This window comes from Macaca mulatta, chromosome 15 (genome assembly GCF_049350105.2).
Source record: "Macaca mulatta isolate MMU2019108-1 chromosome 15, T2T-MMU8v2.0, whole genome shotgun sequence".
NCBI lineage: Eukaryota > Metazoa > Chordata > Mammalia > Primates > Cercopithecidae > Macaca > Macaca mulatta.
In genome coordinates this window covers 109,174,233-109,246,321 of record NC_133420.1, presented here as the reverse complement: position 1 = coordinate 109,246,321, position 72,089 = coordinate 109,174,233, and the positions used below count along the sequence as shown (strand labels likewise).

Genomic DNA, 72,089 nt, shown 5'->3' with positions numbered 1-72,089 from the left:
CTAACAACTTCCCGTTACATTTAGAACAACCGTCAGACTCCTAATGGGCCCACAAGACCCTACTTAGCCTGGTTCTTGGTCTTCTCTTGGCTCAGCCCTTGCTTATTTCTCTGGAAACTCACCAGCCTCTGCAACAGTACTTGTTTGTTGTCCATTTCCACACTAGAACGTAACTTCCCAGAGAAGCTGAGACTGCACCTGCCCTTTTCACTGCTGTATCCCCAGCATCAAGCATATTAGGTGCTTGATAAATATTTCTCGAGTGAATGTACAGGGCAGGAAGAAGGAAATTAATGAAAATGATAACAGTCTGTTGCTGGGTTAATTCTAAAAGAGTGAGGTGAGGATAGGCATAAGACCACCAAAAACCCCTGAAGATCCTGGGATGCCACTCTGCACCCTTTGAGAGCCTATGGTTCCCCAGGCCCATCCTCCCACAAGTCAGTTCTGCTGAGGCTGAAGGCCTCATCGAGTCCTAACATGTCGCCGTGCAATTAGGATTCTAGGTCAGTGTCTTCAATGCTGAGTGAAGCTGCACGTGGGAGCTTTATGGTTTGGCTCTGTGTCCCCACTTAAATCTCATGCTGATTTGTAATTCCCAATATTGGGCGAGGGGCCTGGTGGGAGGTGATTGGATCATGGGGGCAGATTTCCCCCATGCTGTTCTCATGCTAGTGAGTAAGTTCTCATGAGATCGATGGTTTAAAAGTGTGTGGCACTTCCCCCCAACACCCACCACTTTGCCATATTAAGACGTGCTTGTTTTCCCCTTGCCTTCTGCCATGATTATAAGTTTCCTGAGGCCTCCCAGCCGTGCTTCCTGTACAGCCGATGGAACTGTGCATCCACTAAAACTCTTTTCTTTATAAATTACCCAGTCTCAGGTAGTTCTCAGCAGTGCGAGAATGGATGAATACACCATATAATTCACCTCCATTCAGCTTGCACTGGATCCAGTCACACTTGCCTGAATTTGCACAGCAACTCAAAGTTCATGGCAAACCGTGGCAAGTTGCAGGTTGTTGAAGGGATGTATTTTGTGGAGGGAGAAGAGTTAATTAGAGAGCCAGGCCCACAGGGTAGCATATGTTTGTTTCTCAAACTCACAGAACTGGAAGGAATCTTGGAGTGTCATCTAGAATCATCTACCCATGCATTCTGAGAGCCAGTGTCTCCCAGCATTGTCCAGAGGCAGTGGGGAGGAAAAATTACATTGCCCTGTAAATCAGTACAAAGCCATTCCCAGACGACTGCCCAAGGATTTGGGTGGAGGCTTGCAGAACTGAGGAGTGAGATGAAAGAATTTTTAAAGTAATAACATTTATGTTGATTCTGTATATCCCAGCATACTTTAACTTTCATCACCAAAATGGAACTCTTAGGTAACATAGAATGACTTGGTGTCCCCAGGCTGGCTCCAATGTCTCCAGTCACTAAACATGCATAAACCTCCTTGGACAGCTGAAGATGATTAATGAATCCTAATCAGGTATACTGACCATGTAGAATTTAGGAACCAAAAGGAACTCTGCAAGCACTCTCAACTGTAAGGTTAGAGATGGAAGAAATTCACCAAGTGTGCTTACGACAAATAATGTCAAGAGCACCTACTCTCTTTCAGACAACACAGGGTCATTTTCATGTATCAAAATATAAAGTATTTCCAGTGTGTCTTACATATATTTTGGGGTGTTTGTTATTGAATTATCCAATTTGACTCACAAATCTCAGGAATTTAGGCCAACTCCTTCAATTTCTGGTAAGAAAAATGATGCAAGGAGGTAAAGTGATGCTGCGAGGCTGGGCCAATTCTTCCACCTGTGGCTTCACACATGGACGTCCTGGAACCTACTGACAACATATTTTTCCATTTCATAGAAGGAAAAGCTGAAACTCAAATCAAGGATTTGTCCAGGATCACCAGGAGTCTGTCTGGGCTTTGAACCATGGAGAGAACATCAAATCACTGCATTTCTATTCCAAAGAATACAACCCTTTTTGTTAGGCACACTGCCCTGTTTTAAAAATCACTTAAAGTTGTCAGTAAAGTCATTGAAATTGTCCCAGAAGAGAGCAAGCTCTGAGTAATACAAACTGAACCTGAGCAATCAGATGGGATCTAAGAAGTCAAGGGTGTGAGCCAAGGAAGCTGTTGTATAAGTGTATGACATGTCCTGCCTTGCCCTGCTGCCTGGGGATGCTGCCGCTCCCTCAATAAAATGCTGCATCCTTTCCAAATGGGAGACAAGGGCCTCAAAGAGTGCTCCTGTGGCTTTTTATTCGTGATGCCCCCCTATCCTGCCACCCCTAGATTTTATCCAGAGTCTCTTAAGCAGCCTGGGTTACGGTTTTCCATTTTTCTCTGTACATTTCCTCTTTTCATACTCAGCTAATTCTTACCTCTCATTGTCTGTTTAACATCAAGTTAGTTGTGGCCATTGTCCTGGACTTCGATGTTTCTGCGACTGCTGAGTGCCATAGGGAAATGTCTAACCATCCTAGGGATATGGCTCAGAGGAGAAGCTATTGGTTTGCAATAAAAATCTTGAGATGTGTTTATGTAGAAGACCCAGTGAACAGAAGAGTCTCTCTCCTTCTCTACTGGTTGAACTTGACATGTTTATATACTGTTTAGTACCTGAAGAAACATCTGATACTTTGCCTTTGTTTTTCTAGATCTCCTTCTGTAGGAAAAATGTTAATAGCATTTGTTGTTCCATAACGGTTTTATCCCTTTTAAGGTTTCCTGAGGCAACTGTGACACATGATCACTTTCTTTTTTTTTTTTTTTTTTGAGATGGAGTCTTGCTCTGTCACCCAGGCTGCAGTGCAGTGGCGCCATCTCGGCTCACTGCAAGCTCCGCCTCCCAGGCTCAAACGATTCTCCTGCCTCAGCCTCCCGAGTAGCTGTGATTACAGGCGCGTGCCACCACGCCTGGCTAATTTTTGTATTTTTAGTAGAGACAGGGTTTCACCATCTTGGCCAGGCTGGTCTCAAACTACTGATCTCGTAATCCACCCACCTCTGCCTCTCAAAATGCTGGGATTACAGGCGAGAGCCACCACGTCTGGCCACATGATCACTTTTAAATGTTCAAATACTACAGAAAGTTGGAGTGTAGAAAGGGAAGAACCAGAAAGTAATTCACCCAAGATTAACCACACATTAATGGTGGGAGTAGAAAGCAGATCTTTTTCCTTTGCTCTTAGTCTAGGGTTCAAGATACTTTTCCTGCTACTCCTTGTTTTCTCATGAAAGGCAGGCAATAGCCTAGTCCATCTTCAGAGGAAAGTCTCCTCCACCCTATAGGAATGCTGGGTGGCCTATGTCTAATGCCCTGAGCTGTATCCCTGGACTCTTTTAATTGAAAGTGACAGATATCCAACTCCAACCAGCCGAGGCAGAAGAGAAATGTATCCATGCATGGAACCTGAAACCAAACCTCAGGGTGAGCAGACAAGGGTAAGGCTGCACTTCTGGGTCAATCCAAACAGAAAACCAAAATGCTGTGAGGTGTGCATCTCTGTATGCTTTATTTCTGTTTTGTTTGTTTGTTTAGAGACAGGCTATTGCTCTGTTGCTCAGGCTGGAGTCCAGTAGCATCACCACAGCTCAATGAAACCTTGAACTACTGGACTCAAGCGATCCTCCCACCTCAGCCTTCCAAGTGGCAAAGATTACAGGCACATGCCACCGCACCTGACCATCTGTGTATGTCTTTCTTTGGTTTGGTTTGATTTTCTCTCTCTCTCTTTTTTTTTTCTTTTGAAATAGGGTCTTACTCTGTTGCTCAGGCTGGAGTGGAGTACAGAGTGGCATGATCTCAGCTCAATGCAACCTCTGTCTCCTGGGTTCGAGCAATTCTTCTGCCACATCCTCCCTAGTAGCTGGGATTACAGGCGCCCATCACTGTGCCTGGCTAATTTTTGTATTTTTAGTAGAGACAGGGTTTCACTATGTTGGCCAGGCTAGTCTTGAACTCCTGACCTCAGGTGATCTGCCTGCCTCGGCCTCCCAGAGTGCTGGGATTATAGGCTTAAGCCACCGCACCCAGCCTATGTCTTTCCTTTCTAACTGTGCTTCTCTCTTCACATCATTTTATCCACTCAAACTGGCATTCTCCTCAAGCCTATAACCATGGCCAGTGATTGTATCATCTTTGCTGTGAGAGAAGAAGGAACTCTCTTCCCTTGTTTCCAGGTTAAACATCATCTCTCAAGGACTTCAATGCCTTTGAGTCACACACCCATCCTGTACCCAAGAAAGCAGAGCAATCAGATTGGCACCCACTGAACCACAATACTGAAGTGAGGTGGAAACAGTTCAACCCTAAAAGGGGATGCTCTTGGCAGAAGAACCACAGATGGCTGGGAAGGCAAACGCTATATGCACCTCCCCTTCCCTCCTCCTTTACACAGCTCTGCCCAGTGACTCCATCTCAATTTTCATCAATGATCTGAATCCTAAGGTGTTTTGCTGATGTATGCTATCTCCCAGAGAGTCCAGTTCATCATCCACACAAGTAGACTACTTAGAATGAGTTACGAGCCCAGCAGAAATCTGAGTTTCAACAGAAAAATCAATAGTTAACATTTTATCCCAAACCAAAGTGCCAGGTAATATTACAAAAGCAAGAAGTTTTTATTTTAAAATCACTGAATCCTTATTGCTCTGAATTGCACACGACCTCAAATGACTGAACTCAGAAGACCATACCTCATTGAGAAATATTTGCCATGCAAGAATTCTTTATCTATCCAAGAGCTTTAGCAAAAAGCCCATCTTTGCTGCACTCCCTGTCCTGTCATCTCAGATTGAACTACTGAGATTTATTAGTTTTATATCTCTGACTAGGACAACTCAAAAATAATAAATATTTCACCTCTTTCTTTTGTTAGGAAACTACAGAATTGTTACTTCTGCAGAAATCTCAATGAATCTTCACTTCCATTTATGAATTGCATTGTTACAGATATTTTTCAGCCACAGGATTCGAGCTTCCTCACATCTGACTAGTTTCAAATTATATGAAGGCCAGCAGTAGTGAACATTCAATGCTCTTCCCTCCACACTAATGGGGGCTCCTGTGTTCTGAGCTTACTGCTTGTTGGCCACAATTGGTTGCTTCAGGATGGATCTCCTGATCCTGGGGGTGTTCATCAAAAATGTTTCCCAAGATTTTTAAAAAATTGTGGTAATAAACACTTAACATTAAATTTACAACCTTAAACATTTTTCAAGTGTATAGTCGTGTTAGGCACATTTACACTGTTGTGCAATCAATCTCTAGAACTTTTTCATCTTGCAGAGCTGAAACTCATTAAACATTAAAGCTGAAACCCATTAAACACCTCTCCATTTCTCCTTTCTCCAGCCCCTGACAACCACTATTTTACTTTCTGTCTCTATGAAACTGACTACTGTAAGTACCTCCCGTAAGTGGTATCATATAGTATGTGTCTTTTTGTGACTGGCTTCTTTCACTTAGCGTAAGGTCTTCAAGGTTCACCCATGTTGTAGCATGTGTCAGAACATCCTTCCTATTAAAGGCTGAAAAATATTTCATTGTATGTATTGTATATACCACATTTAAAAAATCCATTCATCCATCTGTGGACACCTTTGGGCTCTTGTGAATAATGCTGCTATTGACATGGGTGTACAAACATCTCTTCGAGCCCTTGTTTCTGGTTCTTTTGTATATATACGCAAAAGTGGTGTTACTGAATCACATGGTAGCTCTATTTTAATTTTTGTTTTTTGTTTGTTTTTGCATTTTAAAAGTTTAAATAGACATAAGTTCTCACTTTGTTACTCAGGCTGGTCTCAAACTCCTGGCCTCAAGTAATCCTCTCAAAGTGCTACAATTATAGGAATGAGCCACCGCATCCTGTTCTATTTTATTTTATTTTATTTTTTTAGGAAACTTCATGCTTCTTCCCATAGCGGCTACATCATTTTACACTCTCACCAACAGTGCACAAGGATTCCAATTTCTTCATATCCTTGTCAACACTTATTTTCTGTTTTGTTTTGTTAATAGTAGCTATCCAAATAGAAGTAAGATACTTTCCCAGGATTTTTAACTGGAACTGAGAAAATCAGTTTTTCCTATGACAGAAGGTATGCTGTGGAGGTGGTACTCTAGAGTTAACTGTTATGTTTCTTTTTCTTTTTTTTTTTTTTCTTTTTTTTGAGTCAGCATCTCACTCTGTCGCCCAAGGTGGTGCGATCACACACAGCTCACTGAAGCCTTGACCTCCCCAGGCTCAGGTGATCCTCCCACCTCAACCTCCCAAGTAGCTGGTGAGAGGTGAAGCCAGCTGGGCTTCTGGGTCGAGTGGGGACTTGGAGAACTTTTCTGTCTAGCTAAAGGTTTGTAAACACACCAATCAGCACTCTGTAAAATGGACCAGTCAGCGCTCTGTAAAATGGACCAATCAGCAGGATGTGGGTGGGGCCAAATAAGGGAATAAAAGCTGGCCACTGGCGCCAGCAGCAGCAACCTGGTTTGGGTTTCCTTCCACCGTATGGAAGCTTTGTTCTTTCGCTCTTTATAATAAATCTTGCTGCTGCTCACTCTTTGGGTCTGCACTACGTTTATGAGCTGTAACACTCACTGCCAGGGTCAGCGGCTTCATTCCTGAAGTCACCGAGACCATGAACCCATCAGGAGGAACAAACAACTCCAGATGAGTCACCTTTAAGAGCTGTAACACTCTCTGCGAAGGTCTGTGGCTTCACTCCTGAAGTCGGCGAGGCCGCGAACCCACCAGAAGGAAGAAACTCCAGACACATCTGAACAGCTGAAGGAACACACTCAGGACACACCATCTTTAAGAACTGTAACACTCACCACAAGGGTCTGCAGCTTCATTCCTGAAGTCAGCAAGACCATGAACCCACCGGAATGAAGAAACTCTGGACACATCTGAACATCTAAAGGAACAAACTCTGGACCCACCATATTTTAGAACTGTAACTCACTGCGAGGGTCCACGGCTTCATTCTTCAAGTCAGTGAGACCATGAATCCGCCAGAAGGAACCAATTCTGGAAGGTGTGTGTCACCACACCTTCCTAATTTTTGTATTTTTTGTAGAGACAGGGTTTTGCCATGTTGCTCAGGCTGGTCTCAAACTCCTGGGCTCAAGTGATCCACCTGCCTCTGCTTCCCAAAGTGCTGGGATTACCGGAGTGAGCCACCATGACCAGCCACTATCATGTTTCCTGACATGAATTAAGACGATCCACGTTGAGTGTTTAGGGTACTAATTAATACAATCCTTCTCCCCTCCAAAGTTCTGAATCCCACTGAAACCTGTTCACAGAAGCACAATAGACTCCAATAAAGATGGTAATAGCAGCTTCAGTCGTTTTTAAGGTGGATTGGAGACTATGACTGGAAGCCAAATCCAGGTTGGTCTTCCCATTCTTCTTCCCCCAGCAAATGGAATTTACTTACAAGGTAGTGGCAGGCCTGCTATGTCCCACCTTGCAACAGAGGCAGAGAAGGCCCCCATGAATCAGCTACAGAAAATGAACAAAACCAAAGGGAAAACTGCATGCTACTTGGGGACAGGCAAGATCCAAAAGAGAACCAGAGGAAGGAGGCCCGTATGCCTAATGAGCCTTTGCCAATCTCGGCAGCCTGAATGAGTCATTCCTTCGTCCTGGGAGGATATAGGGAGTCTGATAAGAAGAAGGCTTCGTCCCCAAAACATCTGAGGAAGCCAACACTCATCTTTATGGACTCAGACTGACACCTGAAGAGAAAGGGAAATGTCCCTCTTCCTTGCCTCCCCAGTGTTGCTTATGTTTGGCTTTCTTAGTTTTTGTTTTTGTTTTGGAGATAGGGTCTCGGTCTGTTGCCCAGGCTGGTGTGCAATGGTACTATCACCGTTCACTTCAACGTCCACCTCTGGGGCTCAAGCGATCCTCCTACCTCAGCCTCCCAAGTAGCTGGAATTACAGGCATGGACCACCAGATATGGCTAATTTTTATTTATTTATTATTATTTTTTAAATTTTTATTTACTTTAAGTTCTGGGATACATGTGCAGAATGTGCAGGTTTGTTACATAGGTACACATGTACATTTTAAAACTTTTTGTAGAGATGGGATCTTGCCATGTTGCCTAAGCTGGTCCCAAACTCCTAGATGCAAGCAATCCACATGCCTAAACCTCCTAAAGTGCTGGGATTCCAAGCGTGAGCCACGGAGTGTTGGCATGCTGGCTTCGTTTGGCTTTCTTAACCCCTGTGGTGAAGCAAAGCCAGATGCAGCTGTTGCTCCTGGGTAAGGGTGCTGAGTGTCCCTAAGCCTTCCCCCTCACCTGGAAGCCTGCTCCGGACCATCATCATGACTCCTGCAGGAGTCCTCCTGAGGTCAGTGGTGGGACGCTGAAGGTTCTGAAATGGGTAAGAACAGAACATTGGTTGCATTTACGGAAGGTCATAAATGCCCTAGACGGGAAATTCACTCCCCAATCTGTTCTTCATCTTACATTTTCTCAGGTAGGACATTCAGTGGAGCTCACTGGAGATTATGCAGTGAACTCAAATGAAGGCATAAAACTTCTCCAAATAATAAATGCCAGCAATATTAAAATGCCCTGATTTGAACTATATGAAATACTTCACATTATTAAATTCTCAGGGAGCTATTAAGGTCTTAAACCAAATGTCATTTTTCTTGAAAATTGAGGTCTAAAGAAATTAAAAGTCCAAAAATGATTCCCTCTCCAATTTTTTTTTTCTGGTTTGGGGTCAGCCAGAGGGCTCATTTAGCCATGGTGGTAGACTCTGACTCCTTCTGCACAGCTGCAGTCCCCTGCAGAAGAGCCTTAGCTGCAGGCTCTCCAAAATGCCACTCAAGATCTTGGGCAGCTGTCCTGAGTCCATGACTTGTGAACTTAACTGGGAGAAATCCAGTCTTGTGAATTCACTCCTGCTGCTCTGGGGCCCTCCCCAACCCTGGCAGAAGTCCAGGGCTGGCTGAGGCCTGTGTTCCTGCTGGGATAGCTCTCCTCTGAAGCTGCTGCTTCTCAAAACCATTAAAAGTAAACCCCCTTTTAAGAGGCATCTCTGCCTCTTTTGAGGTAAGCCTTTCCCAGCTGTAGCAAGTACCTGCCTCATCCACATGAGACTGTGAAGTCCTTGGAGAAATGAAGTTATTTCTCATTTCCCTGGGAGTTTCTCCTGATAGGAGGCTCACTGGTGCTTCAGCCTGCAGGGCTATGACAGATATCGGAGGCCAAGGACCAGCAAGGCCAATGCTTTCCAACTAAGGCCAAAGGCATGAGGCTTTCCTTCTAGAAAGAACAGGTGAGACAGAATAGCCAGAAGGGTAAGAATCGTGTTATTGTAGAGAAAAATCACAGTTTCCTGATGACAAACATGGAGAAATCCTAAATGATTACAATTGTTGTAAACTGTGAAGATGATTTAACTCAGATCTGTGGAAAGTTTCATCATGGTCCTCTTTAAGAAAGCAATCACTTGAAAAGCATGGCAAAGCCGGGCGCGGTGGCTCAAGCCTGTAATCCCAGCACTTTGGGAGGCCGAGGCGGGTGGATCACGAGGTCAGGAGATCGAGACTATCCTGGCTAACATGGTGAAACCCCGTCTCTACTAAAAATACAAAAAAAAAACTAGTCGGGCGTGGTGGCGGGCGCCTGTAGTCTCAGCTACTTGGGAGGCTGAGGTGGGAGAATGGCGTGAACCCGGGAGGCGGAGCTTGCAGTGAGCCGAGATCACGCCACTGCACTCCAGCCTGGGAGACACAGTGAGACTCCGTCTCAAAAAAAAAAAAAAAAAAAAAGAAAAGCATGGCAAAATCACAGGCAATTGACAGTTTTAGACCTGAAGCTCTATTTTAAAGTGAAAGGTCTAAAATGTTAACCCCAGTAAAAGATTCAGGGCAAATCTACTGTTTTTTGTTGTTGTTGTTTGAGATGGAGTCTCGCTCTGTCACCTAGGCTGGAGTGCAGTGGCTTGATCTCGGCTCACTGCAAGCTCCGCCTCCCGGGTTCACACCATTCTCCTGCCTCAGCCTCCCACGTAGCTGGGACTACAGGCACCTGTCACCACACCTGGCTAATTTTTTGTATTTTTAGTAGAGACGGGGTTTCACCATGTTAGCCAGGATGGTCTCGATCTCCTGATCTCATGATCCGCCCGCCTCAGACTCCCAAAGTGCTGAGATTACAGGCGTGAGCCACCGCACCTGGCCCAAATCTACTCTTAGTAGTGAGAGAAAACACCGCACTGTAGCTTGTCTATTATATTCAGCATCTAGGCCTTAAATGCTATGGACTTCACATGTAAGATGACTGATTTCGGGCTGGGCTTAGTGGCTCGTTTACTTGAGTGTGGGCAGAAGTGTGGACCTGGGTAGAACTCACTGCTGCAGTCTCTCTGATATATAGCTCTGATCTGATGTTATAGTCGGTGACAATAAATATTTGTGGAATAATATTTGTGCGGGAAAGATGCAAAGGTCACACGGTGAAGAAAACAGATTTGGAAGTCAACAGATCCTGCTTCTGCCTTGTGCTACTTGAAGCCCTCAGCCAAGTGAATCAATACCTCTTGGGCCGCATTTCTTCTTCTTTAAAATAATAACACTTTTTACTCCTTATAGGTTTTCAAGATTTGGAATAATATACAAAAGTGTCTCCTATCTGGTTACAATAAGGAACTCAATTCTTAGGTAAGATTTAGGTAAAGTTTGGATTTAGTATAAAGAAATTAGAGCTGATTATTTGGCAAACTGATTTTAGTGTTTTCAAACCCTACTCAAATTTTATCATTTTTAAGCTAGGATTATCTAGCTTTCAAGATTTTGTGGAGTTTTCTTGTTTTCTTAAAGAGATAAAATGCCTTCACATTTCAAGGACTTTGAGGACCATCTTTCTAACACATTAAAGAAACCAACTAATCTTCACTGGTCTCTCTGGAACAAGCTAATTATTATTTAATCTATAAGTGGGTCCTTATCTATTTCTAAACTACCAAGTTTGCCTTTTTTTTTTTTTTTCCTTCAATTCACAGTGGTTTAAAATGTACAAACTGTACTAAGAGAACTCGGGCATTCTCTGAGCCCTTTCAGTCCCTGTCGCTCACTATGTGCCTTTGTGAGCAGCCAGGCGTACCTTCCGAGCACCTCAGTAGCAGGGCAAAGTCTTCTGGTTTTTTAACTTTTTGACCAAATTATATGTGAAAACTCTCAGGTAGATGTATCAGTTTGAAAACTCAGGTTTTCAGTGTCACAAAAGGGTTCTGAAAAGGGAAATCTAAAGAGAATTACCATAAGACTATGGAGAGTTAAATAACTCAAGGAAGTAATTTGCAAATGCAGAAATGACTTTTAGCCATAAAATAAAACAAATGTGGGAAAGACTTGCATCGTGCCACGAGTAGCAGTTTTGTCAGGGGTAAACAGAGCAGATGTTTGAAACACTCTAGCCAGTGTTTCTAAACAGTAGGACATGACCCATTAGTGGATTGTGAAACATACTTCGTGGGTTGCCAACACAATTTTCTTTAAAGGCATGGAATAGAACAGAACATGAATTAGTCACTAGAAGTACAATCAGAGTTGTTTGATTTCATTTTTCCATTAATTATATGTGCACACAGGGAAGGTGGGGCCAGGACTACTACTTTTTACTTTGCAGAAAACTTCATTTTTACTGTGGGTTGTGGTTAAGTTAAAAACATTTGACTATGCCATGTAGGCAACTCCAACACTTCAGGAATACAAAGCTCTGAAAAGAGGTTGTGTAGCAAAGCTCATTTTCATTCGCATTGATAAGGAAATAGGTCAGACACATTTTTGAAGAAAAAAATGGACAGAGCATAAAGGATAGCAGAGTATACATTTTCATTTTCTATGATGAAAAATAATTTTAAAATTTGTCTGTTCTACATAAAAACATGTTTCTTTTTTTTCAAATCAAATAACCTAGAATCAAATGGAGTAAAATGTGAGAAGCCCCCTTTATTCCTCCTTCAGCCAACAAAACCACTGTCAACAGCCTGATATGTATTATCACAGACTCTTTTCTAGGGTGCACACACGCATATATGCTACGTATAGGTAAACAGGTTTTAACTATACAAATGTAAACAGGAGTGTGTGCCTACTATGCAACTTCCTTTTCCTGTCAATGTCTTAGAAGTATTTTCATGTCCACAGTAGAGAGCTATTGTCTTTAGCTGCTGCAGTGTTATATGTCAGAAATTGGTATGTATTAATTCAACAATTTCTGCATTTCTGTACATGTATGCTGTTTCTAATTTTTTATTATCTCAAAAAACACTTCACACAATCTTGTATCTGACTCTTTGGGCACTTGTGTCAATATTTCTTTAGGCTGGATGCCTACAATTAGTCATTAGATCAAAGGCTGGAGACGTTTCACATGTTGATACACATTGTCAGACTGTCCATCCAAAAGTTGTACCAATTTGTACAATGACTGAGAGTACTCCTTTCCTCACATTATCTCCAGCACTATTACTAATCTTTAATATCTGCCATTTCAATGTATTGAAAAATAGTATCTCCTGTTAACTTCAATTTTCCTGATTGCTTACGAAGTTGAATGTTTTTTATGTCTGTAGTCTGTATTTCTTATTTGTAAAATATTTCCATGTACTTTGTCCTATTTTTGTTTGTAGGTGCTCTTTATATTATCTTAAATTTTCTGTTCTATTACCTATATTTTCCCACTCTTTTATTTATGAAATCTAATTTTATCAAAGTTTTGTAAAAAGTGAAAGGTTTTACTTTTTAAAAATATAGTCAAATCTATCATTTTTTTTTCATGGCTACCGGGTTTTGTGTCTTGGTTGGGAATGCATTTCTTACACCGCATTTATTACAATTTTTTTCCAATATTTTCTTCTAGTTATTTTTAGATTTCCATGTTTAATTCATCTTGATTTTTTTCATCCATGATATGAAATAAGAACTAGTAGCAAATAACCTCAACATCATTTACTGAATAGTTCAAACCCTTCTCAACTGACTTGTGATGCCATTATTTAAATACCAAGTTCCCATATATATACATTGCCCTGTTCCTAGGTTCTCAGTTCTACATCTGTACGTGATTATTCCTTACACTAGGGTAAATGAACAGCACATTTACCCTAGCTCCATGGATTGTTTTGAGATGTAATCAAAATTGCTTTATGCCTGATGTCTTTCAGATTAATGTGATAATCAAGTTATTACTTCCATTTAAAAAGCTTTACTGTGGTTCTATGAAACTGCTTTGACTTTATAAATTAACTTGGTAGAACTGATATACTTATTATGTCGGGTCTTATACATGGTATACCTCAATTTTTGTGTTTCTTTTATACCCTCTAGCATAGATTGATCATTTTATTTATATAGGCCTTACATTTCTCTTGTTAATCTTATTTCTAGATAATATTTACTTCTTGTAGCTATTGTGGATGTGAGTCTATTTCCTCATACTTTTTCTAACTGGTTATTGCTGGTGTACACACTTTTCATACTGGTGTGTTGGTGTTGTGCACAGCTTCCTTACTAAGCTTTCTTAGTTGTAATAGAATGCCAGTAGATCATCACGGGGGGTTTTTGGTCCAAAAAACAAAAAAAAAGACCCCGTATTTACAAACAACGAGAGCCTTTATCTCATTTTCCAAACTGTACTTTTTAGTACCGTTTCTGTCTTCGTAAAAACTTTTCACCAAGTTTGTTTCCTGTAGATTTCTGTTAGGTATATTTAATCAAGCCAAGAAGCTAAGCTAAGGAAGTTTCCTTCTATTTCGAGATTCTTAAGAGTATCAGAGGATGTTGAATTTGTCACATGCTCTTTCAGCTTGTGAAGATGACTACAATCCTTTAATCTGTTAATTTAGTGAGCTACAGTGAGTTACTCTTGACTCAGTCTTGCATGTTTTGGTATAACTCTTACTTGAAAATGATATATCTGTTACTACACTGCTGAATTCAAACTGCTAGTTTTATTTTGGATTTTTGCACCTACATTAATTGAATATGGTTTAGTTTTCCTTGTGTTTTATTTGTGCAGTTTGCTCTAAGGATTATGCTAACCATATGGAATGAATTAGGGAGCTTTACATCTCTTTCCTATCCTCTGGAATGGTTTACAAATAAATGTGCCCCTGGAAGGTTTTTCTTTTTCTTTTCTTGAGTCGGAGTCTCACTCTTGCCCAGGCTACAGAGCAGTGGTGGCATGATCACAGCACACTGCAGCCTTGATTCCTGGCCTCAAGCGATCCTCCCACCTCAGTCTCCTGAGTTGTTGGGACTACATGCACGCACCACCATGCCTGGCTAAGTTTTTGGGTTTTTTTTTTTTTTTTTTTTTTTAATTTTTGTAGAAATTAGGTCTTGCCCAGGCTGGTCTCAAATTGCTGGTCTCAGCAATCTTCCCCCTTTGGCCTCCCAAAGTGCTGGGATTACAGGTATGAGCCACCACACCTGGCCCCTTGAAAGTTTTTCTAATTATATTTGTCTTTTTTTTTTTTTTGGAGAGTTTCCCTCTTGTCTCCCAGGCTACAGTGCAATGGCGCCACCTCAGCTCACTGAAACCTCTGCCTCCCAGGTTCAAGCAACTCGCATGCCTCAGCCTCCTGAGTAATTAGGATTACAGATGCCTGCCACCACGCCCAGCTAATTTTTGTATTTTTAGTAGAGACGGGGTTTCACCATGTTGGCCAGGCTGGTCTTGAATTCCTCACCTCAGGTGAGCTGCCCACCTCGGCCTCCCAAAGTGCTGGGATTATAGGCATGGGCCACCGCGCCCAGCCTCTTTTTAAAACTAAGTTCTTGTCCTATTTTCCAATTTCTCCTAAGATGTTTCATTTATTTACATTTTCTACTTTTTATCAATTTTTACAATCCATATTTTTACAAAGTCATCACATTTCATCTAGTCTTTCAAATCTATTGGTTTAACACTATCCAATCATTTATAGTAAACTATAAATAGTACTCTCATAATTAAAAATATCTCTTCAATTTGTAGGCATCCTCCTCAAATTATTCCTAATAGTGGCAATTTTTGTTAATTCTTGCTTTTTTTATCATATTTTACAAAGGTTTATCTTTCATTTTTAAAACCCTGTGTTTCACTGATCAAAATTGCTGTTTTATTCATTTCTGCTTTTCCCAATTCCTCACCTTTCTTTTGGTTTATCTCTTTCTTAGCTTTATGTTTTTAATTCATCTCTTTTGTCTTCTTACTTCCTGGAAAGTAAATCAAAATCTATACAATTTCCTCTAACACCTATTTGGTAGAATTCCTCAGCTTTAGAGAAGTAGTTTTTATTAATTCTAAATAATTTGCAATTTGTTTTGATTTCTCCTTTACATGAGTTATTTAGAAGATCATTTTAAAATTTCCAAGTGGACAGGGGTGCCCAAGATGGCCAAACAGGTTCAGCTCCAGCTCCCAGCGTGAATGACACAGAAGATGGGTGATTTCTGCATTTTCAACAGAGGTACCAGGTTCATCTCACTGGGGCTTGTCGGACAGTCAGTGCTGGTCAGTGGGTGAAGCCCAACCAGCAAGAGCTGAAGCAGGGCGAGGCATCGCCTCACCTGGGAAGCGCAACGGGGAAGGGAATTCCTTTTCCTAGCCAAGGGAAACTGAGGCACACAACACCTGGAAAATTGGGTAACTCCCACCCTAATACTGCACTTTACAGTATTAGGTCTTAGTATTAGGTCTTAGCAAACGGCACCCCAGGAGATTATATCCCACGCCTGGCCTGGAGAGTCCCACGCCCACGGAGCTTCCCTCATTGCTAGCACAGCAGTCTGAGATCTAACTGCAAGGCGGTAGCGAGGCTGGGGGAGGGGCACCCGCCATTACTGAGGCTTAAGTAGGTAAACAAAGCCTCCAGGAAGCTCGAACTGGGTGGAGCCTACTGCAGCTCAAGGAGGCCTGCCTGCCTCTGTAGACTCCACCTATGGGGACAGGGCATAGCTAAACAAAAAGCAGCAGAAAGCTCTGCAGATGTAAATGTCCCTGTCTGACAGCTTTGAGGAGAGCAGTGGTTCTCCCAGCACGGAGGTTGAGATCTGAGAACGGACAGACTGCCTGCTCAAGTGGGTCCCTGACCCCTGAGTAGCCTATCTGGGAGACATCCCCCACTAGGTGCAGACTGACACCTCCCACCTCACATGGCTGGGTACACCTCTAAGATGAAGCTCCCAGAGCAAGAATCAGACAGCAACACTTGCTGTTCAGCAATATTCTATCTTCTGCAGCCTCCGCTGCCGATACCCAGGCAAACGGGGTCTTGAGTGGACCTCAAGCAAACTCCAACAGACCCGCAGCTGAAGGTCCTGACTGTTAGAAGGAAAACTAACAAACAAAAAGGACACCCACACCAAAACCCCATCAGTACGTCACCATCATCAAAGACCAAAGGCAGATAAAACCACAAAGGTGGGGAAACAGCAGTGCAGAAAAGCTGGAAATTCAAAAAATCAGAGCACATCTCCCCCTCCAAAGGATCGCAGCTCATCGCCAGCAATGGAACAAAGCTGAACGGAGAATGATTTTGACGAGTTGAGACAAGAAAGCTTCAGTCGATCAAACTTCTCAGAGCTAAAGGAGGAAGTACATACCCAGCACAAAGAAACTAAAAACCTTGAAAAAAGAAAGGAAGAATGGATAACTAGAATAACCGATGCAGAGAAGTCCATAAACGAACTGATAGAGATGAAAACCATGACACAAGAACTACGTGACAAATGCACAAGCTTCAGTAACTAACTCGATCAACTGGAATAAAGAGTATCAATGACTGAAGATCAAATGAATGAAATGAAGTGAGAAGTTGAGACAAAAAAGAGTAAAAAGAGATGAACAAAGCCTCCAAGAAATATGGGATTATGTGAAAAGACCAAATCTACGTCTGATTGGTGTGCCTGAAAGTGATGGGGAGAATGGAACCAAGTTGGAAAACACTCTGCAGGATATTATCCAGGAGAACTTCCCCAAACTAGCAAGGTAGGCCAACATTCAAATTCAGGAAATACAGAGAACGCCACAAAGATACTCCTCGGGAAGAGCAACTCCAAGATACATAATTGTCAGATTCACCAAAGGTGAACTGGAAGGAAAAAATGTGAAGGAAAGCCAGAGAGAAAGGTCGGGTTACCCATAAAGGGAAGCCCATCAGACTAACAGCAGATCTCTTGGCAGAAACTCTACAAGCCAGAAGAGAGTGGGGGCCAATATTCAGCATTCTTAAAGAAAAGAATTTTCAACCCAGAATTTCATATCCAGCCAAACTAAGTTTCATAAATGAAGGAGAAATAAAATCCTTTACAGACAAACAAATGCTTAGAGACCCTGAAGGAAGCACTAAACATGGAAAGGAACAACTGGTACCAGCCATTGCAAACACATGCCAGAATGTAAAGACCATCGATGCTAGGAAGAAACTGTATCAACGAACGAGCAAAATAACCAGCTAATATCATAATGACAAGATCAAGTTCACACATAACAATATTAACCTTAAATGTAAATGAATTAAATGGTCCAATTAAAAGACACAGACTGGCAAATTGGATAAAGAGTCAACACACATCAGTTTGCTGTATTCAGGAGACCCATCTCACATGCAGAGACACATACAGGCTCAAAATAAAGGGATGGAGGAAGATCTACCAAGCAAATGGAAAACAAAAAAAGGCAAGGGTTGCAATCCTAGTCTCTGATAAAACAGACTTTAAACTAACAAAGATCAAAAGAGACAAAGAAGGCCATTACATAATGACAAAGGGATCAATTCAACAAGAAGAGCTAACTATCCTAAATATATATGCACCCAATACAGGAGCACCCAGATTCACAAAGCAAGTCCTTAGAGACTCACAAAGAGACTTAGACTCCCACACAATAATAATGTGAGACTTTAACACCCCACTGTCAACACTAAACAGATCAATGAGACAGAAAGTTGCCATGGATATCCAGGAATTGAACTCAACTCCGCACCAAGCGGACCTAACAGGCATCTACAGAACTCTCCACCCCAAATCAACAGAATATATATTCTTCTCAGCACCATATCACAATTATTCCAAAATTGACCACATAGTTCGAAGTAAAGCACTCCTCAGCAAATGGAAAAGAACAGAAATTAGAACAAACTGTCTCTCAGACCACAGTGCAATCAAACTAGAACTCAGGACTAAGAAACTCAATCAAAACTGCTCAACTACATGGAAACTGGACAACCTGCTCCTGAATGACTACTGGGTACATAATGAAATGAAGGCAGAAATAAAGATGTTCTTTGAAACCAATGAGAACAAAGATACAACATACCAGAATCTCTGGAACACATTTAAAGCAGTGTGTAGAGGGAAATTTATAGCACTAAATGCCCACAAGAGAAAGCAGGAGAGATCTAAAATCAACACCCTAACATCACAATTAAAAGAACTAGAGAAGCAAGAGCAAACACATTCAAAAGCCAGCAGAAGGCAAGAAATAACTAAGATCAGAGCAGAACTGAAGGAGATAGAGACACAAAAAACCCTTCAAAAAATCAATGAATCCAGGAGCTGGTTTTTTGAAAAGATCAACAAAATTGATAGACCGCTAGCAAGACTAATAAAGAAGAAAAGAGAGAAGAATCAAACAGATGCAATAAAAAATGATAAAGGGGATATCACCACCGACTCCACAGAAATACAAACTACCATCAGAAAATACTGTAAACACCTCTATGCAAATAAACTAGAAAACCTAGAAGAAATGGATAAATTCCTGGACACATACACTCTCCCAAGACTAAACTAAGAAGAAGTTGAATCCCTGAATAGACCAGTTTCAGGCTCTGAAATTGAGGCAATAATTAATAGCCTACCAACCAAAAAAAGTCCAGGACCAGACGGATTCACAACTGAGTTCTACCAGAGGTACAAGGAGGAGCTGGTACCATCCCTTCTGAAACTATTCCAATCAACAGAAAAAGACGGAATCCTCCCTAACTCCTTTTATGAGGCCAACATCATCCTGATACCAAAGCCTGGCAGAGACACAACAAAAAGAGAGAATTTTAGACCAATATCCCTGATGAATATCGATGCAAAAATCCTCAATAAAATACTGGCAAACCGAATCCAGCAGCACATCAAAAAGCTTATCCACTATGATCAAGTGGGCTTCATCCCTGGGATGCAAGGCTGGTTCAACATATGCAAATCAATAAATGTAATCCAGCATATAAACAGAACAAAAGACAAAAACCACATGATTATCTCAATAGATTCAGAAAAGGCCTTTGACAAAATTCAACAGCCCTTCATGCTAAAAACTCTCAATAAATTCAGTATTGATGGAACGTATCTCAAAATAATAAGAGCTATTTATGACAAACCCACAGCCAATATCATATTGAATGGGCAAAAACTGGAAGCATTCCCTTTGAAAACTGGCACAAGACAGGGATACCCTCTCTCACCACTCCTATTCAACATAGTGTTGGAAGTTCTGGCTAGGGCAACCAGGCAAGAGAAAGAAATAAAGGGTATTCAATTAGGAAAAGAAGTCAAATTGTCCTTGTTTGCAGATGACATGATTGTATATTTAGAAAACCCCATCGTCTCAGCCCAAAATCTCCTTAAGCTGATAAGCAACTTCAGCACCAAGTCTCAGGATACAAAATCAATGTGCAAAAATCACAAGCATTCTTATACACCAGTAACAGACAAACAGAGAGTGAAATCATGAATGAACTCCCATTCACAAAAGCTTCAAAGAGAATAAAATACCTAGGAATACAACTTACAAGGGATGTGAAGGACCTCTTCAAGGAGAACTACAAACCACTGCTGAGTGAAATAAAAGAGGACACAAACAAATGGAAGAACATACCATGCTCATAGACAGGAAGAATCAATATCGTGAAAATGGCCATACTGCCCAAAGTAATTTATAGATTCAATGCCATCCCCATTAGGCTACCAATGAGTTTCTTCACAGAATTGGAAAAAACTGCTTTAAAGTTCATATGGAACCAAAAAAGACCCCACATTGCCAGACAATCCTAAGCCAAAGGAACAAAGCTGGAGGCATCACGCTACCTGACTTCAAACTATACTACAAGGCTACAGTAACCAAAACAGCATGGTACTGGTACCAAAACAGAGATATAGACCAATGGAACAGAACAGAGGCCTCAGAAATAATACCACACATCTACAGCCATCTGATCTTTGACAAACCTGACAAAAACAAGAAATAGGAAAAGCATTCCCTATTCAATAAATGGTGCTGGGAAAATTGGCTAGCCATAAGTAGAAAGCTGAAACTGGATCCTTTCCTTATTCCTTATATGAAAATTAATTCAAGATAGATTCGAGACTTGAATGTTAGACCTAATACCATAAAAACCCTAGAAGGAAACCTAGGTAATACCATTCAGGACATAGGCATGAACAAGGACTTCATGTCTAAAACACCAAAAGCAATGGCAACTAAAGCCAAAATTGACGAATGGGATCTAATTAAACTAAAGAGCTTCTGCACAGCAAAAGAAACTACCATCACAGTGAACAGGCAACCTACAGAATGGGAGAAAATTTTTGCAATCTACTCATATGACAAAGGGCTAATATCCAGAATCTACAAAGAACTCATACAAATTTACAAGAAAAAAACAACCCCATCAAAAAGTGGGCAAAGGATATGAACAGACATTTCTCAAAAGAAGAGATTTATACAGCCAACAGACACATGAAAAAATGCTCATCATCACTCCCCATCAGAGAAATGCAAATCAAAACCACAATGAGATACCATCTCATACCAGTTAGAATGGCTATCATTAAAAAGTCAGGAAACAACAGGTGCTGGAGAGGATGTGGAGAAATAGGAACACTTTTACACTGTTGGTGGGATTGTAAACTAGTTCAGCCATTGTGGAAAACAGTGTGGCGATTCCTCAAGGATCTAGAACTGGAAATACCATTTGACCCAGCCATCTCATTACTGGGTATATACCCAAAGGATTATAAATCATGCTGCTATAAAGACATATGCACATGTATGTTTATTGCAGCACTATTCACAATAGCAAAGACTTGGAATCAACCCAAATGTCCATCAGTGACAGACTGGATTAAGAAAACGTGGCAAATAAACAACATGGAATACTATGCAGCCATAAAAAAGGATGAGTTTGTGTCCTTTGCAGGGACATGGATGCAGCTGGAAACCATCATTCTCAGCAAACTATCACAAGAACAGAAAACCAAACACCGCATGTTCTCACTCATAGGTGGGAATTGAACAATGAGATCACTTGGACACAAGAAGGGGAACATCACACAGTGGGGCCTATTGTGGGGAGGGGGGATGGGGGAGGGATAGCATTAGGAGATATACCTAATGTAAATGATGAGTTAATGGGTGCAGCACACCAACGTGGCACGTGTATACATATGTAAACCTGCACATTGTGCACATGTACCCTAGAACTTAAAGTATAAAAAAAAAAATTTCCAAGTGGACAGGCCTTTTGTTATTATATTATACAAAGAACACATGATCTGTATGATCTTTGAATTTTGTAAGTATTTTTCCTTCATACAAATCATTTATATGAATGTTCCATTGGTTTTCCAGGAGAATATGCTTTGTATTCATGATAGACACAAAATATTTATGTTCAATGGTATCTTTCATATCTTGATGGCAAGAGGGATGAGTTTTTCAAGTTCTAATATTACTATACAGTAAAACTAATTTTTTTTAGAGTGTGCATTCTATAAATTTTAACATATGTATAGACTCATCTTACCACCACCACAATCAGGATACAGAACTGTTCATCACCAAAACAAACAAACAAACAAAAAACAAACTCCCTTGTACAGCCTCTTTGTAATCAACTTCCCCCAGCTCCAACACCTGGCAACCTCCAATCTGTTCTGTCACAACAGTTTTGTCTTTTCAAGAATGTCATATAAATGGAATCATACAGAATGTAGCCTTCTGAGACTGGCTTTTTCACTCAGCATATGATGTTGAGATTCATCCAAATTGTGACGTTTGCCATCATATGGATGCATCTCTATCCATTCACCTGTTGGAAGACATCTTGGTGACTATGAATGGCGCTGCTATAAATATCCATGCACAGGTTTTGTGTGAACATAAGTTTTCATCTCTCTATATACCCAGGAGTGGGACTGCTGGGTCATATGGTATGTGTATGTTAGCATTTAAAGAAACTGCCAAACTGTTTTGAGTGACTCAGTCATTTTGCATTCCTACCAGCTGTGAGGAACTCCAGTTGCTCTGTGTATTTATCAGCATTTCAAAATGTTAGCCATTCTAGTAAGTGTGGGTGCAGCAGTAGACCCACTGATTCTGAAAAGAGATGTGTTAAAGCTTCTCATTATAACTGGTTTGTCCATTTTTCCTTGTATTTCTAAATTCTCACCCTATAATTTTAAGATGTTTTTGTTTGTTTTGAGACAGAGTCTTGCTCTATCGCCCAGGCTGGAGTGCAGTGGTGCCATGTCAGCTCACTCCAACCTCCGCCTCCCAGGTTCAAGCGATTCTCCTGCCTCAGCCTCCCAAGTAGCTAGCTGGGATTACAGGCATGCGCCATGACACCCATCTAATTTATTTACTTTTTTTTTTTTTTTTTATTTTTTATTTTTTATTTTTAGTAGAGATGGGGTTTTGCCATGTTGGCCAGGCTGGTCTTTAACTCCTGACCTCAGGTGATCCGCCCACTTCGGCCTCCCAAAATGCTGGGATTACAGACGCGAGTCACCATACCTAGCCTAACATGATGTTTTTAAATTGCAGATATAGTTTTTAAAAAACCTTCTGCAACACTGTACTTATCAGCCAAAAGAGTCTTTTGTCAACCCTTTACCAATTTTCACGTTGGGTTCTATTTAGTCTGAAGTTAGCACAGCCACATTTACCCTTTAGCATCTGCCTAGTATATTTTTGTCCATCTCTTTATAATCTATGGCAGTGTTTTAGATTGTGCAAATAGCACACAGTGGGATTTCGTGTTTTTACTCAAGCCTAAAGATTCCAGAATTTAACCTGTTCATGTTTATTATGAGTAAAAAACTTGACCTTGCTATATTGTGGATTTTTTATTTATATGTAGCTTCTTTTTCTTTCCCGTCATGCTGGATCTAAAAATTCCATTCCCTCTTTCCAGGTAGTTTTGTAGCTATTAAAGTTGTTGACATATATTTGCTTCCCTCTCTTCTCATGGCAAATGGCAATTCTGCACTTCCCTGGTCTGCTGAACTTGGGCACAGCCATGCAACTTTCTTTGGCCAAAGAAATGTGAACAGAAGTGACATATGTCACATCTAGACAGAAGCTTTAAGTCACAATATATGCTGCATCATACTCTCTTTCATTGGACACCGGAACCAGCAATGTTCCAAATATTGACGTTCCACCAGCCTTGCTCCCAGACTGAGGGTGATATTGAATAGGGGCCTCTAGCCAATCTGCCAAAGGCAAATTGCATGGGCACAAATAAACCTATGTTGTTGAAAGTAATTAAAATTTGGGAGCTGTTAATGCAACATCATCTAACCTATCCTTACTAACATACCCTTAACTTTATATGTATTTTAATATATTTTTTCAATCAATACCTAGAATCAAACACTACCTATATCCTTCCCATGAATAAGACAAGATCTAGGACAAGCTTTCATTTTCTATGTCCTGTCCTGCCTCCATTCATGTTCAAACCTAGAACTTTAGTTGGACTTCTTCACATGTCATTAGTATTTATTTAGACTTTTTCTGTCTACAGTCACCTCTGGTGATTATAGTGGATTTGCAGGTCACAAAGCCAAAAGTAGTTTGTCTCATATCTTTATCCGTTTATTTGATCTAAACATCTTTCATGGGGCTGGGCACAGTGGCTCAGGTCTGTAGTCCCAGCACTTTGGGAGGCCAAGGTGGGAGGATCATTTGAGGCCAGGAGTTCAAGACCAGCCTAAGAAAGAACCCATCTCAGCCAGGCACAGTGGCTCACACCTGTAATCCCAGCACTTTGGGAGGCTGAGGCAGGTGAATCACCTGAGGTCAGGAGTTTGAGACCAGCCTGGCCAACATGGTGAAACTCCATCTCTACTAAAAATACAAAAATTAGCCGGGCATAGTGGTGGTGCCTGTAATCCCAGTTACTAGGGGGGCTGAGGCAGGAGGATCACTTGATGGTTGCAATGAGCTGAGATTAAGGAGGTTGCAATGGGCTGAGATGGCACCACTGCACTCCAGCCTGGGCAACAGAACGAGACTCCGTCTCAAAAAAAAAAAAAAAAAAAAGAAAAAAAAGAAAAGAAAAGAAAAAGAAAAAAGGAAAAGAAAGAACCCATCTCTACAATAATTTTTTAAAACTTAGGCATGGTGGTACATTTCAGCTACTTGGGAGGCTGAGGTGGGAGGATCATTTAAGCCCAGTGGTTCCTGGTTACAATGAGCTGTGATCCCATCACTACACCCCAGCCTGGGTGACATGAGTGAGACCTTGATTAAAAAAAAAAAAAAAAACAACCACACTTTAATGGATTCATTGTTCATTTTGGTTACTCTGAGGAAGATTTTTTCTAAGTAATTTAGTTGCTGATGAAATGTCTAATACCAATTAATATCTTCCATTTCATAAATTTAAGCTTCAACTGAATCCATTCTGCTGTGTAGTCCATCTTCTGAGTGTTTCAGTTTTATAATCAAATTTTTAATTTCCAGTAATCCGCTAAATAATCCGCTAAATATTTTTTCATGGCATCCTATTCTTTATGAACGTAATTATCTTTATGAATTGCTGAAGATTTTGATTCATTAATTAAAAAATTTCATGTTTCTCCTAGTAACTATCTTCTTGAACAGGTTAATTTTAATTTCATGCCTCCTTTTATGTTACTGGTTTTCTTCAAATTTGATGATTTTTGGCTGTCCATATTTACAAATGAGGGCCTAAGATTAAAGTTTGAAGTATTGTTTTTTCATCCAGATGGGAATTCTGGTTCACTTTCAGTGAACACAAATGATTACAGGCACTTATATGGTGATTATAAATGGAAGTGGCAGATCATCATAGTCAGAGATCGATCACGTGGGCAGCTTAACTTCAGTTCCTCTTCATAGCCATTTTGGGTAATTCCCTTATTCTCTGATCCCAGCATTTCTTGGGTCAGAGCTCCCACTTCAGATGGCCGCTTTCTTAGCCTGGTGGCAAACTCCAGAATTAGATGCTCCAAAGATGAGTGGAATGGCTTAGCTGTTCCACCCTTTAATTAACTGGTACTTAGATCATCTGCTTCTTATCTTCCAGAAATTCCACACTGTTCAATTTCTGGTTTTCCAACTCTGCTATTATTTTTATTTTAATATTTCTCCAATCATTTCAATGGGATTCTAGAAGAGTAAAAGAATGTGTTCAGTCATCCACGTTAACGTTCCAGCACGTAGTGTATAATCAGAATTTTTCAAAAAACCAATCATCTCCTATCATGCCGATCCTCTGAAAATCAAGTGTTACTGTCTTGAGATTAGAGATTCTCTAAATACCCATTTGAAATTGGACGAACAAATTATTGGATATAGAACTGGATGGGCAAGTTAAGAGTGATGATTTTTGACCACTAGTAACTATGTGTGAATTTAAGGCAGGATGACAAGCTCTTTGCTACAGTATCACATCTGACTGTTTTCTGAAAAAAGTCCTGTTTGCATATGGATTGTATATGTTATGGTAAGTACTCAGTAAAGGTGCATAGTAATTTCTCAGTAAAGGAACATACTTGTACCTTTCTCTAAACCAAATGAAAATATCGTATTTCAAAATTAAATGATATTATTTCAGGTATATTGAAAGTTTAACAATTATTTGCAGGGCTAAAATTGTATATATTAAGCAGCAAAATATCCACATTTATAATTCTTAATGTTATGGTTTTAAATGTTTGATAAAATATATGTAAAATATGGAAGAATTTTAAAACTATAATTATGTGTATGTGTGTAGGTCTTGTAAAAATCCATGGTTAAAGAAAATTGGGGATATCAAGTATAAACTCATTTAACTTCCAGTTCTTCCCATTTTTGTCTCTGTTCACACTTCCCAGGATCCCCCAACTCTACAATAACTTTTACATATTTTACAACGTGACCCCATCCCTGCTTTTATTTTCTTATCCGTATTTCTTTCCCAGATTCTCTAAGTTACTTATCTAACCATTTTGCACTCATCTCAAGTTCATTAAGAATTCAAATATGTACATCCCCATCTGTTCAGATCTGTTTCTTTTAGTCTAAAGAACATTAAAGTATCTCATGCTCCCTCCTTGTCTGAGATCCTGCTGCATAAATGAGCCTCTCCTTCTTTGCTTGGTTCCTTCCTTTCACCTTACAAACATTTAAGTCTTTTTTACTCTAAAAACTTCCTCTTCACCTAACTCCATTTCCTCTTACCATCCAAACTCCTTCAAAGAGTAGCCCTACACCCAAACTTCATTGTCCCCTCAGGGTATTCCTGCCCTTCAATTTACTGCAATCTGGTATTTTCACCAACCAATTCAGTGAATTGCTCTCATTAAGGTCACCTGGGACCTAACTGCCAAAATCCCGTGGACACCTATTCTCTGCCAGGTGACACTGTATTCTCCTTCCTTCTTGACACTCTTATCACTTGTCTCTCTCAGAATCCTTTCTTTGCTTAGCACTTAAACTTTGACAGTCCCCACAATTCTGTGTTCTCATCAACTTTACGATTTTAACTACTGCTTATATGTGCTGATGACTTTCAAATTCTTTATTTCCATGTCTTCACATGCACATCCAATCATCTAGCAGTCATTTCCTCCTGAAATTTACAGGTGATGTATTCAACCTGTCCCAAACTAAACTCTTCTTTCCAAAGCAGTTCTTTATCCCATATTCCCAGCCTCAATGACACCACCACCCAATCTTAGTCACAGAAACACAAGTCCACCCACTGCCCTTTTCCTTATTTCCCATAACCAAATCTTATTTAACTGCCAAAATAAGATTAAAACTTATTCCCTCCCTTCATCTATACCTTGTTTTAGATCCCCTTCTCTTCTTGCTAAGTCATAAGTTACCAAACTGGCATTTCGTGGCACCAATTGTTAGGCACTCCTATTTAAAAAGGATTCTATAAACAAGTATATTTGAGAAGGGCTGCATACCATATCTTGAAGGCTGCATACCTGTCTTGAAGAGTCAGAATGAACATTAGCCTCTAGCACCCCTGAGAAGTACTACTAAAGAAACCTGCGGCCGGGCACGGTGGCTCATGCCTGTAATCCTAGCACTTTGGGAGGCCAAGGCGGGCAGATCACGAGGTCAGATCGATACCATCCTGGCTAACATGGTGAAACCCCGTCTCCACCAAAAATACAAAAAATTAGCCGGGCATGGTGGCGGGCGCCTGTAGTCCCAGCTACTCAGGAGGCTGAGGCGGAGCTTGCAGTGAGCCAACATTGCGCCACTGCACTCCAGCCTGGGCAACAGAGCAAAACTCCGTCTCAAAAGACAAAAAAAAAAAAAAGAAAGAAAGAAACCTGCCTAATTCTATTTATGCATGGGTCTCCTTTATGTTGGTCTAAAAATTATTTCAGTAGGAGAAGAAGTGGGAAGATAAGTCCCATTTACAAATCAAAGACAAACGCTCTTCAGAAGAGTGTGGAAAACTGATCTCCATACTTCTTTAATGTATCAGCCTAAAGCTAATGATCTTAAATGCAAGCCTGAGCATATCATTTCCATTCTTTACTAGCTCATTATTTACTGAAGAAAAAGAACCAGCTCCATGCAATGTGGATTATAAAACCCAATCTCGTTCCCCTAGCTGCCTCCTTGAGCGACATCTGCCAGTGCCTGATGACATTTCGGTAACTCTCAATTACTTGTGTTTGTGGTTCCTCAAACACACATACTCACACTTACAGCTCTGTACTTCTACTCATGCTATTCCCTCTGCCCTGAGTATCCTTCCCCTTCATCTCCTTATTCACCAACCTCTAATTCGTCCTTTAAGACTTAGCTTAGAAATTAACATGACCTTTGGTCTCTTTAGTTGGCCTTTCTTGGCCCCACTGCTCTCCTCCTTTTTCCCCAAACACTGACTAAACTCCCTCAGCATTCCCACCATAGAACGTAATATACAGTATTACACCATCTGCTTGTGTGTCTCCCCTTCACCCGACTGTTAAAAGGCCAAGATTACATCTTGTTCATTGTTTCATTCCCATAACAGTCAATCCATGATTAATGAACTCAGTAGTAATGTAGTAGCCCTTTTGATAACAATCAGGCAAGACCATCCAGAAGAAATCCAACACTCCAGCTTTTCTCTCATCTCATCTCTCAAGTCATAGTCTGGTTGTAGGAAAGGACTTACCTATGCATATTTTACCAGGGAGGGATATTTACTCCAAAGATTTATGTCCATACTCTTACTAACTCTGCCTTTAAAAAATTCTACCTAGGTGTGCTTTCTGATAGCGCCACTCTTTTCTACTTATAGTGTTCATTGGCTTTTTTCTTGGAATCTTCCTTAAGTGGTTCCTCTCTTAACAGTGAAACACAATAGCTGCTTAAAGTATGGGTTCTGGTTCAGATCCCAGCCCTACCACCTATTTACAGCAGTGCAACTTTGGGCAATTCACATAATCTGTCTCCTCAGGCTCCCCATCTATAAGATGGGCATAATAATATTAATAGTTCCCTATCTTATAGGGTTGCTATAATCCATGAACATGCTTAAGCATCTAGACATGTTTACTGCTCTGGTTATATATTAGAATATGTCAATGGCTTCTGGCCATGTGATATATATTTATTTCCACATTTAACCAAATGGTAAAATTATTCCATTTATTCATTCCCATCCCTTTCTATTCATCATATTCTCCTTTGTTGTTCTGTTTTCTCCCTCCACAGAATATTAGTTCCTTGAGAGTAAAGGCTTTGTTTTGTCCACTGCTGAAAGCCATAGCACCCAGAATGATATTATACATACTAGCCCCTCAGTAAACAATTGCTGAATGAACGTTGTAAACTATCAAAGGGAAAAATAGACCAAAAATTTCATTATAATAAAAAGTACAGAGAAATCTTCCTTTAGTGGCTTCCAATCCTATATTTTAAGACACCATATGCCATAATAAAAACATAAGAAAATTTATTAAAATTTAAAGGCAAAAACATAATTTCAAAATATTTAGTCGTATGAAAGGCGTGATAGAGAATGGATGCTTTCTTGAAATTCAAAATCAGATCCAAGAGTATCACTTTCAGAATGTTCTAGTGGACTGGATTTACTTTTATTTGTCTTGGATGAAACAGTCACTATTCTATTTTCTTTCTTGGCAGAAACAGATTTTTTCAAAGACCTACTTTTAATTGATTCATTAACCAAAGAACCAGTTTCCCCAGTTCCTTTGCTTTTCCGGTTTTCAGGAGAGTCAGAGCAGGAATGCAGGTCCTTTCCAGGGTGTTTCTTACCAGAGTGTTTTTTGGTATATTCACCTGTTTTGGTCTTTTTCTCTGAAGAAGATCTGCTATTTCTGGACAACTCCTCTTCTTTTCTTTGACTTCCAGTTCCAGAAGTCGCATCTGGTAAAGGAGAACACATTCTAGCAATGAATCCCTCAAAAGACTCCTGCCGCTGCTCAGCGGCTGGGACTCCCAGGTTGTCGTTGGAAGTTCCTAAGGTCTCTGGAGTAGAAACTGGGACAGGGAAGGAGTCGAGAGGCAAAGGAATTCTAGCATCACCTGTAATTTTCTGAAACTAGAAGGAAAAACAAAACAAAAATTTAGTGACGAACAAAGCCAACCATTAAAAAGTCAAGTTCAAAACATCAATGTTATTCTGTGATCTTAGAAGATTTCCAGGTCATTTTTCCCCTAATTATATCTTGCCAAGTGATTGCCAACTCAACTTAGCTATATCCAGAGGTAGGTCCAGCATATTTTCAGACTTTTGTGTTTTGCGTAATTATTACTAATTTATCACTCCCTCATTAAAAAAAATAGAACCTTATTCTATAAGAAAATTAATTTCTTTCCTATCCTCTATGCACATGTGAGCAGTATCCAATTTGTAAGCAGACTGAGTTTTCAAGTCGTCAGTTGCCAAGACCAGTCTGAGACTGGCTGAGATGGGAGATGGGGGTTCCAAGTAAGGCCAGAGGAAAAGCAGCCGGGGATTCCTGTGGCAGACAAGTTTGCCCCTCCCATTCCCATAACTAGATGATGCGTATAATATACTGCCTGTTTGTTATATATGAATTACTTATTCTGAAAAATTATCTATATCAGTACTTGTACCTTCATTAGTGTTCCTTCATTGTAAGCTGACTGCATACAAATAGAAACCTAGATGAAATATGAATAGAATAGACATTTATAAAATTTAAAATTTAAAATATTTTCTCTACTCTTTCATTTCTTCACTGAGGATAGTCTACTTTAAATCATAAATTTTCAAAATAACTTTCTTATTTTTTATTTACAACAATACAATATAATGAAATGGGTACAAACTTACTAATCTCAGTCTTGGAAAGGACCCCAAAGATGCTTCTGGTCCCCGAGTATGTGAACAGATCATTATTCTTTTCTCTCTTAGTAATTCCCTTTTTTGCTAATCACTTGTAGAATCACTAAGTTCTGTTCTATTCACTTACCTGGATATTTTGCATCTGCCCTAGGGCATTCTGCTTTGGTTCTGGTCTTTCATCTTCAAGTGCCTTCTTTTCTTCTTTAGGTGGATTACTAACAGTAGAAGTCATCTGGGGATGACCTAGTAATTGAAAATCTGACTGATCTATCCCAGCCATTGTGGCAAGCTGCCCAAGCCTGGTCAAGAGAAGAAAAGGAGGAAAAGGCAAGGATTACTAGAATCACATAAGAACAGCTTACATTTCCCGGAACCTATGACCATGAAATACTTCTAAAATCTTAAAACCCATTATCCTACTCCAGACCACACCCCCATCCCTCCCAGTTTCTCAGATCTTCCCACATTTATCCTCTGAGATGAACCAAATCAGATCGTACAATCCTTTAAGCACTGTTTCTTCCCCCAACAATGTATTAGATACCTCTTGACTTCATTTCCTTACTTATTCCCTATTTTACATACTGTCTCAGTAGAAGCTGCATTTTCTACCGCATACCTACTGCCTCTCACCTTCATCCCCACACATCTATACCACCTTTCCTCCAGTCCTCAAGAATGTTTGTTCCTTCCCTCACCAAACTGTTCACCTACAAAACATAACTCTATCAATTATCTACCTCCAACTCTCTTTCAGTATCTTCTTTTAGCAAAATCATTCTTGGTTGAGGACCACTGATCCATATCTCTATCTATATCTATCCTGCAGATTAATAACAATTTTAATGTCTAAGACAAAGTTAATTTTAATTCAAATTTATTTAACAAGCAAAGTGAATAAAATAAAAATTCCTATACATTCCTGAATACTTTCAATTAAAACTACCTTCAATTTAGTCTTTAACAAGAATTACCCTTAACCAATTACTCTATCTACAGCTTACTCTTTTTTTTCTTTTTAAGAGATGGGGTCTTGCTATGTTGCTCAGGCTAACCTTGAATTCCTGGGCTCAAGTGATCCTCCTGCCTCAGCCTCCCAAGTAGCTGGGATTACAGGTGCAAACCACCAAGCCAGGTAAGTTTACTCTTTCATATTGGGCAGGTTTGTCATTTCGCATTTCTTTTAAAATTAATTCCACATTTTAAAAATCAAGTGTATTACTTATAATTACACAGTAAATATGACTTCAGAAAGCTATAAAAATTGCTCAAGTTCCTCAGCAAAACACCATTAAAGTCATGGAGGGACGAATGTCATAGGGAGAAAGTAACTAACCCAGCATCTTTAAGGAGATCCAAAAAAGCATGAAACTTCTGAAAAGAATTCTCAATGCTGCCCAAAACACCTTCATCATCCAGGATCATATTTGTCAATGACTGTGCATGAAGGGCTTCAGACAGAGAGAAATTTATATTTCTTAACTGGGCATTTTCATGTTCCAGCTATAAAAGAAGATTGAAAATGTGTGACATCATTTTCTCTCATTATCACCAAAATAGTTTTTATGAAACTAAAATAAAACATTTTAAAAATGTAATTAATTTGCAGTTAATCTAACTCTCCACCAGTAAAGACAGACCATATTACATAACAATCAAAACCCGGAGATAAGTGGCAAAACCTCCTACATAAACAATATAAACAGTATTTCATTAATGATCTTTCAAAAAGATCACATTTCTAACAGGTTAAATACATACCTGGATCATTCTATATTTAAAAATTAGCTGTGTAAGGTTTCCCTCAAATTAGACAACGAAATAAAGAGTAAGCATATTACAATCTGGCTGTTAAGAACTAATTTTTGCCAGTAAAATGCTTAATAAATTTAAAAGTCCTATTTCAGACCCAATTTACTAACTGTACAATTACCAATATCCCCCTTTGCTTCTTGAAAATATGTACTCTCCTGCACACCATCCCCCTTTATCATCTATTTATTTAATACTACACATAAGTCTAACTCTGGTATTTCTCAGAAAGGCCATTGTGTTCACAATGCACCTTTTGCCTTATACAATCAGGTGCTCAACTTTTACTGAATGATTAACTGTCTTACAAACCAATGCATATACTTTCAAAAATTCCTCCTTAAACTTGCTTTGTAATAATATAGTTATATAGAATGTTCTAGCTTATGCTGTGCTCTTATGCACATTCACCTAATTTAGTCCTCATGGTATAGATTTTTATCTTTCATTGCATTCTTACCAGTTTTCCATTATCTTTTACCTTATTTATTCATTTTCCTAATTCACCATCAGTAGATAGTCTCATCCCCATCTTTTATGTAATTGTATATCAGTATAAGCCTAATAAATGCATTCTTGAATTGATGCATCATGAACAGAAAATAAGCTCCAGTCATATAAAAGCACAGGAAAAGAAAACAAACTACAAGTTTTACATTTTTAAAAAACATGCTTTTTGGAATACAGATCACATGATCACCAAATATAAGTAAATACAAACATTAACATAGTGTGACCAATTTGCAATATACTGTATTGTCTCACTTTAAAGTTTATAAAATGTATGTATGTATGTATGAGTTAAAGTTAAACCAAAACAAAAACAAAAAAAACTCTCAAAAGGTAAGAAAACTTTTATTTACCTCACTGACTCGCTTATCAGCCTTAAGCCTTATCACTCTTTCCTCCTTTAACTGCTTTAGGCACTCCTCCAGTTTTTCCTAGTATTAAGTAATAAAGTAAATATTGTAATTAATTCCCAATACGATCCCCAAAACTCTTCCAGCTATTGAGCTTACCAAGTGTTTAGGGACAGAGCCAGAAGTGAACTCAGATATCAGGATTACAACCTACTGCCTGTATAATATCATACCATGCTAGGGAAATTAATTACCAAAAACATATCAAATTCTCACATTACAGATTTAAATCCCACTCTTTCCAAAATAAATTTGTGATAGCTCACCATAGAAGGCATACACATATGTTTATTGAGTCAGAAATAAAAATTAAGGCTATGAAAAAGAAATTCTATTCTTATTTGTGGATCCATTATAATAGGAAGCCCTAGTAACACACTTAACACACCTGAATTATGTAACAGCAAATTAAAAATCAAGTAATCAATTAAAAGGGATAGGGCTCTTTCTGGTAAAGATTGAAATACAAAAGGAATTAGCCATGATGGAGATTCTCCAATTCCCTCCAGAGTGAGGGAAGGAACTCTACTATATACCTACGTTAGGAAAGGAAATTGGTACCACTTTCTGGAGTCGTCTTCAGTAAATACTACCAATTCTATGTCTGGGAATTTACCCTAAGGAAATCACCAAACATGCGGACAAAGATTTATCTACCAACATAATGTCATAGGACTGTTTGTAACTAAAAGCCTCCAAATTGTGATTGTTTAAAAAAAAAAAAAAGCACATTCATATGATGAAATGTTCTATGGAGCCACTAAAAACAATGATACGGGTCTTAACCAGAGTTAATGAAGGTCGTTTTTCTTGGGAGATGGTCCATAAGCTAAGTAAGATTCTCTGATGTGGAAGAGCATTCAATGATGTGACAAAATATTTTGATACCTTTTTGAGATAAAAGTGCAAATTACAAAATATCCAGGTGTGTGTACCATGCAGAGGTGGTTTTTATTTCCCTCAATGTTTTTCACGATTTTCAAAAATTTTCTCAAAGGGCATGTATTTTTACACTCAGAACACGTTTGAAAAATCAGTAAATGCCCTAATAACTACAAATTCTTTAATGCTTCATTATCAGTTAAAGCCAACCAAGTTTTTATGGGAAAAAGGAAAAACAAATTGCAAAATTCCTCTACTTACTGTTTACATAATGGTTTCAATATTTAGAACTGTTATCAAAGAACTTCTAACCAAACATGCAAATAAGCAAAAAACTTATCACAACTGGAGAAAGAAGACTAAAATCCTACATTCCTAACTAGTTCTAAAAATCACATCAAAGCACAATTACATGAAATTGTTTCTCCCTCTAGTGGAGGAAGTGAGAACATAATGTTACATTTTTATGAAAGCACCCTCCTCAGTACTCCTTTGAAGAGTAATTCAGGTTCCTTAAAGAAAATAAGGAAATATGAAACGAAACAATTAGAAAGTAAAATCACTTAACATTCCACTACTTAAAAACGACTAATGATAAAGTGTTGTAGTAATTTTCCTCCCTGACAGCTGCTCCTCTTCCTCCCTTCTATACATGGAAGAGTTGATTTTTTTTCTGGAATGCAACCCCAGAAATATCAAATGTTATACTGTACAACAACCCTTGAACATCAAGGGCTTGAAGTATGCAGGCTCATTATATGCAGATTTTTTTCAACCAAATGCAGATCAAGAACAGTATTCTGGCTGGGCACGGTGGCTCACACCTGTAATCCCAGCACTTTGGGAGGCCGAGGCGGGTGGATCATGAGGTCAGGAGATAGAGGCCAACATGGTGAAACCCCATCTCTACAAAAAATATAAAAATTAGCTGGGTGTGGTGGTGCGCACCTGTAATCCCAGCTACTCGGGAGGCTGAGGCAGGAGATTCACTTGAACCCAGGAGGCAGAGGTTGCAGTGAGCCGAGACTGGGCCACTGCACTCCAGCCTGGCGACAGAGCAAGACTCCGTCTCAAAAAAAAAAAAAAAAAAAAAAAAAAAATACAGCATTCTCCTATGCAAAACCTCATACAGAGGGCTGACTTTTTTATATACCCTGGTTCCACAGGCCAACTGTGAGGCCTGAGCATGCATGCATGGATTTGGGTATATGCTGGAGGATGGAGTCATGGAATAATAACCTGAGTAAACTGAGGGAAGACTGTATATCCAATTTTATGTTAGACATTCTTCCATTTAACATTGAATCAGAGAACTCATAACTTTGACTTTTTTTTTTTTTTTCTTGAGACGGAGTCTCACTCTGTCGCCCAGGCTGGAGTACAGTGGCCCGATCTCGGCTCACTGCAAGCTCCACCTCCCGGGTTCACGCCATTCTCCTGCCTCAGCCTCCCGAGTAGCTGGGACTACAGATGCCCACCAACACGCCTGGCTAATTTTTTGCATTTTGAGTAAAGACGGGGTTTCACCATGTTAGCCAGGATGGTCTCCATCTCCTGACCTCGTGATCCGCCTGTCTCAGCCTCCCAAAGTGCTAGGATTACAGGCGTGAGCCACCACGCCCGGCCAACTTTGACTTTTTTAGTGGGCTACAAAATATTCCACTGAGCCAGCTTATTAGTTCATGTAATCATTCCTTTATGGCTAACAAGACTGTTTTCAACTTTTCAACATTATAAGATAAAATAATCACTTTTAAGCATGAAGGCTTTGTTCTCCCATATTTAGAATAATTTTCTTGCAATAAATTAATAAAAAAGGAATTTTAGGTCAAAGCAAATAAACATTTTTAAAGCTTTGCAATACTTACATCCAAATTGCTTTTCGAAAGATTTCTAAGATTTTATACTGCTCCTGGCAATGAAACAGTCTATCACTTGGATATATCACCTCTACTCTAACTGTTGGCTTACCTTCCCACTTAAAGTGCAAGATATTCAAGAGAAGGTAGTATATTTTATTGTTTATCCCCAGCATCTGTGTCTACCACAAAGCAGACAACCAATAAATAATTGCTGAATAGAGAAAATCCCTGCCAATATAAGATTTATGTGTGTGTTAAAGACAGAATGTGTGTTTTTCTCTAATAGATAAAAGGTTACTGTCTTCCTTAAATGTGCATTTCTTTGCTTACTAATTAGTACTTAAATTTCTCGTTTAGGTTATTTTTTGGAAATTCAGATTCTCTGAGAAAAGTTCTGGCCTTACCCATCAGCTGTATAACCTTGGGCAAGTTCAATAACTCTAGGTCTTAATTTCCTCATCTATAAAATGGAGATAAATTCATGTATCACAGGGCTCTTGAAAGGAGTAAATTAATTAACACACACATAAAACCAAGAAGAGTGCCTGGTGTATATAGAGTATGTTCAATCAATGCAAAATGAATAAACATACAAATAGAATTAGTAGCGAAGAGCTTAAAATGGAAGTTAATCGTCTCCTCCTCACTCACACACACAGTTTCCCAGAGGCAACCATTTCTTTAAGCAGGTTTTTTATTGCAAAATATGCTAAACATACTGAAAAATACATAAAGCACACTATCAGGGAATACTCATGTAGCCATAAACCCAAGTTTGCAAGCACAACCAGCCAGCATCTCTGTAATCCCCCATATCTTCTACTCATCACAAGCCCCTCTCCTTCTCCCAGAATTAAACACCATCCTCATTTTCCTAATGATCATTTCCTTTATATGCATGCATCCCTAACAATCTAGTTTTGCCTACTTCTAACTTTATGCAAAGAAAATCATAGCGAATGCAGACTTCTGTATCTTCTTTCTTTCAACATTGTTCTTACAATTCATCTGTTGTTGCCTGTAGCTCTTGTTCATTCAATTTTATTACTTTTATAATTTTCTCACTGTACAAATACAATCTAATTTTTAATTCTTAATGGACATTTAGGTTGTTTTCAGGTTGGGCTATTACAAATAATGCACGTGGACCCTTTTGCACCTGTTTTTCTGGTGCATGTACCCTTGGATGACTTGTTGGGTCACAAGGTATTTATATACTTTCAATTGACAGACAATGCTAAATGCTTTCCAAAGTAGGTGTGCTGACTTATACTTTCAATATAAGCAGGGTGGAAGATTCTTATTACACTCCAGGTCTACAATACCTGCCACTACAAAATTTTATTTTTTGCCAATCTGATAGGAGTGTAGTTGCATCTCATACGGATTTCAGTTCATTTTTCTCTGATTACCTATATGGTTGAATACTTTTCCATATTTATGGGCTACTCGGCTTTTTGTGTGGGGGAGGTTTAAGTCAACCATTCTTCTTTTTAATCCTTCTCTAGTTCTAAATAACATACTATTTAACTACTATATGACCGAATTTCAGACATTATTTACTAACTTTCTGCTTTACTAAATAAAAGTTTGGTTCATTCTTACTTATTTGCTTACTTATAGCCACTCCTCTCAATAAAGTTATATCACCATTAGTTTTTCCATTGGTCATGATCTCTTCAACTTCTAGTGATATATATTACTTAAAAATCTAAATTGTTTTATCAACTCTAAACTCTCTCAATGCACTGCTTTGTAAAATAAGGACAACATACTTTTTTGTCCCTTCTTTCCACCTGTGTCCACCTTCCAAACTTAGCTTTTACACTGTTAAAATTAATAATATTTATATTCTGTTTTATATGCTGAGTTGTTTGTTTTTTGAGAGACAGATAGATCAGTGTTTAAGAGAACAGGCAGAAAGCTTAAGCTCAAATCCCTGATCCAACTCTAAATTTAAGTACAGCTTGGGCTTACTTAAATTTAGCTTCTTTTCTGAAAAGTAGGACTAATAGTAGTAACACCTACCACAGGTTATTCTGAGGATCAAATGAATTAATATAAGCAAAACACTTAGAACAGTGTCCATTACCTGCTAAATGTGACACAAGTTAGTTATTATTGCTATTACATGCAAATTGATAATCAAAGCCGCAGACCACAGCAGTATTCCCATTACATGATTAAATTAATACTGCCTACTGCAGAGTTATATTGTATCTCCATGTATATACAGATTACACTGCCTTCTATACAGTTTCAGTGTCACAGCCCTTGTATAGCATGACCCTTGTCTTGATAGTGTTAACAGCACCTGCTTACACTATTAAAAAGTGTTCTGGTTTGTACAACAAATTAGATAGGTGGTCACTGACTGCTGTGCCACTGAAAAGGGCGGACAAGCTCAAGTGGAATTTTTCCCCTTTGTACATCAGTAGTAGCTCAAAAACTGCCATAGTTTCATTTGCTTTATCTTCCTGCCAACAGAACTTTCTCCTCCTCTGGAGTTAGATTCCCTCCCTCCCTCTTTTCTTCTCTCTCTTTCCCCCTCCCTTCTAATAGTGCCTAATACATAGTAATATGCTTCAAGGATTTTTTTAAGCTCTGAGTCACACAACCAGTGGAAGCCTCTCAAATCCAGACCCGCTGCTCTCCACATTGAAACCACTGATCCCTGATATCCTATTATCTTCCTTCTTGGTTTATACCCTCATTTTGATGGACTATGTTTTCAAATAACAAGAAAAAGTATAGCGCAGGAGGTCCAAAATGTCCCATTCAGCCCCAACTTACGACTGACAGTTTGGCTGGATGGAAAACTCCAGGTTGACAATTATTTTAAAACTTTGGAGGTAGCTTTCTAATTCCAGGATCCATGGTAGCTGATGAGAAGTATAATAAAGTCTGGTTTTTATTGTTTTTAGGTGACTGGTATTTTTCTCTCGGGAATTTCTTTCTTTTCTCAGTATCTTGAAATTTTACAATGAAGACTGTCTACTTATATGTGTCTATCTAAGGCAAACTTTCTTCTGTTCTATCTACTGAGAAATTTCCTTAATTCCTACCGAATTTATTTCAACCATTATAATTTCCAAGCGACCGCCCTTGCTTTCTGCTATTCCTTTTTAAACGACACCCTATTTCTTTCTTTTTTTCTTGTTTTTTTTTGAGACGAAGTCTCACTCTGTCGCCCAGGCTGGAGTGCAGTGGCACTATCTGGGCTCTGCCTCCTGGGTTCACGCCATTCTCCTGCCTCAGCCTCTCGAGTAGCTGGGATTACAGGCGCCCACTACCACGCCTGGCTTTTTTTTTTTTTTTTTTTTTTTTGTATTTTTAGTAGAGACAGAGTTTCACTGTATTAGCCAAGACGGTCTCAAGCTCCCGACCTTGTGATCCACCAGCCTCAGCCTCCCAACACCCTATTTCTTTTTTACAGGCGCTGTATCTTTCACACTTGTACTTAACAAACCTAAGGATGTTAAGTAGGGTTTTTTCTTAAAGTATTTTTGTTCTCTTAATTAGCTCTGGTCCTAGCAGGACATATTTTTCATCTTTTATTTTCCTTGTCATGTTGTGAGTTTTATTCAACTATCAGGTGAATCATGGTTATTTTCTATTTAAGAATAAGGGAGCGGAGGATCACTGGGAGCTGATGACTGGCTTTTCCTATGCATGAAGAAGTGGGTAGCCAGTATGGCAGGATATCCTCAGCTACCCTTTTCTAGGGTGCAAAATCCACACTATCTACCCTAGTTCTCCCCAGTTACTTTACTGTTTTTCAAAGTCAAATGATCTCATTTCAGGAGAGTGCAGGTAAGGCTGGGAGTCAACTCTTCCACATACAAACTGTCAAGGAGCTCCCTCTATGTTAGTCACGTTTCTAGTTCCCTTCTCCTTTTTCCTATATGCATATCTGTGTATGGAGCCATTTCTGGAGTAGGGATTAGATTCCCTCTGAGCTGTAGGCTTCCCCTGTGCATATTCTAGGCAATGGTTTTCCTCTGTTCTACTGATTCGGTTTCATACTCATTTCCATCTGTCGCCTGTATTTCAAAAATATGTTGAAATCTCTTCAATTCTCTTGATTATTGTAGGCTTACATGTGTTAGAAATTTTGATAACATCATTTTAAAGAGTTCTTAAAATAGAAAAGAACTGAGAAAATTCTCAGTGCCTCTTGAATCAGAAATTCCCAAGTTGTATTTTGTAACCTTCTTGGTCTCCTCAGTGGCTATAATCATTTTTAGAATACAATTTCCTAATCCCCGGTGAAGAAAATAAATACAACACATTTAAAACAATAATGAACATGAATGAGACATTCTAGGATTTTGTTTTTCCTCTGGAACTTAGCAATAAACCACTCAGGTGCTACAAACTATAGGTGCTCATTTATAATAGGGACAATTCTACATTATCTATAAATTTTTCCCTCTAATGTTCTATCATTTTTATAATTATCTTAAAATTTTTCTATATAAATACTATTAATTTTAATATTAAAAATGAAAATCAGGCTTCATTTTTTTGAAAATCAAAAAGTGATTTCCATAGTCACATAAAAATAAGGTAATTGCCCTTCCACCATGTGAGGACATGGTGAAAAGCCATCTATGAACCAGAAAGCAGGCCCTTGCCAGACATCAAATCTGCCTGAGCCTTGATCTTAGACTCTCCTGCCTCCAGAACTGTGAGACATAAATTCCTGTTGTTTATAAGCTAAATGTAAGTATATAAAAAAGGGATAATTATTTCTATATTTCTAAGTTTCATATAAAAGAAAATTATATTAATTCTAAAAAATTAATTGTGGACTTTCTAGCACACACAAAAAAGTTAAGCCCTCCCAAAGAGCCCTAAATCAGCTGGTTACATTCATTCAGGGCTTAATTTCATCGAGTTTATCTTATGATCATTAAGGCCTTCCCTAAATCTAATATTCTATAATTCTAAGGAAAGGAAAATAGATTACTGATGACATGTTTCAATTTTTATTTCTTAGAGTACAGATGTCCTTCCTTTTACCTTGTTCTATGATAAAGAACCATTCAAGGGATATGAGATAGAAGGATTCCCATGCAAGCCGTCCAGTGCCTAATCAAGCTTTCACCAGAAACTAACTAGAGTTTGAAATAATCTTCTCCATATCTTTAAAGTGATAGCTTTGTACCTGTAATGCTTCTTGTTTTATGCTAGTTTTCTCAGGCACTTCATGAACACTCTCTGAAGAATCATCAACCTCTTCAATTTCAGAGGATGAAGGACTCTCTACTGTCACAGTCACAGGAAAACCTGGTTGCTTAAAGAAAGAGAACAAGATTGTATAATAATATAAACCAAATACCAAATACTAAAGGACATCTAATCAAAGTGATCTTTCTGAAGTGTTAAGTCATTCTCTATAAATGTCTATCACTACTCCTTAGCCTAACACAATCAATAACAAAGTAAAAAGACACTATTCTTGCTATGTCATTGAAATAATTCTCTCATACAAGGTTTATAATTAATACTAGAATCGCCCATTTTTTTTTTCTTAAATAAAATCTTTTTGAAAAGAACCTATATTATTTTATTACACTTTTTTCACATAAACCAAGCGAGGAGGCAGGGTAAACATTTTTTCTCAGATCAACTGCAGATGAGAAATTTATTCTCTACCATCACACACAGAGTCTTAAAGAAAGTATGATTTTTAGGAGAAAAAATCCATCAGTGGAGGCCTCACAAAGAAGGAAGAATAATTTAAACTGTGAATAATAAACACTAGAATGGTCTGTAATCCCAGCACTATGGGAGGCCAAGGCAGGAGGACTGCTTGAAGTCAGGAGTTCAAGACCAGACTGGGCAACATAGCAAGACCCTGTCTCTACAAAATAAAACAAAAACTAGAATTAAAAAAAAAATTAACCAAATACATGCACACAACTAAAACTGAGACATCAAAAACCTCATCTTTTCCTCATTCTTAAGCCAAAAACTACTGTAATAACAATGCAATTCTCCTGTCAAGTTTCAATGCCACTGGAATGTTGTTCAATATGATATTTCCAAATATTTCAAAATTGACTGTGTCACAATCCCATAAAAAGTCCACAGATCAAAAAGAAGAGTGCCGGGATACATAACTGTACAGAAGAGAAGTCACGAGAATGCAGTATCTACTACAAGCATAAATCCTGCAGTACCTGAAAATCCTAGATGGTAGAATGAGATGCACGCTCATACTTTTGGCTATGCAAGGAGCAGTACCGACACACAGGTGCTCCTTCATCTTAGTAGTGCTACCTTTTACAGAGAAATTACAGTCTCTAAAAACAATTGAAAAGGAAAACCTGATACTCTGAAAGAATTGGCTTGCTCTAATACCATGATGCAGAATGACAGGGAATGTGTTTGATCCTGACAAGGGAGGAAGAAAAACTCTGAGAAAGCAGAGGCTTTAGGACTGGTTGCTTTATTGTGGATTTAGAATCTGGAATTTTATATACATTTATATATAATTTATATACATATTTATATATATATAATTTATATATGTTTATATATACATATAATTTATATATTTTTTTATATACATATAAAATATGTATCCCCAAAAAACATTTCTTTTAAACTTAAGGACATTCTTGACTATGATAACTCCATGTGCCAGGTGAGAAATGGTGGTCAAATTTGTTTCACTAGGGGCAACAGCTAATTTGCAGACCCAGAGAAATGACTTCCTGTCTACACAGATGAAACCACAAGGCCTCCATTGTGTGACATAGCCACACGATTATACTGTGGCACTGGGAAAACCCAGAAAATTTTAAATGAATTTACTTCAGGGAGGGAAATGTTTTTGTAAAACTCTATTCCGTTTAAAGAGCACAGAGAATGATTTTCCACCCTTCCCATTCCAACCCCCTACATATTATAAACATGGTAACTACGTACCTGCAACTGATTATATATATCACGTGTTTTGATTAATGGGAAACCCCTAAAGAGATATTGATAAATTAAGTTATATTTTGATGTAAATACACCACCAGTTAACACTAGGTAATAACACTTGCTAGTATCATGTAGACTATCCATACATAACTGTGCATAGAAATAAATCACCTCCAGATAAGGGCCTGGAAAACTCTGCTATGGAGAAAATTAAACAATTTAGCAGAATGGCTTTGGGATAAGTCTCTGAAGATGCATGTAGTTCTTATGTTCAGGATGGTTCAGATTTCCAATTTAACTTCTTTAACTGGTGATATTAATTGCTCTCTAATTCACAACTCCTTGTGACCAAGATGGGACTTGAAATGAGTAAGTATCTCAAGAAGACATGAAACTGCAGTTATTAAATGTAAGTGTAAAGACCAGGGCCTCAGCACTACAGTTTATGCAATAATAATTCACATTACCAGTTGTAAAATAAGTATAGTCATCAGTTGCCTAATAAAGATTATACATATTCAATTTAATCTGAGCAACTGAACAGATATTTCACATAGCACCTATCTCCAGTCCTATTTAAAATCAGTTCTCTGTCTTCTTAAGCAATTGTTAATCTCCAATTTCTTGAATACTAAAAGTCATTTGAAAACAATTTATAGTAATCTAATTCATTTATTAAGCATAAAATTATAGTACAACATTTTAAAAACATTCTTCTGACAAAAATTACTATGAATAGCTACCCTCTAGGTAACTGGCTAAAACTAGTTATATCTGGTTTGATTCACTAAATATGATTCACTAAAATGAGTTAGGCCAGTTGGCTAAGTTAGATTAAGTCGAATCAACACTCTCCTATGCTTTACAATGCCCTTTCCCCAATCTTAAATATCCAAATTCCTACTTCTGTCCTATAGGACTTGGTTTAACTGCACATGCTTTAAATGAAACCTTTCCTCACCTGCACAACTGGAGATAATTTCAGTTTCCTCTGGACTCCCACAAGGATACAGCTTGCTGTGACACTTAATAACTTGAAACCCTACTTAAGATTATTTTTTGTTTTTCTTCCTTAAAGGATTCATGAGGCAGAAGCCACATGAGTCATTTTTACCCTATAGACATAAGCAGAGAACTCTCACATAATAGAAGCTCCAAAATAAAGAATTTTGAATCCCATTTTTATCCTAAAAGATAGAAAATAAAAATACCCTACCTGTGCCTTTTTGCACGTTCTGCAGTACGCCATGGCAAGAAACCAGACACACCAGGTGGTAGAGGTGCAGGCGCATATTCTTTACCAAGGGAGTGTTTTCTGCCACTACTTACAGGTTTCTTTGTAGCCAATCCTACTTGAGAAAGTGTTAAAAAGAAAGAATTAAGATGCACTAAAGGTCTACAGATTAATTAGCACATGTGCATACTCTTAAAAGAATACCAATGGGCACCTGACAATGACACCAAGGCCATTAAATCAGGATCAATTTGTAAGTATCTTTTTACATAGGCCACTAATAAATATAAGAATAAATATATTTTAATATATTTAAATATAAGTTAAAAATGTAATAAATATATAAAAATTAAAAATATAAGTTGTCTAGAGTAACAAGTTATCACTTTAACTAAAATATAACTTTAATATATGAGACATGCAGAGCATGAAAAAGTAAATAAAACATGTAACCCAAAGAATGAAAGATTATATGTGATACATTTCATTATGCATTATGCAGAAATATTGTTATTAAATCTCAGAATATTTTTGGCATTCCTGAATCTCAAGGACAGAACATAGATATACCCATGACTCCTACCAAACAGAACCTTCTGAATTGGACCAAAATTTCAATGTGAGATTAATTTTATCATGGAAAAATTATCCAAGTTATAAGAGTGAAGGTAGCTGGACTAATTTTATAATGTAAAAACTATCCAAGTTGTAAGACTGAAGGTAGCTGGGTAGTAGGTGAGTCAATGTTGCCGCCTGTATGTCTGTCCACCTTCAGTGTTCATTTGCTTTTATAGAATACAAAACAAACACATGAAACCTATTGGATAAAAGAATGAAGCATAAAGTCTTATCCTACATTTCAGTATTAAAGAGTCAAGTATCTTTTTATGAAACATTTGGTAGCAAAAGCTAGACCTATTAATATTTTATTTAAAACAAATTATATATTAAAATTCACATTTAAATATATGTTTCTGATATCGCTGAGAACAAATAATACAAGTTTATTAAAATGGTTATATTTATCCTTCCAATCTATTTTACTATGTAAGATCTACTTTAGCAGCTTTAGGACAGCATCTACAAGAACGTGTATGTGGTAATACAGGACAAATATTTCCCATAGTGTAGCTTATTGATAATCACCACATCATGTTGTGCCATTTCTCTGGACAAATTTATATACCTCTTAAAATATATAGGAGCTCAGTTCATTGTATGCTGTTATTAATATAATTATCCCAAAAAAAAGTTCCTGTGTATTGTTTGTGGTGTGTGTAGAAAGTAATGCAAATATAATTTTTTTTTTTTGGAGGAGTCTCACTCTGTCGCCCAGGCTAGAGTGTAGTGGCACAATCTTGGCTCACTGCAACCTCCACCTCCCAGGTTCAAGCAGTTCTTCTGCCTCAGCCTCCCGAGAAGCTGGGATTACAGGTGCACACCGCCACACTCAGCTAATTTTTTGTATTTTAGTGAAGTTGCCCAGGCTGGTCTCCAACTCCTGAGTTTAGGCAATCCACCCGCCTCGGCCTCCTAAAGTGCTGGGATTACAGGCGTGAGCCACCGTGCCCAGCCACAAACAGAAATTTTAGTTAAAACCAAACTAATTTACTTATCTTGTTAGATGATGAAAAGAATTATAGTGGAAGTTTCCTATCTTCTGTCTGCACACGTAATTGCAATATGAATGTAACATAATTTACATAAATTATATAACCCCTATACTCACTGACACCTATTAAATATACAGCCAGACACTGATTTGGCTTACCTCTGTGTCTCCAAATAACTGAGGCAAATACAAAAAAAGCCCAAGAAATAAAGTTACTCTTAAAATAGCTCAGTGAGCTTGTAAACTTCAGTTACATTTCCAATTTCTTTAATCATGCTAAGAAAAAAGATTTTTTGAATTCTCATTCAATGATGTCCAATTATATACCACTAGCTACTAAAATTATAGTATTTCCAATGTTTTATATTTTATGTTAAATTGTTTTATATCTTAGCCATTTTTAAGCATACAGTTCAGTGATATTGTCAAGTGATAGCTTTTAAAAATTTCAAGTAGCATCCAAATAAAAGATTATCTGGTATTAATTGTTTGGTGATCGTAATGTACAGGGTATGTAACTAAAGTCACCACAAACCTTTTTCTGGGAAACTGGCAGATTATAAACATAAAAAAATTATTTTGTTTCCTCTGTATTAGTCTTCATGGTTTTACTGTTTCAAAATTCAAAGTTACTTACAAGAAAAGGTCACTTTCATATTAGATTTGGCTTAACTTATTCCACTGTCACTCATTCTTATCAGTAAAAAAAGGCTACTTATGACTAAAGATAATGTGTTCTAGAAAATAAAAGTTAAAGACTCTTTAAAAACAAAACGAAAATATCAGTAGAACTAGATTATACCAAATTTATATATTCAGGAGAATGTGAAATTTATGTCATTAGTTGATAAAGAGTTTATAAAGTTTTCTTTCATTACTCTTTGTCACAAAATTATAGACAATTTCAAAATTCTAGACTGTTACTTGGCAGATTAAATAAACTATAAATAGCAAACATTTATGGAATGTTTGTCTAAAATGTTCCATCTCTGGGTAATAAACTTACCTGCAGTATTGTTTTATAAGGATTACATACAATTTAAGGTTTTTTCATCATTGAAAGAAGCAAGGTGCTACCTGATTCAACAACTTTGGGTAAGAATTTGCAAGGAAGGAGGAGGAAACAAAGGGAAAAAAGGGAACTGGGAAGAGATTTTGTTTTCTATAGTATGAAAGGATAATTTTTCATTAACAACAACAACAAAATCATACAAACGCACTGCTGCTAAAACTGTCATCAAAGTGCATCCCAAATTTCAACTGCAAAGTATCAGAAGTAATCATCAATCAGAAAACATATCTAAAATCATCAATGTTGTATGAAAAACAAATAAGGGTAATTTTTAAAATGGAAGCACTAGCATCCCTTTCCTAATGATTCATTTACTATTTCTACATTCCATAAATTCTCATAATCAGAATAATTATAGTCCTAATAATCTGCACAGAGTCAAAATTGGTTGTTACCGTCAATATCATAAATGAGAAGAGATTTTGATTTTAACACACTAGAACACTAGTAGCATTAAAAAGCCAAGACCAAAAAGGTTACCAATTCTAATAGTAGCTTTTCCTTTGTGACCACTTCCTAGAATTATAGTTCTCTTTTTCTGTTTAGCAGTTTTGGATGGTTCCTTCACTGATGGAGAAGTTATCCACTGGTACTAAAAGAGAGAGAATAAACACTACATTTCAGTTACAGATCATTTATGAGGGTTAGATCTTAAATGGAAATTGTTAAGATATTCTAAGTTAATAAAAGGTTTGCAATCAGCAGTTCTGGGACCCAAAATTAAAGAATCGTATGGTATTTACAAAAACAGAAAAGACATTTGATTTGACTGTAAATTTAAGATGGCAGAAAAGTGCCTTAATAGTTTCATCTTATTAAAAACAGACAAAAAGCTGGGTACAGTGGTATATACCTAGAATCCTAGCTACCTAGGAAGCTGGGAAGGGGGAAGATCGCTTGAGCTCAGGAGTTTGAGGCCAGATTGGGCAATATAGTGAGATCCCAGAAGAAAAGCAATTAAATAAGAATTATTTCTAGAGAAATAAAACATGATATACCTCTGATTTAGCACTGCTTCCATTCTGAAGAACTTTTTTGATAACTGCTTTCATCATAGAATGATCTAAAGTAAAATAAAAATTGAAATTATAGTAATTGTTTCCCAATGAGCGGCTATTCCCATTTAAAAACAAAAGCCAACTAATTATTGCTTTTCCCATGAAATTAAATATGAATTCCATATAATGTAATTATATATCTTTTCCCCCTTTGATTATTCTAACTTCTTCCTCAAAAACAAAATAAAGTATGCCAACATGCATATTGTCCCTATGGCTACTATTCTGGCAGCAGCAAAGATCAAAGGTAAACACTTTGGAACTAAAATAGCTTTAGATACCTCTGAATAGGAAATCAAAAGCCTAGACACTGTCCAGACACTTAGATGCCTAAAAGGCACCAAATATACACAAATCAAAGTCATGATGCATCCCCAAAGCTGCTCTTCTCCATAGCCTCCTTTTCTCTATAAACAGTACCACCCAGTTGTATGCAAAATCATCTAGGACTTGAAAACAAAATTATTATTTCCTTTATACCCCACAAGTCTTGTTAGCTACACCCTGCTTCAACCACTTTTTACCACCTCCAATCTTCCACCCTAAGCGAAGCCACAGCCGTCTCTAACTTGGATCAGTGTGAGTCTCCTAACTGGTCTCCCTCTTTCCCTTTTATAGCTCCCTACAAGTCTACTCTCCACACTAAGTCATCTGATTGAATTACTACTTGGAATATAACCCTTGCCAGCTCAAAATCCTCCCATGGTTTTCAGCTCATTTAGAATTATCTAAGTCCTTACCATGACCTTCAAACCTTACAAGATCAGGCCCCTGGCTGGTTGTCTGACTTCGTAGCATACCAGGCTCTTCCTCACTCAGTGCTCCCACCATGTTGGCCTTCTTGCTTTTCCTTAAATACTCCATCCACCCTGCCACCTATGTACCTACATATTCATTGCTTCCTCATCACTGGAATGTACTTTATCTGCATCTTTCATTGCTTGTTCCTCTCCTAATCAGGTCTCTGCTCAAATGTCACTTTTTTAGTGAAGCTGTCTCCTAACAAACCTATCTAATGTAGTCCCACCTGTCCCTATTTGTCTTCTTACCTTAATGTATTTTTGCACTTCCTACTATCTAAATTACATTACCTATCTGAGTTCTGATATAACTCCCCCACTAGAATGTAAGCTCTAGGAGACCAAGACTTTGTCTAGCTGGTTTACTGCTACATGTTTAGTGCCTAAACCAGTATCTAGCAGATAGAAGTATTCAAAAATTACTTGTCAAATCAACAAATGAATGAAATACTATTTCCAAGAATTCAGAAGTTCTATAGGAAGAAAATAATGCACTTGGTGGAAGCAGATTTATTATCTAGGTTCACTTCTATTCAGAGTAGCAGCCAAGAGCAATATAAGTATAACTCTTTTCATCAGTAAATTATCTACTATAAACATAAGAAAGTGCAAGATTAGAAAAGAGTAAGATTAGGAAAGCAAACACATTATGTTTTCGAAACTGTCAATACATGAGAAATTATTTTTGTTTTGCTATTTGTTAGTCAATAAAAAATACTGTAGTGACATACCAATGAGTGGATTTTTTCTTATATCCAGAACGACCAGAGTTGTATTGGTTTCAAGGGCCTCTAGCAAAGCCTTTGCTCCTTCATTGGTGAGGCCGCACTGTTGCAGGTCAAGAGCTTTCAAGAAAAGACAAAAGGTCACTTGCTAATTCTATACAGATTTTTTTTTTTTTTTTTTTTGAGATGGAGTCTCGCTCTGTTGCGCAGGCTGGAGTGCAGTGGTGCTATCTCGGCTCACTGCAAGCTCTGCCTCCCGCATTCACGCCATTCTCCTGCCTCAGCCTCCCGAGTAGCTGGGACTACAGGTGCCCGCCACCACGCACGGCTGATTTTTCTGTATTTTTAGTAGAAACAAGGTTTCACCATGTTTGCCAGGATGGTCTCAATCTCCTGACCTCGTGATCTGCCTGCCTCGGCCTCCCAAAGTGCTGAGATTACAGGCATGAGCCACCTCTCCCGGCCAATTCTATACAGATTTAACATACAGACAACTCCCACTTAATCACACCTGGAAGACTCCTGCCCAAGACTACTCATGGCCAGTTTTCAATCTTGGGTATCGAAAAAATAAAAAATAGAAAACCACATGCACACACACAAAACAAAAAAGAAACCCTCTTCTTAGATGTGCCATGATTACCCTCCCTTTAGCACCAATAAATTACCCAACATATTTTACAATTACAGAGTTGAAAAATAACTCTATATAAAACATCACAGGATGAATATCTGTTCATAATTAACAAGAATGCTAGTGACAGTGTAAACCTCATAGGCAAAAACTGGGTGGAGCTCAGAAATTGCACTAGATTCATCATCAAATTCAAATTCAAACTCCAAGTGACTCTCAAAAAATGACATTAAAAAAGGGAAAAGAAAATAGAAAAAGGTAAGAACTGTTAGTTTTAGAATAAAAATGACAAAGAAAGAACTCTAAGGGGATAGAAATAATGAATGCAAAGAATGTGTGAATAGAGATTATATACTAAAAACCTATCAGGAAAAAATGATGGTCACAAACTCTCCCTCAAGTAAAAGGTCAAAGAACTAAACAAATGCTCATGAATACTAGTAACACTGAGGCTGAACAATCTACTCATTTAAACCCAAAAGGATTATCACAAAAGTACAGGTATAAAAAAAATTACATCAGAGCAAAAGCACTGTGTATACCATTATATTAAAAGAACTGAAGTCTTTCAAAACCTCATGTTATGGACTACATGTCTGTATTCCCCAAAAATGCATATTAAAACCCTAACCCCCAAGAGGGTAGTAGTATTAGGAAGTGGGGCCTTTGAGAGGTAGTTAGGTTTAGTTGAGGTCTTGAGAGTGGAGCCCTCATAATCGGATTAAATTCCTTATAAGAAAAAAAAAAAGAGACTACAGCTCTCTCTCACCACCATTTGAGGATACAAAAGTCTTCCATAAGCTAGGGAGAATGCCCTCACCTGACAGCTATCTACTGGCATCTGGATCTTGGGCTTCCCAGCCTCCAGAACTGTGAGAAATGAATGCCTTCTCTTTAAGTCACCTAGAATATAATTGTCATATGCTTCTATAACAGAGTACCATAGAATATTCTATGAAGCCCTAAGACACCACAAGACACACAGAAATAAGTCAGATATATGGATCTGACAGAATATGGTACAACCTTTACAAACTCTTGCTGCAGAAGAATGAGCATAGGATGCAATTATCCAACTAGCCAAATTAATAAAAATAGCCAGTAAATCTCACTAGTAAATCAAATGAATATAAACTAAAACAATTAAATGTGATCATGCTTCTATCAGATTGGTGAAGGTCACATTTTTAAAAAACCCTTAAAATGTGCAGACTCTGTTAACACAGCAACTCTCCTTCTAAGAATTTGCCAGAAGGAAATAATAAGAGACACAGACAAGGACACGTATTAAAGTACTGTTTATAACAATGATAAATTGGAAATAGCTTATATATCTAATAGGAATGAATAAGCTAAGTGTTCTATGGCATATTAACATAATGGAACTCTGAAGAGGCACTAAAAATGATATGGTAAATGTAAACTTATTGATTTAAGATATGCTATACTAAGTGAAAAAAAGTGATAAAATTCACAGAGCAATCCCATTTGCATTAAAAAAGAAAAAGCAGGGAGTTCTCATTTCTGTAAAGTTTAAGGTTTTAAAATAGACACAATCCAGCATTTATGAGACTATAATATGGCACAACATTTATGGAAGGCAAATTGGTGACATGTATCAAAAGTCTTTAAGAAATACATTATACTGAGTTACTTGACTTTAGTAATTTATCCTACAGAAGTAAATTCAGTCTGGGCGCAGTGGCTCGTGCCTGAAATCCAGTACTTTTGGGAGGCCAAGGCGAGAGAACTGTTTGAGCCCAGGAGTTTGAGACCAGCCTGGGCAACACAGCAAGACCATGTCTCCACAAAAATACAAAAATTAGCCTGGCGTGGTAGTGTGCACCTGTAGTCCCAGCTACTCAGGAGGGTAAAGTGGGAGGACACTTGAACCAGGAGTTTAAGGCTACAGTGTGGTATGATTACACCACTGCACTCCAGCCTGGGCAACAGAGAAAGACCCTGTCTCCAAAAAACAAAAGTAACTTCAATGGACACAGAGATGTATACATAAGGAGTTTACTACAGAGTTGTTTATAATAGGGGAAAAGCATAAACTGTCTAAATATCAAATAGCAGGGAATTAAACTATTGTGCCTCAATGTAATAGAGTACTACGTGATACATCATTAAATAAAAAAAGCAGGGTTACAAAATGGTAAGTGCACTATAGTTCTGTTCTTGTAACTCTAAGCACACAAATACACATGCAGGAAAAAACAATACTGAAAGTATACACACCAAAATGAACAGTTTATCTCTAGGCATTGAGATTATACGTAGTATTATTTTTTTGTTACTTGGTATCTTCTATAAAGAATATATGTAACTTTCGTAAAGGCTTAAAAGCAAAATAAAACCTATTAGAAAAAAGAGGCTTTTTTAAAAACCTTAGGACAACATTACTGTGCCAAGAGTGAAGCATATTTAATATCAAAAAATTCAATATTTTCCATCTTACAAGTTCATTTAACTTACCTCTCAGCCATAAATCCTCACTGAGAGAGTCTGCAAAAGCACTTGCACCTAGGTCACCAATGAGTGTGTTGCAATTCAATGTGATACGTCTTAAGCCAGCCATACAGTCAAGATCAGGTCTCCTATAGCGAAGACTCTCAGCCCAGGTTTCTTCATGCCTTCTCATGGTCTGATACTTTAAAGATTTAGTAAGATGAAATTAATACACTTGAATAAAGAGATAGGAACACCAAAAGGAACCAAGTACAGCTGATTACATCAGAGTTTTACACACACACCAGGTACATATGCCAGGTGGGTTAATCTGAGAGACTGATTAAATAGTAGATTTTGAGTGAGGAGTCCAGTGACCCAGATCCTAGTCTGCCACTGACTAGCTGTGTGACCCTAACCACTAATGACCTGTTACTGATTATTTTACGTAAACTGACAACTTAGTTAACTTCTAAGAATTTTATTTTCTTTACACGCCAAGTGAAGGTATTGGTTCTAAATTCTATCATTGCCAAGCCTCTAAACTATATCCTTCTGTCCTCTAGTGGTCTCTAAACACTTGACTGGATATCCCACAGGTAAACATTACACATATATGTTATTTATTAATAAACTATATACAGGAAGTTCTACATACATATTTTATGTATATTACAAACCAAACAGAAACAACAGATATTTTTTAAATGATATAAAAATATAGAGGTTAATATTTTCTTCTCCTAACCCAAGGGATCTCACATATTTCTTAGGGTATGCACATCAAATTTAGAGGCCTAGAATATACAAAGCAAGGCTGATATGCCTTAGGAAATTGGTGGTTTGAGTTTTAACCACAGGTACTATCTTAAAGACATAATCACTTCTCTATATCCATAAAGTAAATTGTGGTAACAGGGAACACTGATTTTAAGAGAAAAAAAATCTTATTACATTCTAAAACAACAGAAGATTCAAAGTTCCTATGACTCTGTCAAATGAAAATTGTGTCATTTGCTATTCATAATAACTGTATAAAAGCAATAAGAGGAAATAACAGCAAACACTTAGATAGCCAGGCACTATTTTATACACATTAGGTCATTAAATCCTAAGAATGATAGACACAGGTTTTCTTACTATACACATTTTACGGATGAGAAAAGTGAGGCACAGAGAGGTTAAGTAATTTGCCCATGGTCACAAGTTATTAAATGGGAGAGAGCTTGGGTTTTAACCTAGGCCATCTGGCTTCAGAATCCACATGTGTAACCATTATCTGTCCCAGGGAGAGTGGGCTTGGGCTGTAGAGGCCCCAAAGTAAACATTTTCAGCTCTGTGGGTCATATAGTTTCTTTTGCAGCGACTCAACTTTCCTAGTGTAGGGTGTAGCAATAGTTAATATGTAAACAAATGTGCATGACTATGTTTCAAAACTTTATTTACAAAAACAGATCACAGGCTAGATTTGGTCCACAGGCCATAGTTTGACTACCCCTGGTCTATACCATCAAATTACTAAAAAGGCTTCATGTCACATTATTATGTAATTTTATCCTAAATACAGTAGTAATAACCACTATAAAGTTGTTAAGACACCTTTAAAATTATTGTTTTACAAACCACATTTTTTTTTAATTGAAAGAGTTGACAATTTTATTTTCACATTTCCCAATATAAATGAAAACTGCATCTTTTTTGTCCCACTTCTCCCCTCCAAAACTATTCTCTCTTTGATAGGACAGGGGAGCAAGTCTTCCCTATGCTGTTTAGAAAACTCAGTATCACAGCAGCATGATCTCCTGGTGAAGCAGAACAGGTAATATAAAACTGATACAATGAAGCCTCCCCTCTATCCTTATCTGTCTGGTCGAGTCATTCCGGGCCGAGTGGGCACCATCATGGGACGGGCAGGAGGTCTCATCATTGGGGGCCCAGGCATCATTGGCATGTGGCTTCCCATGGGCGGCCTCATTCCAGGAGCAGGTCCCACTGGCATCATCCCAGGAGGAGGAAGGCCCATCATTGGCATCATGGGAGGGCCCCCCATATGGGGTGCTGGCATCATACCAGGGCGAGGAGGACCCGGAAGGCTGGGGGGAGGTGGTATCATCGCCCCTGCAGGAGGAGGAGCAGAGAATGGAGTAGGAGGTATCTTTCCTTGTTGAAATGCAGCCGTTGTTTTATCAATCAGGCTCTGAGCCTGCTCTTCCATCCATTTCTGATAATAGTCTTTCACATTCTCTTTGTGTTTCCTTCCACTGCAGTGTGTCTTTCTCACAGATGGAGAGTCATGGGTGAGGTATGTATCGCAGTAGTCACAATAAAACTTGGGCATGTTGCTCTGCAGGCCGTTGGCCACTCCACAAACCACATTTACAGAAAAACATAATTATTATGTTTTAGATCTCCTATTTCTAAGATTAAGCATACTACTTTTACTAAATGGTAGAACTCCAGTCTGAAAATCGGTCATATTCTTTAAACAAAACTAAAACTGCAATCCCTGTATGTATCAAAAGACAAAAATAACTGGTGTCTTGTATCAAAATATTAATGTGTGGCAATCATATAACACATTTTCATGAAAGTTGGAACATAAAGTTACCTTTAAGATCTTGGCCATGTGATCTGCTCCCTGCCATGTCAGATTACATCCTGTGAAGTTGACTGTCTTAAGAGTGATAGAGCTCTTTATACCTTGACAAATAACTAAAATGGAAAAAAAAACCATATACAATAAGACGAAGAGTCTATACAACCTAGTCAATCTTGATTTATTTGCTCTTCTTGTATCTTTTCTATTTTATAGTTGTATTCTTAAAATCACTATCTACAATCTACCTAGGCAACTGATTGGTCCATTCTAAAATATGTCAGTAACAAAGTGTTACTCCAGTTTATTGCAATAGCTCAATTCTATTTAGATGCCAAAATTGAATAGACTGAATATTGCAACCTTACTCCCGACCACAGTACAGTTCTACATACTTTTTGAGACATCTGAAAGAAAAACATAAAAAACACAAAACTCTTCCTATTTTCATTTCCAACAGCAGACCTCAATCTGTTATCAACCAACAATTCAGTGTCAACTATAAACCCAGAATTGTATTAGGTGCTACACTAGAGCACCTAATGTACTAGAACAATAGAAGACAGAGGCCTTTAAACTCTCTGCTCCCTCAAATTGAAATGCAGGCTTCCTTACCCCTCCAGACCACTATTCCACACAATGAACACAGGTCAAGACTTCAGGATCCCAACCAACAGTCACCTTCTGTGAATATTTCCAACACCCCACCCCCTTCCCCGAGTCTGCCAGCCTTTTATATGCTCCCATACAGCACTTTCCCTATATTTCCTATTTTGGAACATACCATAGCGCATTAAAATTGATTGTATATATGTTTTAATTATTTAAAATAATGATGATTTTTCTCTTTTTTTTTTTTTCTTTTTAGATGGAGTCTTGCTCTATCGCCCAGGCTGGAGTGCAGTGGTGCAATCTCGGCTCACTGCAACCTCTGACTCATGCCATTCTCCTGCTTCAGCCTCCCGAGTGGCTGGGACTACAGGCGCCCGCCACCACGCCCGGCTAATTTTTTTTGTATTTTTTTTAGTAGAGACGGGGTTTCACCATGTTAGCCAGGATGGTCTCGATCTCCTGACCTCATGATCCACCCGCCTCGGCCTCCCAAAGTGCTGGGATTACAGGCGTGAGCCACCGCGCCCGGCCTCTTTACATCTTGCTATTTCCTTCCCATAAATATTTCTTGAAGAAAAACTCTAAAATATGAACAAACACAAAAAACAGAGAACACCAGATGGTATATATCTGTGTGGTCTGTGGTTTAACACAAACTTAAGTAAAGTTAGTTCAGATTATATTCAGCATGCCAAGCTTTCATGGTAGACTTGAGACTGGACCAAGGTTTGAACAAGCACATGAGGCAGTAGTAAGATAAAGGTACAGACGGGAATTAACATGGCATGTAGGGAAACATGAAACCGGCCTGACAGGACAAGAGTTAAATGAGATTTAAACTCACTTTCTAAACCTCCATCTCCAATTGGACAATTTGCAAGAGACAGGTGCACCAAAGAAGTCGATTTATTCAATCCCTTTAATGAGGGGGAAAAGTTAAAAATGTTATTGAAGTTTTTTTTCCTCCAAAAGCAACTATCAAATGTCTACAGGCCAAATTAGACAAAGCTTACCTTTGCTAAAATAGTTAAATCCCTCTCTCTCAGAATTAGTCCATTTAGCTCCAGGTTCTTTAGCACACTTGATATACTTAAACAGCCTTTAAGAGCTTTACACAACTGGAAGGTCACATCTTTGTATCTTATCGCAGGAACACGACTTCTGCAAAATTTATTTATGTCAGAACCTAAAACAAAGATAAAGGAAAGTTAGTGACTTCAATCATACAATGTATCATTCAAAAACATCTGCTCTGTGCTAAGACACAGAAATGAGCCATGTCCTTAAAGGCCTCTTAAGGACAGACACATGTAAACTCAAGCCACATGAGATACATCAAACTACCTACATAGAGGTTCTCATGGAAGCAAAGAAGTTGCACTGAAAGGATGGCTTCAAGATAATCCTGAAGCTGAATCTAGAAAGGTGAGAACAACATGTGGTCAGAGTGGGTGATGCATTAACCAGAGGAAACAGCAAGAGCAAAGTCATCTAACTCTGACACCTGCCAGGCACTGGAAAACTGCAGGTGGATCTGACTAAAGCCCAGAACTGTAGCAGGTAGAGTCAGAAATTTACAGAGAGGCAGGGAGAAGCAAGCCTGCGAGAGTTGACTTTTACCTCACAGGTGATGAGGACCAGGGCTACCACTGACACATTAAGGATACCCCAGCAGGTCAGAAAAATGTACCTCACTGTTGGAGAACCAAAGAGATAAAGGAAATGGGAAAAAGCTCCCTTTCCTCAAGACCAACCCCAGGAAGCTTAACAGAACACAGCTGGGATTTCAGTGCCTCTGTGCAGAACACAAACAACCAATACACACCAGTCCTGTGTGGGCATGCCACTTTAAGCATGTCTTTTCCTTTTAGAAAGATCACTTGAACCAAAGTAGGCAGATGAACTAAGAAAAACCAAGCTCAGGGGCAGCAAAACTAGCTAGGAGCTTCTGCAATAGTCCAGGCAAAATGTAATTAAGGATGGACAAGCAATATGTAGGTTAAAATCTACAACCTAGACCCACTGGATGCAAGAGATAAAGAAGGTTCAGTGAAGAATATCTTGACAAGAATGATCTGTAATACCTTTTTCTTACATTCAGTGCAAAATATTAGGCAAGATCTAGTAGGCTAGCCTTGACTCTGAGGTCCCTCCCATCTTTAATTTCTTTTGGTTCCTGTTTTTTTTGTTTATTTTTTGTGGGGGGAGGGTCATGGATAGGGTCTCACTCTGTTACCCACGCTGGAGTACAGTGGCGAAATCATGGCTCACTGCAGCCTCAACCTCCCAGGCTCAAGAGATCCACCAAGCCCAGCTAATATTTTTTACTTTTTATAGAGACAGGAGTCTCACTATGTTGCCCAGGCCAGTCACAAACTCCTGGCCTCCCAAAGTGTTAGGATTAACAGTGTGAACCACTGCACCTGACTTGGTTCCTGTTATTATTTTGATTAAGTAAAGTCCATTCAGAGGTACAGAACAGTTCCTGCACCTGAATGAGATGTAGAGAACAATCTGACTTATTTTCAGAAGCAGATGTGTTGAACTGTCCTTGCAGAAGAGATGGTGCTAACTCCAGAGCCTAGAAAAGGGCCGAGCACACAACAAGCGGTCAGGTTGTTTTTAAATAAATCAACAATCATTTCCTGTCCCAGATCACACATCCTCCCTCTTTCTCTCAGCTTATAAACATATTCACATCCATATCCACTTAAAAAACACCTTTCAGACCTACAATTATCCGGATCTTCTTTGTGGATAATCTAGGTCCCTCCCATGCCTTCAAATACCTGTCCTCCCACAAAGCCTAAATCTTGGTTCCAGATCTGCCTAGCAGACATATTTGGATGCCCCACAGACCCCTCTTAAAACATTAAAGACAAACTGAGATCCTCTTCCCACGCCCAATCCAACCCTTCTCTTTTTTTTTTTTTTTTTTGGAGACAGAGTTTTGCTCTTGTTGCCTAGGCTGGAGGGCAATGGTGCAATCTCAGCTCACTGCAACCTCCACCTTCTGGGTTCAAGTGATTCTCCTGCCCCAGCTTCCCAAGTAGCTGGGATTACAGGCGCCAGCCACCACGCCCGGCTAATTTTTTTTTTTTTTTTAAGTACAGATGGGGTTTCGCCGTGTTGGTCAGGCTGGTCTCGAACTCCTGACCTCAGGTGATCCACCCGCCTTGGCCTCCCAAAGTGCTGGGATTACGGGCGTGAGCCACAGTGCCCGGCCCCAGCCCTTCTTCTCTATACCTTAATTTGGGCCATTAGATTACAACAATTCACCATCCTTCCAAATTTAATTTGCCTTCCACATGGAGGTTAGAGTGAGCTCCTCTAGAAATTCCATCTCATCATCGTACATTGGTTTCCCAAAACCTTCAGGATAACCCATGACAGGACAAACAAGGACCCTTCCTGTTTCGCCCCCACAAGGTTTCCAGCCTCAACTCTCTGCTCTTTCTCAAACCCTAAATTCTAGTCCTGTACCTCAGCTTGCCATACTCTCTCCTAATTCCAAAACTTCGGCACAAACTGTTCCCTTCTGTTACCTAGCTAGCCTCTATAGGAAGCTGCCTCCATTATGCACAAAATGCTAAGTGCTCAAAGGAATAACAGCATTTTGTCATATATCGTGGTTGACCTAACATATTTTCCGAATAATCAGAGTCTGGATCCCTAATTATACCACCATACATTTACAAATGGCTTCTATTTGTAAAGCACTTTACAAACTTCTTATATATACCTTAAAAAACGAAGACAGGCCGAGCGCGGTGGCTCACGCCTGTAATCCCAGCACTTTGGGAGGCCGAGGCGGGCGGATCACCTGAGGACAGAGTTCGAGACCAGCCTGGCTAACATGCTGAAACCCCGTTTCTACTAAAAATACAAAAATTAGCCGGGCCTGATGGTGCGGGCCTGTAATCCCAGCTACTGGGGAGGCTGAGGCAGGAGAATCACTTGAATCCAAGAGGCGGAGGTGGCAGTGAGTCCAGATCCCGCCATTGCACTGGATCCAGCCTGGGCGACAGAGTGAAACTGTGTCTCGGAAAAAAAAAAAAAAAAAAAAAAGAATGAAGACAAAGGCTGACATATATTAATTTCCTACCTGCTTAGTTCTCTATCAGGCAAATTAAAGTCATTCAATAAAATAGGTAACATCTGTCAAATGTTTAATGACGTCCCAAACTGTGCTAAGGGCTCTGCAGGCATCAGCAGCGCAGGGAATCCTTGCAAAGGCGCACATAACCTGGGTCTCGTTATTAAGCCCATGTTACGGATGAGCACACTGAAGCCCTAGAGACCTTAAGCCACTCACCTAGTTGGTGAGTTTCCAGGCCGCACACCCCGTCTATTGCACACATACCCCGGCAATGGACACCACCCACCTAAAAACCCACTTCACCGCACCGACAGACGGGCCCTGGAGGCGGGAACTACAAACCTGTGTCCCCCAGCCAAGGCTGGAAGAAGCTCTTGATGGAGATCAAGGGTAGGTCTTTATTGATCTTGAGAGTGCTCAGCAGAGGTGCCCAGTCCACCCCGCGGAGGCGGTCGGCGTTGAAGTCCAGCACGCCCTCCCGGAGACATGCGCGTACGGCGGGCAGCGGCACCGAGTCCTGCAGCGCGCACAGGTACTCGTAGTGCGAGAAGAAGTCCGCCGCGCTGTCGCGGCGCAGCTTCACCGAGTCGATCATGGCCCGAGGGCGGCCTCGGGGGATGCCCGCCGCGGAGACGCCGCCCGCGCCCACCCAGGAACCCTGAGTCGCCGCCCGGCCGCTCCGGCACCCACGGCCAGGCGGTGGCGGCAGCCGCGCACCGGGCTCAGGAGGGGCTATTCGGTCGGAAGACGCAAGGCCAGAGCCCCACGCTAGGCCGGTCCCTCAACGCCCAGCTCCCGCGCTGCCTCCCGCCCCGCGGCCCAGGCGTTTGGCGCCCGCCTCATAGTCCTCTGAGGCGCCGGGATTCAAGCCGGTGGGCGGTGCCGTGGAACGGTGCGCGAAGACGTCAACGTGCTCGCTGTGCGTCGGCACGCAGGCCCCGCCTCCTGAGAACGGGCGGGCTGGCAGCGACCCTAGATAGTGGTCAGGAGAGTGTGAGGGTTTACGAAAGTGTTTACTGATCGATCCAAATAAAAGTGAAATGTGTGGTCGGGTGCGGTGGCCCACCTCTGTAATCCCAGCACTTTGGAAGGCCGAGGCGGGCGGATCACCTGAGATCAGGAGTTCGAGACCAGCCTGGCCAACATGGCGAAACCCCGTCTCAATTGAAAATACAAACATTAGCCGGGCATGGTGGCAGACGCCTGTAATCCCAGCTACTCGGGAGGCTGAGGAAGGAAAATCGCTGGAACCCGGGAGGCGGAGGCTGCAGTGAGCCGAGATCGCGCCATTGTACTCCAGCCTGGGCGACAAGAGCGAAACTCCGTCTCAAAAAAAAAGAGAAGAAAAAGTGAAATGTGGATGTAACAACGCACTTTTAAAAAATAGTCTAAACATCTGAGGAATGTGTCTGTGTTTGCAGCGTCCAGCCAGCACAGAGATTGCTCTCAAGGGATGTAGGAACGACTGATTGAACGTGAACTGCGGTCATTAAATCTTTTATGTCTGTGTTAATGTCTACAAATAAGCCTTAATTTCTGTAGTTGCTGCATATCTCACACGGCTCCTGGCAAACTGAAGAGTGTTTCATGAATTCAGGACTTCATTGTGTTTGCTGTGAATCAGTTTGTTTTGTACTGACGATGATGTTGGCTAACTCCCTGATAACCAGTACTTATTTGAAATAATGTTCTCGGGATTATTTTAAGCACTGTGTAAGTATGAAATCATTTCATTCTCCTAACATCTCCTCAAAAAATATACTATTATATTCTACTTTACAAAAGGGGAAACTGAGGGACAGGAAAGTTAAGTGGAAGCAAAGTGGAAGAATCCAGATAATTTTATCTGATTGCTAGAGCAATGATATTCCGCGGGTAGAGCCTTAGACATTGTGTTTATCGCATTCCTCTTCCACCCACTGCATTCCGGATACTCCAACTTACTACCAACACACACACATGCACGCGCCTCTAAAATTCCGGAGACGTGGTCACCAATGATTTCTATGTGCTACGTGCTCAAATCATAGTAAGCACTTGTATATTCATAAACCAGCTTAAGAAGTGAAACATTACCATTCTTGTTGAGGAGCCTTGTGTAACCACCCTCCCAATCACTACTACTCTCTAACTGACCCTGAGATAACTGCTCTTCTGAACTTGGTATTCATCATTGCAATGTATGTCTTTATGTTTCTGCTACATACGTAAGTAAGCAGTATATAATATTCTATATTTTCTTTTCCTACTTTATTTTTCGTTACCTTTACTAGGTCCATCCGTGTTGACATATAGAGATATTTATTTATTTTCCCTGTTGTGTATAGGAGTTCCATGTAGAAACATGCAGTAAACATACAGTAATGTGTCTGTTTTTCTGTTGATGGAAATTTAAATTGTGTCCAACTTTATGATATCCAGTTTCTTGCTAGTCTCCAGCATCAATTAATGTAGTGTCCCTACCTTCTTAAAGCTCCCTCTTCCCTGTTTCCCATGAAGCCACCTGATTTTTTTTTTTTCTTTACCTCTCGAATTTCTTCTTCTCAGTCGTATTCTTGGGCTTCTCTTGCTTACCCATTCTAAATGTTGCTGTTCGTCAGGTTTCTACCCTCAGCTTTCAGCCTTCTGACATTGTACAATTTCTCTGGGTGTTCTTGTCTTCTGCTCAGCTGTAATTTCCCCACTGTAGACAGATGACTTCTAACACAGATAGTTCTCTTCCTCCATCAAATTGCCCCCCAGAAAGCCAAGATTTCTCGTTGCCCTCAGGATCAGATCTGTATCACATAGCTTGACATACAGGCTTCTTCATAATTTGACTACCTCTGTTGTCTCTCTCCTTGCTACGTTCTTCCTGGCATGTCTTCTCTAGATACACAGAACTGTTTGAAGTTTCTGATGTCCTATTGTTGCTGTCTGGGCCTTTTCATAGGCTGCTCCTTTATTTAGTGGGCTAACTTCCATTCTTTTCCCAGCCTTGGTTTGGGGCTTCCCTAAAAACCTGTTTCTCTCTAACCCTCATCTCTCTTCTCGTGCTTGTTTAGTACCTCACTACTGTGCTCCCTGACACCCTGTAGCATAACACTTAGAACATCCAATGATAAGCCTCTTTTTATATGGTTTTCCTTCCATAGTCTGTAAGCCCTTTAAAGGCAAGAACCATGTCTCATTCATGCTTACATTCCCTATGCGTAGCACAGCGTTAGCACAGGGGAAGTGCTGAATAACGACTAATTGTAGGAACATTCTTCCCTATTATCCTCACAAGCTATTGTCAGCACCCTGTGACCACTGCCTGTGAATGCAGCTCAGAGAAGACTTCTTCATAGTAATAATCATTTAACATATTCATTTAAAATTTATGTTTCCTGTGCTTACTTATTTTTAGGATGGCAAGATTTCCTTCAAGGACTTGCCTGATAATCTCAGAGTTCTCTGCGTCAGTTAAATTGCGACTTCATAGTTGCTTCAAAAAAAAAGTGGCTTCAGTTCTCCTTTCAGCATCTGGTGGGTTCACCCACACGCTTCCTTGAACACCAAATGAAAACTGCCTCTCTGCAGCACCTCTGGGATCCTCTGACAAACCAGGCTCACACCTGGCCCAAGACAAAATGCCTTGGCTTCCTTGCAGGTGCATGACTTGGGAGGGACGTTCTACTGGTATAAGAGATGAGCTCTCCTCCTTCAGGGGATCTGGTGAGTGTTTGAGTAGAATACAGCTAAATGGTATCGTTTAAGCTCTTATTCGCTGTGCTCTGCTCCCAGTCAATCCAGACAATGTTATACCCAGACTTCCTAGCTCACTTACCTTTCCATAAAACTGCAAGTTCGTCTGCTCATCTCTAACATTCATCCTCTTTGTAGTTGCCTCCAGAGCAGTGAGGTTTGATGGATCCAGGCACAGAGCAATGTCAACCTGGCCAGCAACATAAGCTGTCTTATTTTAACGGACATGTGGTCCCCATTTCTTTTTCCCATTACCTTCCTTATGGCTACTCACAATGGCTGTTCCAATTCCTTCTCCTTCATTCTTTTCATGTTGCCACTTGATATAGTTTGGCTGTGTCCCCACACAAATTTCACCTTGAATTGTAATAATCCGCACATGTCAAGGGCAAAGCCAGGTGGAAATAATTGAATTATGGGGGTGGTTTCCCCCATATTGTCCTTGTGATAGTGAATAAGTCTCACGAGACCTGATGGTTTTATAAACTGGAGCTCCCCTGCACAAGCTCTCTTGCCTGGCGCCATGTGAGATGTGCCTTTGCTTCTCCTTTGCCTTCTGCCATGATTGTGAGGCCTCCCCAGCCATGTGGAGCTGTAAGTCCATTAAATCTCTTTCCTTTATAAATTATCCAGGCTCAGTTATGTCTTTATTAGCAGCTTGAGAACAGATTAATACACCATGACACTTCATTCTACATCCCTGCTCTGTCACCTGAACAGGACACCTCTTACTTCACCAGGGAAACAAGTTCCAAATGTAAACTTTCTTGTCTTCTTTCTTCTGACTTTAGCTGCCTTCCAATCCATGCTCCACACTGCGGCCGCCACCACCTCCTCTGAAGAGAAGAATATGTGGTTCTGGCTCATGAATCATGTAATGAACCCAGCCGAGACGCTGTTGGACACAAGTCTCCTCCACTCCTCTTCAGACATCAGATGAGTTTTCGGTACTTGTTTGGAAAGTTCTCTGGGTAACATAACATGCCGGTACTTGTAGTGCTCCTCGAAGTACTTTTCCGGGTAATAGATCTGCTGTGGGCCATCCTGCTGGCACGCTGCAGGAAATGAAAGGCGAGCGCTAAGAGGGGAAATGAAAGAGAGTGCGAAGAGGGGAAATGAAAGAGAGCGCGAAGAGGGGAAATGAAAGAGAGTGCGAAGAGGGGAAATGAAAGAGAGCGCGAAGAGGGGAAATGAAAGAGAGTGCGAAGAGGGGAAATGAAAGAGAGCGCGAAGAGGGGAAATGAAAGAGAGTGCGAAGAGGGGGTGCAGAAGGCAACATGTCCCCGTCCGGCCAAGGCAACGATTGATTCGCGAGAGACTAACCGGATCCCGCATCTCTTGTGGGTCCCCATAGACACATAGCAGATGAAGCAATCAGACAGGATTTTTATGCTCAGAGAGCTAATATGAGACCTGTCCCCAGTGGAGATGGGCACGTGTCCAGAGAGGGGCTTCAGCACTGTGCTCCCCCCGCTTCCCCAATGCCTGTCCACATGGGAAAACGTAAAGGCAGAAAAGCTAACCAGCTGAATAATGGTGAGGAGACGACCTTTTCACTAGGGAAACTTGTAAATGCTTTGTGCACAAACCCAGGGCTCACGGAGGTATTAACCCAGGCACTATCATTCAGTTTGCCAGGGTTATACGGAGAGCACAAAAGCTGCACCTCAGCAGTTGTCACTGACATTGAACACACGGGAATGGGACTCCCTGCAGTTCTATACCACCAAACCTCACATCTCACACTAATGTCAGGGCAACCAGTGCGTGACTTGGCGGGCACCTTCGGAGGGAAGAAAAGCCCTCAGCATCCTCATAGCCCAGCTTCCTCACAGCCCAGCTTCATGGACCACAGATTTCTTTAACATAGCATAAGCAAGTGGATGATTGTTCTAGATTGTCACTAGTGTTATGTCAAACCATATCACTGAAGTCCATTGAAAGCTCTCTTTCTAGCAACAAACACACAGGAAAAACATTTGCAGCTCTTGTTGCCTTTGGATATATGCATTCCCAGAATAAACTCCTTCCTGTGAAACTAACCCTAGCACTTAGTCTGGGCAGAAAGGAATTCTAACTCCAGTACCTTTCAACATGCGGTTAAGAATATGCTAAAACTTAGACAGTCACATACTGCATTATGACTTTTCAGCCAACAATGGATGGCAAATATGATGATTATAATGGAATTGAAAAAGTACACAATCATGTTTTATGATTGTGTCTATGACATTACTGTACACTATTGTAGACTTTATAAACACTGTACACCTCACGTGTCTGTGGTGATGCTGATATTAAAAACCCTACTGTCCTACCTATGAATGTATAACACATACAATTACATATAGTATATAATACTTGATAATGATAGTAAATGACATGTTACTAGTTCGTGTATTAACTATACTATGGTTTTTATTGTTATTTTACAGTATACTCCTATTTTTTAAAGTTAACTGTAAAACAGCCTCAGGCAGGTCCTTCAGAAAGTATCCAGAAGAAGGCATTGTTATCATAGGAGATGACAGCTCCATGCATGTTATTGACCCTGGAGACCTTCCACTGGGACAAGATGTGGAGGTAGAAGACAGTGATATTGATGGTCCTGACCCTGTGTAGGCCTAGGCTAACGTGTGTGTTCATGTATTTGTTTTTAACAAAAATTTTTTTTTTAATTTAAAAAAATGTAATAGAAGAAGTTTGTAGAATAAAGATAAAAAGAAATAAAATATTCAAAGTATTTGTGGTGTTTTTTTGTTTGTTTGTTTTTGAGACAGAGTCTCACTCTGTCACCCAGGCTAGAGAATAGTGGCTTAATTTCGGCTCACTGCAACCTCCATCTCCCGGGTTCAAGCAATTCTCCCTGCCTCAGCCTCCCAAGTAGCTGGGACTGCAGGCACCTGCCACCACGTACAGCCAATTCTTTTTTTGTATTTTTAGTAGAGGCAGGGTTTCACCATGTTAGCCAGAATGGTCTCAATCTCCTGACCTCGTGATCCGCCCACCTTGGCCTCCCAAAGTGCTGGGATCACAGGCATAAGCCACCGCGCCTGGCCGGCCCTTTGTGTTTTAAGCTTAGTGTTTTAAGCAAAAAATCCAAAAAGTTAAAAAAAAAATTAAAAGTTTATAAAGTAAAAAAGTTAAAGTAAGCTAAGGTTAATTTATTATTGAAGGCATTTAAAAAACTAACAAATTTAGCGTAGCCTATGTGTACAGTGTTTATAAAGTCTACAATAGTGTACAGTAATGTCCTAGGCCTTCTCATTCACTCACCACTCACTCACTGACTCACCCAGAGCAACTTCTAGTCCTGTAAGCTCCATTCACGGTCAGTGCCCTATATAGGTGTACCATTTTTAATCTTTTATGCCGTATTTTTACTGTCACTCTTCTATATTAGATACACAAATACCACTGTGTTACAACTGCCTATAGGATTCAGTACAGTAACATGCTGTACAGGTTTTTGGTCTAGGAGCAATAGGCTGTACCAGATAGCCTAGGTGTATAGTAGGTTTTACCATCTAGGTTCGTGTAAGTGTACTCTGTGATGTTCAAACAATGATGAACTCGCTTAATGATGCATTTCTTAGATCCTATCCCCATTGTTAAGCATGTATACATGTACACAATCATGTTTTATGTCCCAGGATACAGTTTGTATTTTCTAAAAATAACCATAGCACTATTTCCAGTCCCTCATTGTCTTCCAGAACTTTGCTACCCTCCACCAAATGTTGAAGACGTATTACCTTTCCTTTAGAGTTGGGTGGAATCCATTGCTGTCTCGGTGACTAGAATGCAGCAGACATGAGTGCATTCATTTCCTAGAGCTCCTGTAACAAAGTGCCATAGATTGGGTAGCTTAGGAAAAAAAAAAAAAAAAAAAGAACAGAAATGGATTCTCTTACAGTTTCTGAGGTTAGACATCTGAAATCAAGGTGTCAGCAGGGTTGGTTCCTTCTGAAGCTGCTTAGAACAACAGAAATTTATTTTCTCAGAGTTCAAGAGGCCAGCCGTCAGAAATCAAGGTATTCGCAGAGCTGGTTCCCAGCTTTCCCTGGAGGCTTTGAGGGAGAATCTTTTCCTTGCCTCTCTCCCCTCTTCTGCTGGTTGCCAGTAATCCTTGGTATTCCTTGGCTTGTAGATCATGATTCCAATCTCTGCCTCTACTGCCACATGACACTATCCCCCACCTATATCCTGTGTCCAAATTTTCCTCCTCTTATAAGGACACCAGTCATTGGATTAAGGCCCATTCTAATGCAGTATGACCTCATTTTAACTTGATTATATCTGCAAAAATGTGATTTCCAAATAAGGTCACCCCCAGGGGTGAGAGTTCCAAGGTTAGGTCATAAAAGAAAATCCCTCTTCTGCCTGAATTTCTCTCCCAATAGATGATCACCATTGGAACGCAGCTACTATTTTATGGGAAAGCCTAGAACATATGAAGAGGCCACATGTAAAAGATCCAACTGACAGCCCCAGCGAAGGCCCCAGCCCACAGCTAGACATTTAAGGGAATGGGCCTTCAGATGATTCCAACCCCAGCCTTTGAGCTGTGCCAGCTGAAGCTGAGTAGAGCAGAGAAGAACCACCCCCACTCACCCCTGCCCAAAAATGCAGATTCGTGAGCAAAATATATGTAATTGCTCTTTTAATCCACTAAGTTTTAGAGTGGTTTGTTATGTAACATTCAATTACTAGAACATTACCCAATGTCCACCGCCCTACATGAGACCTTTGGAATCTCCTGTGGTAGGGTCACCTTTTGTCATGCGATCACGACCTGGGGATCTTGCTGTGGATTTCTTTTGAGTTCAACCATCCTTCTCTCTGGACATAGTATGAAGCAGTTTGGCTAGATACATAGGTGTTACCGGCTTCAGCCTGGCTTAAGTAAAGATGTAGCTAAGTACTGACAGAATTTAGCTACTTCTTTTGCTGGTGAGGTAGCTCTCCCAGCCTCTGGAGGACCAACCAGTGGCACAGAAGCGTAACTCTGATACTTACTCGTTGTGTGATCTGAGCCAAATTCCTCAAATTCTCCAAACTTTCTTTTCCGTCTGTAAAATTGGCATAATGATAACCATCTCATTTATGTAAGCTTGTAGCTCAATGTCTGGCTTATTTTAAATGTTCAAGAAGTAATAGGTGACTGTTTTAATTGAAAGTTAAAATGTTCAAAAATTTTTTCCTCTTAATATGTAAAATAACCTCATTAATGGAGGTTGTATAAACTCGTAAAACATATCCATACTTAGTAACCAATTGTAAGACTACGCCACTCTGGAATCTGGACTTTTCAGCATCAAGTAAGGGACAGTAAATATTTATAACAGCAACATAATCCTTGTTGCCACAGCTCACAAGGGCCTATTTATTAAAACAGGTGGCACTAAGCCAAGAGTGACTATTAAATTTGTAAGTTGAAAAGAATTTTATTTGAATAGCGATAGTCCCCTTACTAAGCAAAAGAAGACAAAAAAAAAAAAAAAAAGGCCTACACCAAACACTTGCGAATTTCTAACTAAATAGTTTCTTTTTTGCGATGGCAAGATTTATTCCTTATACTAGAAACACATGTGAGACCATGAGACTATGAATCCATGGTATGGGTTTGAAGATTGCAGAATTAACTGGACCTAGGGAGCACTTAGTTGATCCTTGGATCTCAAGTGGGGGCCAAATTTAATGCTTCTGAGTAATGTTATTTTTATATATGAGATTCTATGTACTATTTACTAGTAATTTTTTTCAGCTTTGTGCATGCATCGAAAACTCAGTCATTTTACAAATTGCAACATAAATAGGAATTCCATCCACACAGTTTTTGAAAGAAAGAAGTTTCTTTTAGCGAAGTCCACTCAATTTTGCTTGTTTCATTTTCCTATTTGCAAGTATATACTAAGGAGAAGCCATTCTTACTGATATTGCTGGCCTTTTTCAAAGATCCTTCCCACTTGCCTCTTACAAACTGAGGCTCTACTGACAAATGGCTTTTTCTTCCTGCATTCTGTGGAAAGCTCACGGATGCTGAATGCTAAGTGGAAGGCAACCAAAACCCAAATTCACAAATCTGTGCACTTGAAAATGTGCCGTTGGAGTCAATCCTTGTCTGGAGCCTGGAGGAATATACTCGATTCTGTTGCTAGGTGGCAATGTTCCTTTACCAAAAGGGTGGTTATTAGCGTCTGCTCTAAAACAGAAAGGAAAACGCTGCCTTCTTGACCTCTCCTTAGCAACTTTTTAACCAGACTTCTTGGTTTAAGACCACAAAGAGACATCAGTAACGTCAGAAATTCCAAGCCTGGAGTACACAAATGAAAACTTATTCCCCTGGTCACTATACCTTGGAAACCTCTGTGATATAAAGCACATGATTGCTTCCAATGACTGTAAAAATCCTCTCTAGGCTGGGAGTAGAAGTCTATTCCAGGCCTTAGTGAACAAGTAATATAATCTCAATGTCCAATGATCAGTGGTATAGTATTAATTTTATTTATGAAAAAACAGCCCTTGCATTGAGATTCTTTTTTAAAAAAGGAGTTTCTTCCATCCCATTATCAGTTAGGGTTACCAGATTTAGTAAATCAAAATACAGGACAGCTGGTTAAATTTGAATTGCAGATAAACAATGAATACATTTTTTAGTATAAGTATGATCCATGCAATAATTTGCAACCTACTGCTACTAAAAAAAAGTATTTGTTATTTATCAAAAAAAGTTCTGAATGAATGGGCCTGGTACCTACATTTTAACAAATACTTATGGTGTTTCAGTACAGATAATTCTCAGATCACACTTTCAAATAGCAAGAGTCTGAAGCTGTGGGATCATGAATCTCCTTGAGAACCAAGTCTTTTCCCGGAAGGCACTCATATAAGCTCAGTACTCTCACACTTCAGTGAAAGAACTGAAATTCAGAATTGCCTAGAGCCTACAAACCTCATGAACCCCAAGTTAAGCACTAGCCTTAGTAATCTCAAGTGGTTTACTGAAAAGCTGAGGTCTTCCACAGAAGTGAGAGGAGAACAGGCTCATTTTGAGCCCTCCCACTTGGCCTACTCCTTGTCCTTCCCAACACTTCTCAGCACAAGGAGCTTTTTTTTTTTTTACTTTCCACAAGAAATAATATCCTGCAACAGTGTGAGTTCCCTCATACTGTTATGAGGGACGTACTTTTTCCGTAGTGCCTCCCGGTTAGCTCTGTAAAAGGATCGTTTGGAAATAGGGTCTGCCTGAATGAAGCCTAGAAGCTGTAAACAAAATTCATCTTCATCAATGATGCAAGTAAACAATTCTGGGCCAAGCTGAACCACAGAGAGGCCATCTTAAATGCCCATCAAGCCATAAAAGGGTAGCCAGGAGATTGAAATGTTACACCCGTGTAAGGCAGGGAAGTAATTCTGTAGTTAAAATAAAATAGCAGGCTCATACACTTGAAGAGGGTTATTAAGCAGAGGTTCTCACCTTAGCTCTGTGAGAACTAGTCTTGCAGATGCCTTGAGAAGGCGTCGTCTCAGCGTGGGACTCTGAGGGCCTTGGTGTGCTGACCCTGTGGCAGAGCCATTGCCCGCTACACACTAGCTTTGGGTGGGAAGTGTAGAAGTTGCAGTGAAGTCCCGCACTCATGGAGCAGCTGTGGTGCTGAGAAAGTGTCTTAGAAGGTTGTGTTCAGAGATAAGGCACCCACGATACCCTTCTGAAGGCCCTTTAAGCTGCTCATCTGGCCACCTGTAAAGCATCTAAGGCACCCTGGCCCCAGGTTGGGGATGGAACCACAGTAAGGCTGTGGTATTACTGTCCCTTGGAACTGAAATAGTGCTGGGTAAGATGGCACTGGGACTTGGTTGAGTCACTAAGGTAGAAGTCCCAAGGCCCTCCATTAAGTTGCTCCCACCTGAAAGTCCGGGCCTCGTGAGGGTAAAAACTGATACACAGGTGTCTCTGAAGCTGCTGGAGCTCCCGCTGGGCTGGACCAGAGCCCTTCCGTAACCTCGGCACTCTTGCAAGAGAAGGCAACCCCGCTGTATTACACTCTCATGGGCTGGAATAGGCCTGAGTCCCAGGCTTCAGCGCTGTGGGTTTATAGGGATAACCACTTCTCCAGATGTACCAAGGTTAATTTATTTCAATGACTCTATTGGTTAGCCTCCTACTGGCTCTCAACCCAGCCTCATGGACCTCTTTAATTCATAAAGGTAGGCTGGCATGGGGAGAGTATTGCTCCATTTTCCTTTGGAGATAAAAGTCTTAGTATATCTTAATTACCAGACAATGGAGTCTTCATTCCTTCTTTAGATTTGCCTAGCCAAGAAAACCTCAGAGTAACATTCCAAGAGCAAAGATGAACATCTATCCTGAAAACAAATAAACAAACAAACAAAAAAGCTGCTTTTGACTACAAAGCTATAGCAGGAC

General features: G+C 39.5%; 2 protein-coding genes and 1 long non-coding RNA gene across 24 annotated transcripts; 1 reads left to right on the top strand and 2 right to left on the bottom strand.

Moving 5' to 3' along the window:
* Positions 1–24,591: 24,591 nt before the first annotated feature.
* On the bottom strand, positions 24,592–60,818 carry CEP78 (centrosomal protein 78). 22 transcript variants are annotated; one of them, XM_077966671.1, is made up of 17 exons: positions 60,275–60,818; positions 56,847–57,019; positions 56,678–56,750; positions 55,234–55,337; positions 52,653–52,827; positions 49,547–49,660; positions 47,956–48,020; positions 47,438–47,549; positions 44,256–44,391; positions 43,040–43,085; positions 41,271–41,399; positions 33,300–33,377; positions 31,961–32,127; positions 30,752–30,923; positions 30,393–30,440; positions 29,592–29,853; positions 24,592–25,454 (listed from the first exon to the last, which is right to left on the bottom strand). In XM_077966671.1, the coding sequence occupies exons 1-17, from the start codon at positions 60,525–60,527 to the stop codon at positions 25,444–25,446; spliced, it is 2,118 nt and encodes a 705-aa protein (XP_077822797.1). In that variant the 5' UTR covers positions 60,528–60,818; the 3' UTR covers positions 24,592–25,443. The 22 variants fall into 22 exon arrangements, with proteins under 22 accessions (XP_077822797.1, XP_077822799.1, XP_077822800.1 ...); XM_077966673.1 differs by having other exon boundaries at positions 44,256–44,388; XM_077966674.1 differs by lacking the exon at positions 30,393–30,440.
* On the bottom strand, positions 54,253–54,987 carry LOC114672822 (U1 small nuclear ribonucleoprotein C). The gene has a single exon (XM_028835268.2). The coding sequence runs from the start codon at positions 54,961–54,963 to the stop codon at positions 54,484–54,486; it is 480 nt and encodes a 159-aa protein (XP_028691101.2). The 5' UTR covers positions 54,964–54,987; the 3' UTR covers positions 54,253–54,483.
* A 40-nt stretch (positions 60,819–60,858) lies between the features above and the next one.
* Positions 60,859–66,390, top strand: LOC114672823 (uncharacterized). Its single transcript, XR_003723333.2, has 2 exons — positions 60,859–61,645; positions 64,450–66,390. It is a non-coding gene; the product is annotated as an uncharacterized LOC114672823 (long non-coding RNA).
* Positions 66,391–72,089: the final 5,699 nt, after the last annotated feature.

Bases quoted from the DNA above. Each gene is read 5' to 3' on its own strand.
- CEP78 (XM_015117948.3), bottom strand. From the start codon at position 60,527: ATGATCGACTCGGTGAAGCTGCGCCGCGACAGCGCGGCGGACTTCTTC. The intron at 52,828-55,233 runs GTAACTTTATGT...AAATCTTTAAAG, and splicing joins ACATGGCCAAGATCTTAAAG to TATCAGACCATGAGAAGGCA. The intron at 44,392-47,437 runs GTAACCTTTTTG...CACTTTCTCAAG, and splicing joins AAAAGCTACTATTAGAATTG to TAGGATTGGCTACAAAGAAA.
- LOC114672822 (XM_028835268.2), bottom strand. From the start codon at position 54,963: ATGCCCAAGTTTTATTGTGACTACTGCGATACATACCTCACCCATGAC.